The 72,089-nt window shown below is 43.4% G+C and overlaps 1 protein-coding gene across 1 annotated transcript; it reads right to left on the reverse strand.

Annotated features, from left to right (window-relative positions):
* Positions 1-11,325: 11,325 nt before the first annotated feature.
* ATP12A (ATPase H+/K+ transporting non-gastric alpha2 subunit) lies at positions 11,326-52,555 on the reverse strand. The gene is given in 24 exon segments (XM_032229326.1): positions 11,326-11,712; positions 12,418-12,509; positions 13,626-13,727; positions 14,853-14,986; positions 19,123-19,268; positions 19,733-19,856; positions 20,871-21,025; positions 21,787-21,955; positions 23,289-23,439; positions 25,583-25,719; positions 26,838-27,013; positions 30,190-30,382; positions 30,958-31,092; positions 32,214-32,323; positions 32,649-32,847; positions 35,746-36,014; positions 37,567-37,684; positions 39,905-40,039; positions 40,935-41,048; positions 43,103-43,246; positions 43,248-43,307; positions 44,331-44,390; positions 48,681-48,821; positions 52,482-52,555. Coding segments are annotated over 24 exon segments (3,102 nt in total). The 5' UTR covers positions 52,491-52,555; the 3' UTR covers positions 11,326-11,683.
* Between the last annotated feature and the right edge of the window lie 19,534 nt (positions 52,556-72,089).

A 72,089-nucleotide genomic window follows, 5' to 3' on the forward strand; every position in this document is an offset into this window, starting at 1 on the left:
ACTGCAAATTCTAGTTCTGCTGAAAGTTGGCTGGGTGACTTTGGGCCAAAAACTAGGAGATTGTGAAGGGTAGTAATGCCGTAGCCATGAAAACAGCTCGGTGAGTTTGAACCAATCACCAGAAGGCTGTGAGTTCTAGTTCTACTTTAGACATGAAACTTGGTGACTTTGGACTGGGTGACTTTGGGCCAATCACTAGGACACTGTGAGTTCCAGTTCTGCTTTAGCCATGAAAGGTAACTGGGTGACTCTAGCCCAGATATTCTCTTAGCCCAATTCACCTCGCAGGGTTGTTGTTGTAGGGAGAGGAAGGAGTATTAGGTATGTTCTCGGCCTCACATTATTTATAATAATAATAATAAAGGCGGGATACAAATAAATAAATAAAGAGCAGGGAAGCCCATCCAATTTGCAAGATTCTGTTACTGTAACCTGTAAATCTTGTACAGCAATAATTAAATATTGTATATATTAAAAGCAGTTTTACTATTCATAACTTTGGTATTCAGATCTGGTCAACCTCGGTGACATCACCCTCGGTCAGCAGTCGTATTTTGCAAAGCCAGTGACTGAGTTCAAACACCAAGTCAAAATCAAGCCAAACCAGCTCGATTTTAGTTTTGCACCATTATCCGAATGCAGCCGTTGTGGCAGGGGTGGGTTTCAACCGGTTCGTGGTGGTCCCTGCGAACCGGTTGGTCGCCGAACCCGGAAGTAAGTAACTTCCGGGAATGGCAAAGGGCCCACCCACGCCCACCCGCGCCCGCGTGCCCGCGCCTGCTCCTTACCTGGTTTTGACGAATTCTGCGCTTCCACGCATGCGCAGGATGCATACAGCGCCTGCGCGATCCTCCAGGAGCAGCTGGAGCATCGCACAGACGCTAGTACGCATGCGCGTGCCGCGACCGTGCGCGAGGACGCTGCCGGCCTCGTTCCAACTGAACCGGTTGGAACGGGGCGAGAAACCCACCCCTGCGTTGTGGGATATATTATTGTCAATGTATCTAGATTATTTTCTTCTAAGCAAGGCGGAGAATAAATTTGCAGAAGCATCCAAGCTTACCTTTGTAATATAGAAATAGTAATGTATGTAAAAAAGATGTGGAGACTCATCTCATGTGGAGAGTGCAGAGAAGAGCATTAAAGATGATTAGGAGACTGTAGGCTAAAACATGAATGGTTGCAGGAATTGGGTATGTCTAGTTTCATGAAAAGAAGGACTAGGGGAGACACGATAGCAGTGTTCCGAAATCTCAGGGGCTGCCACAAAGAAGAGGGAGTCAAGCTATTCTCCAAAGCACCTCAGGGTAGGACAAGAAGCCACGGATGGAAACTCATCAAGGAGAGAAGCAACTTAGAACTGAGGAGAAATTTCCTAACAGTTAGAACAATTAATCAGTGGAACAACTTGCCTCCAGAAGTTGTGGATGCTCCAACACTGGAAGTCTTTAAGAAGATGTTGGATAACCATTTGTCTGAAGTGGTGTCAGAAGGGTTTCCTGCCTAAGCAGGGGGTTGGACTAGAAGACCTCCAGGATCCCTTCCAACTCTGTAATTCTATTCTATTCTAATATCTCCAGTTAGTTGGAGAAAGTTCAGAATACAACGAGAAACACATTTTGTAAGAGATGTAGACAAATTGCTACCCATCAGACTAATCCAGTATTTCTCAATCGTGGCACCTTTATGATGTACGGACTTTGACTTCCTGAATCCACCAGTCATCATGGGTGGCTGGGGGATTCTGGGAATTGAAGTCCATGCATCTTAAAGGAACCAAGATTGAGAAATATTGGATTAGTCAATCAAGTCAACATGTAAAAACATCTTATGTGCATGAATATTCAGCATTAGGAAAGAAAATAATATATTTTGGATCTTAATTACTTCCTGAAACCTGAAACCACAGGAGATTAAGGGTGACCTATTTTCAGTTCCATGTTCAGGTCACACATTGGCCTGGAAATCGGACTTGTTTCATCCACCAAGCAGTCTCTAAGAACAATTGCCAGAAACTATCACCATAGCTTTTGAATGGGGTTAAGTCAATGTGTCACTCTTATTCTTCTTAAGATAAAGGTAAAGGTTACCCTCACACATATGGGCTAGTCATTCCTGAACCTAGGGGCCGGTGCTTATCTCCCTTTCAAAGCCGAAGAGCCAGCGCCATCCGAAGACGTCTCTGTGGTCATGTGTCCAGCATGACTCAACGATGCACGGAACGCTGTTACCTTCCCACCAAAGGTGGTTCCTGTTTTTCTACTTACATTTTTACATGCTTTCGATCTGCTACCCTGTTTTCCTGAAAATAAGACCTCCCCAGAAAATAAGCCCAATTGGGTGTTTGAGCACAAGCACTAAGATAAGCCCTCCCCCCAAAATATTTAAATGTATGCACAGCCAGTCCCCACCATTTCCTGGGGGAAGGGGGGGATTTGTCCCACATGCCCCACATGCACCTACCATTCACGCAGAATGGCCTTGCGGAGGCCGCTACCACAAACCCTAGCTACCCCGCCCATTCTCTTAGTGGCGGCCACAAAAATGGCTGGCAAGAGTGTGCCAGAAACAGAGACAGAACTTCTGGCCCTCTCTGGATCAGCTGATCCATGGGCTGAGGCTAAGAGACCTCCTGCACCTCCAAAATAATAAGACCTCCACCAAACTAAGACCAAGCACTTATTTGGATGGTCAAAAGTAAATAAGACCCTGTCTTATTTTTGGGGAAACACAGTAGGTTGGCAGAAGCTGGGTAAAATAACGGGAGCTCACTCTGTTACGCGGTGCTAGGGATTCAAACCACCGAACTGCTAACCTTTCTGATCGACAATCTCAGCATCTTAGCCACCGAGCCACCAGGTCTTCTTAGTTCAGTACAATTAGCTACACATGGAGACACCCGATTAAATTGGGTGTTTTTTTCCCCAGTTTAGGACAGTGGAACCAATTATACTGTGCTTATCCATGTTTTGTTAAATGTGAGTCTCTGGCTACCAAAGGCTTAATTTTCCCTAAGGATTCATTCAAGGTACCTCATTCAAGGTACTAATGATGACCTTTAAAGCGCTCCATGGCTTAGGCCCAGGGTACCTGCGAGACCACCTACTGCCACCGGTAGCCTCCCATCGTCCAGTGCGATCCCCCAGAGTTGGCCTCCTCAGGGTGCCGTCGGCCAGACAGTGTCGACTGGTGACCCCCAAGGGGAGAGCTTCTCTGTGGGAGCGCCTTCCCTCTGGAATGAGCTGCCCCCGGAGCTTCGTATAATCCCCGACCTCTGGTCCTTCCAACGCGCCCTAAAAAGTTGGCTTTTCCAGCAAGCCAGCCTGGCCTGAACAAAACAAGATAAATTATTGATCATTGTTAATTTTAATTCAATTTTTAAAAAAATCTTATTGTGAATCTTAATTGGGTTTGTTTTTTGGATATTCTATCTAATTTTTTTAGCCTTTGTAATATGTGGGTTTTTTTAATGTTGTGCACCGCCCTGAGTCCTTGGGAGAAGGGCGGCATATAAATCCAATAAACCAAACCAAACCTAAGGATTACTCTATAAATTATTTTGGAAAAACTTGTGTGTGTGCGGTTGTAGTTTGCTCTTCTTCCCTTGCGGTGGTTCCTCAACGGCTGAGAAAGGATGACCCTCCAGGTGGGGATGATTGACCATTCACACAGTTCTTCGATTATGGCCGTGTCTCATTTCATCCTCTACCTGCAATTTGTTTTCCATGTCAAGCAGAGAACTGTTTCTGAAAGAGGCATAGACGCTTCACATCTGGTTAGTGAACCACACATTTAAAAACCAGGGGTGGGATTCAGCCCGTTCGGATTGGTTCGCACGAACCAATAGTTGCATCAATCAGTTGGCCCCGCCCACACAACCCTGCGCTAGTCTGTCGGTCATTTCCTTTGTTTGAAGCCCAGCTGATAGGCACGGCAGAGCTCTGCCGTACCTCAGCTGTGTTTGTATTTGTATTTGTATTTGGTTTATTTGTATGCCGCCCTTCTCCAGGAGGGACTCAGGGCGGCGAACAACTCAGGGGGGAAAGGGAACATAAACAACAGTACACATAATTAAAATACACGAAAATCACACAGCCATACCAGTCGAGAGGGGAGGGGAACTCATCAACCCCAGGCCTGCCGGCACAGCCAGGTTTTGATGGCTTTCCGGAAGGCCTGGAGAGAGGTGAGGGTCCGGATCTCCGCGGGGAGTTCATTCCAAAGGGCCGGAGCTGCTACAGAGAAGGCCCTCCCCCGGGTAGTAGCCAGATGGCATTGGCTGGTGGACGGAACCCGGAGGAGGCCGACCCTGTGAGATCTAACGGGTCTTTGGGAGGTAATTGACAGCAGGCGGTCTCTGAAGTACCCAGGTCCAATACCATGAAGGGCTTTATAAGTTACGACTAGCACTTTGAAGCGTATCCGGAGACAGATCGGTAGCCAGTGCAGCTCGCACTGTTACTCACTGGGGCTGCAGTAGAAAGTACGTTTTAGAGCAGTTTTCAAACGGGCTGCGCACAAGCTCAGCAAACTGGTTGTTACAGCGTTTGAATCCCACCACTGGTCAAAACATATCCAGAGGAAGGGTTGCAATGCAAACCAGCTTCATATTGCTGTCAAAATATACTATACGGACAGTGGTGGGTTTCAAAAATTATTGGAACCTACTCTGTGGGTGTGGCCTCCTTTGTGGGAGTGGCTTGCCACCCATGTGACCAGATGGGAGTGGCTTGCCGCCCAAGTGACCGGATATGAAATTATGAATTAGTACTTAGGTTGGTCCAAGTAGCTATTCAGAAACTCTGGCATTGAAGCATGCAAATCTTAAAGCTGTCAAGTTATAAGATCCTTGCCAGTGGTGGGCTTCAAAATTTTTTGGAACCTCTTCTGTAGGTGTGGCCTGCTTTCCGGGTCCACTGGTGGAACCTCTTCTAACCAGTTTGGTAGATTTGACAAACCGGTTCTACCGAATAGGTGCGAACTGGTAGGAACCCACCTTTGCGTTTGCTTCTTCAGTCTGCATACTCCTATTTAAAGTATTTTAAAGTTTGGCCTGTAGCTGCTCATTCAAACAACGCATTCAATTTGCATCCATTGGTTCAACTCTGCGGATAGGAATATACATATTTCCCTGTTAACGTTTTCAGAGAGGAGTTTGGAATGGCTACCGAGAGAAAAATCCATCTTTCTTCATGACAGCAAAAAATCCCCACTTGATTGGACTTGATTGCTTGCAATTTTCTTTCTTTTCTTTTTTTTTACAAAATCTTTACAGGGCCAGAAAGGGGCAAAAAGGTATTTTAAATGAATTTCTATCCAGGTTTTCAATACTGCTTTGATTTTGCTCCAGTGGGGAGGGAGGGGGGAGGGAACTGTCTCTGTTTTGTTCCGATCAGAGCAGATTAAATAAGTCTGCATGGCTGCGATGAAAGAGATAAGGCACATTTTTTCCAATGTGAAATATTTGCAGACGAGTGTGTGTGTGAGAGAGAAAGAATACACACCGTGTTCTTCACTCATTCTTTTCAAAGAATGTGTTTCTATTTTGTTGGCATGGCTTGGGAACAGAAAGGATCAGATAACGTCACACTTCATTTTGAGGACTCTTCTCTTGAGCAACACCAAATGTATGTTAAAGAGAACTCCAAAATTAACCATATGGAGGGCAGTAGATATATTCATGAACATGCACCCTAAAGGTAATAGTGTAGTCTTTATTGTCATTGTACATCATGCATACAACAAAATCGGTTTTAGCCTCACTGGTGCCATCCATGACAAAAAATACAAACAGCATAAATAGTATAAAGAATAATCCCTATGCAAGTAATTAGGAAGGAAGGAAGGAAGGAAGGAAGGAAGGAGAAAGAAAGAAAGAAAGAAAGAAAGAAAGAAAGAAAGAAAGAAAGAAAGAAAGAAAGAAAGAAAGAAAAAGAAAGAAAGAAATAGCAATAGCAGTTAGACTTATATACCGCTTCATAGGGCTTTCAGGCCTCTCTAAGCGGTTTACAGAGTCAGCATATTGCCCCCAACAACAATCCGGGTCCTCATTTTATCCACCTCGGAAGGATGGAAGGCTGAATCAACCCTGAGCCAGTGAGATTTGAACAGCCGAACTGCAGAACTGCAGTCAGCTGAAGTAGCCTGCAGTGCTGCACTCTAACCACTGTGCCACCTTGGCTCAGAAAAAAAGAAAGAAAGAAAGAAAGAAAGAAAGAAGGAAGGAAGGAAGGAAGGAAGGAAGGAAAGAAAGAAAGAAGCAAAGAAGCGAAGAAAGAAAGAAACAAAGAAAGAAAGAAAGAAAAAAAACTAGTCATGTTTCCACGTGTGCTTGGCGTGATTGTGGTCGTCTTTAAAAGTCTGACAGCCCAAGGATAAAAATATTTTAAACCTATTTGATTGTCTGGCTATGTTTTGATGTCTTCTGCCCGGTGGCAGAAGTGCGAAGAGACACTGACCAGGGTGTGAATCATCTCTGAGTATCCTCCTTACTCTGCTAAAGCAGTGAGACCTGGAGACCTTAAACATTATTAAGCGGGAGTAATTACTATAACCTTATGCGAACTTGGGCTCAAGGCGATGGAGAGGAATTATTTTATTCTCAAGTTCCTGCCTTGCGTGTAGAACCAATTTCATTGTATTTATTTTGTACAATGACAATAAAGGCTATACTTTAGTTAGATTTGTTTTAAGTGACCTTTGGACTATATAGCAGGGAATTCAATAGAACATCTTTGCATCTTTGGTGTCCTCTGAGCTCGGTTGTTTTCTTGAAGACATTTCACTACCAAAGTAGGTAACGTCATCAATTACATTAGATGATGCTACCATGTTGGATAATGAAACTTCTGCAGGAAAACAGCCAAGCTCAGAGAACACCAAGGACCTCTCAGTTCAATCCTGAGCTACAAATATTCAAGGATTGGTATTGATAGAATAGGTTTTAAAGCTAGAAACTGAGCCATGGGGGTGCAGTGGTTAGAGTGCAGTACTGCAGGCTACTTCTGCTGCCTGCGGGCTGCCTGCAGTTTGACAGTTCGAATCTCACCAGGCTCAAGACTGACTCAGCCTTCCATCCTTCCGAGGTTGGAAAAATGAGGACCCAGATGGTTGGGGGCAAGAGGCTGACTCTGTAAACCGCTTAGAGAGGACTGTAAAACACTGTGAAGCGGTGTATAAGTGCTATTGCTATTTTCCTTCCTTCCTTCCTTCATTCCTTCCTTCCTTCTTTCCTTTCCTCTCTCCCTCTCTCCCTCCCTCCCTTCACAGTGGTTAGAATGCAGTATTGCAGGGTAACTTTACCCCCAGCCAGGAGTTCGATCCTGATCAGCTCAAGGTTGACTCAGCCTTCCATCCTTCCGAGGTGGGTAAAATGAGGACCCAGATTGTTGGGTGGCAAGAGGCTGACTTTGTAAACCACTTAGAGAGGGCTGCACAGCCCTGTGAAGCGGTATATAAGTCTAAGTGCTCTTGCTATTGCTAGAAGTTGTCTTGAGTTGAAGAATTGTCTTCAAGTCCTTTATTAGTTCATCATCCTCTGCAGTAGCCATGCTTGCTTTCCTGTCTCATGAAATGACATCTTTCTCAATCTGAGGTCGTCTTGATGTGTTGGGTCAACTGTGTTCAAAGTCAGCTTTCATAATCATGTCCCCCACCCCACCCCAAGACCAAGTTTCCAAGAAAATGCCACAGCCCATTCATATCAGCAAGGAGCCATTTCCACCCGCCCACCCAATCTATTTCCAAGTGAAGATCTCCAAAACGCTGGTTTCACGGAAATTCCTCCTAATGGTAGTCAATTTTCTTTTCCAGCTAGGAGACCTGACGGAAAAGCAGCAAAGGAAGTTGGGCATCCCAACAAGAAAGCACCAACGATATATTTCTTCTCATTTCCATTTATCAATATTGAGCTAAAGGGTACATTTTGCTGTTTCGCCCAACTGAAGCCAAGCCAATTTGGGCCACAGCTTCTAAAGATGGTCATGATTATGCCACGTGACCACACAGATACGCAACTGTGCAAAAGATACGTTGGTGGACTTCAGCTAGAAAGGGCAACTGTCACATCCACCATCGTTAGTCATGCTGGTTGGGGTTGCAAGTTCAAGACTATCGTGAGGTTGCTCAAACACTGGAGGTTTTTAAGAAGAGCCACTTCTGGTTTGTCTGTAGGGCCGTTTTTAGTCCTCCGGAGCCTTCAGGGACTTCCGGTTTGCTCGTAGGGTCATTTTTTGCCCTCTAGAGCATTCAGGGAAGCCTCCGGAAGGCCCCTGAAGGCTTCGGAGGGCTAAAACCGGCCCTACGAGCAAACTGGAAGTCCGTTCCTGAACTTCTGGTTTGCGCATAGGACCATTTTGTTTGCGCTCCGGAGGCTTCAGGGAAGCTCCTCAACCCTCAGGAGGGCCTCTGGGGAGGCATGGGAGGCTATTTTCGCCCTCTCCAGGCTTCTATAAAGCCTCTGGAGCCTGGGGAGGGTGGAAAAAGCATGCCAAAAATTGGGGGTGGAGTGCTGGTCATTCACACATGCACGCTGGGGCCGTGGGTGTGGCACACCCGCGCACAGCCCCCCCCCCTGTGCTCCCCCCGCTTTTGGCACGCGAGCCAAAAAAGGTTCATGGTCTCTGATGGGGTTTCCTGCCTAAGCAAGGGATTGGACTAGAAGACCTCCAAGGTCCCTTCCAACTCTGTTATTCTCTGGTTCACATTTTACCTAACCTGCATAACCATAAAAACTCTCTAAAGGAAACAGAACTAGGACATTGTAAAAAGTGAAAGTGTAGGATGGAAACTCAAGTCAGGCAGAAGCAATAAAATAGGCAGAGCAGGTTGGACCGGTTTGGCTGCTGCCAGCGCAGCACAGTATATAGATTTTGCAAAATGAAACCACCTGTATCTGTGTCTCTCAAGGGGACCTGCAAGTTTCAACATCTGGTTCCCGGTGTCTGAAGGTATCGTTTCAAATACAGCGATAGCACTTAGATACATATACCACTTCACAGTGCTTTACTGCCCTCTCTAAGCAGTGCACAGAGTCAGCAAATTTGCCCCCAACAATCTTTACCCACCTCGAAGGATGGAAGGTTGACTCATCCTTCAGCCTGGTGAGATTCAAACTGCCAAATTGCAGGCAGGCAGCAGGCAACAGAAATCGTCTGCAGTTCTGCAGTGTGCCACTGCAGCTCATATATATGTTTGTGTGTGTGTAGATAGATAGATAGATAGATAGATAGATAGATAGATAGATAGATAGATAGATAGATAGATAGATAGACAGACAGACAGACAGACAGACAGACAGACAGACAGACAGACAGACAGACAGACAGACAGATGATAGGATAGATAGATAGATAGATAGATAGATAGATAGATAGATAGATAGATAGATAGATAGATAGATGATAGATAGATAGATAGATAGATAGATAGATAGATAGATAGATAGATAGATAGAGATAGATTAGATAGATAGATATAGAGAGATAAATAGATAGATAGAGATAGATAGATAGATAGATATAGGTAGAGAGATAGAGAGATAGAGAGATAGAGATAGATAGATAGATAGATGACAGAGAGAGAGAGAGAGAGCGATAGCCAAACTACGTAACATTATCAGTGCTGGAAGAGAGTGGGGATTGTGGAGTGGAGAAAGAGGGGGAGGGGGGAAGAAGAGGAGGGAGGGAGAAAGGAGAAGAAGGAGGGTGGAGTTTATGGAGGGGAAGAGGAGGAGGGGGACTGTGGGGTCCTTGGTGCTCTCTGAGCTTGCTTGTTTTCTTGCAGACATTTCATTACCCTACTAGGTAACATCATCAGTGCTAGTAAGGTGTGCTGTTGGCTGTCATTTTATATTCCGGTGTCTTGTGTGGATGGGGGCTCTTGAGAACACTTAAGCGCTGGACAGAAATTGCCACTGTTGTACGTTCTGTGATAACCTCCAAGGTCCCTTCCAACTCTGTTATTCTGTTGTAACTTCTCCAAGACATTATGTTTTGTTTTGATGGACACTGGACTTGCTCATGTTAACTAGACATGATCCTAAGTACCAAGTTTATTAAGAGGAGAGATTCAATATTTTATTGCAGCAGATGGCTGGCTGACGGCAAAATTCATAACAAGATGGATTTACAGTGCACTAATTAAAAGAGGTGGGATTTTTTTTTTTTTGTCCTTAGGCGGATGAGTAGTGTTTAAGTCTTGGCAATGACAGTAGTTTTCTGCATCTGCACAAGAAATCTGACTTTTCTTCTGGTGAGTCATTTGAGCACAGATTTTAACATTTCCTTTTAGGACGGAGCTAAATGTAGGAAAACACCCACTTCCCAGGTGCCACCTGTAGCCTTTGGTAATATCCAACGCAAGAAGTAAATTGGCTTTCAGGAAGCAGAGGCAGGAACCGTCTGTATTGGAGAAGTTAATCTGCATGGTGTCCCATATCTGTTTGTGTGTGTGTGTGTGTGTGTGTGTGTGTTATATTTGTGCTGATAAATAAATAAAGGGAGACTAGTATAGATCTATTTCAAGCTATTTAGCTCTCATCACCTAGCCATACCCTTACTGGAAATCTAAATAGATACCTTTCACCCTGGCTGGCTGATAAGGAGTCGAGCTCTGTGGCTCAATGGTTAACACATCTGCCTTAGAGGCAATACAGCACAGGCTCGATTCCCAGTAAGGGTATGGCTAGCTGATGAGAGCTAAATAGCTTGAAATAGATCTATACTAGTCTCCCTTTATTTATTTATCAGCACAAATATAACAAATGTAACAAAAAGGCAACAGTAAAAAAAATATTGGGTTTCTGTCTGGATGGTCTCTTGTGACGAGCCGAAGGACAGAGAATGGAAGTAGTGATCTTCCTCCCATATTTGGGCATACCGGGGGTTGCAAATATATATATATATATATATATATATATATATATATATATATGTATATGTATATGTATATGTATATGTATATGTATATGTATATGTATATGTATATGTATATGTATATGTATATGTATATGTATATGTATATGTATATGTATATGTATATGTATATGTATATGTATATGTATATGTATATGTATATGTATATGTATATGTATATGTATATGTATATGTATATACATATACATCCAAAAACAGCCCACAGACTCTTCCAGGGGGAACTGATTAACTTCAGTTTTGCACCAGCTTCTGCCAACTGTTAAGGAACCAGGCATGACAAAACAGAGATTTTTTCCATAAAAAAAGGCTTTTATTATCAAACTATATTTGTACACTGCAATCCAGGGCCACGCAAGGCGATCGACACCTGAGAGCTTCCGCTGGGATTGCTTGCAGGAGGTGCCATGGTCACGCTGAACGACAAAAATACAACTTTGAAGAAAGTGCAATTCGAAGGCCGTCCTTTTTGCTGTCACGGGAAGGACAATCCTTCGGTTTCTTTCGCTCTATATACAAGAGGCTTCAGACTTCGTACATGTTCAACACTTAAAGGATCGGGCAATAAAAACGGGAAATATTCAAGTTGGTGATCCCAGGTGAATTCTTTTACAGTGCCATGGTCCTTCTCTTCTTTTTTTTTTCTTTCCCTCCAGGGAAGAGATCCTGCTACCAATTGATATTGCACAAACACAACTTTGAAGGAGCGACCCCCCCAAAAAAAGGCCCCTGTCGTATACCATCCATCACTCTCAGTAGTACATGTTTTTATCCCACCAGCCTATAGTGAAAGGAGAAAAAAATAGGGAAACATAAACATTTTTTAAAAAATAATCAGGTTGGTTGGCATAATGAATGCTATTAACAGGGGAAAATATTTGTGTATCAGGGTTGGATTGTGGGGTCTTTGCTACTCTCTGGGAGCTTGATTGTTTTCTTGCAGACGTCTCACGACCCAACTAGGTAACTTCATCAGTGCTAGATGAGAATGGGGTTTGCTGTCTGCATATCTACAGAGATGATGTTACCTGGATTAGACTGCCATTTGTCAGAAATAGTGTAGGGTCTTCTGTTTGGGTGGGGGGGGGTGGGCTAGATGACCTACAAAGTCCCTTCCAACTCTTTTAATCTGTAGAGTTTTTTAAATTCTCTTGAAATGACAAGAGATCTAAAACTATAACTGGCTAATTTAATTTAATTAGCTAAAGGCTAATTAAATTAGCCTTTGGCTTTGGCTTTGGCTTCTCTCCAAACCAATGAACCCTTTATTAGAAAGTGAAGTGGAGCCAGGTTTACTAGCTTGCAATTCCTGGGGCCAAGACAAAATAATAATAATAATAATTCCTGACCTGAAGAAACCTTTTAGCAAGGGCGATATTGCCTGTGATTGCGAGCATTTAACCTACAATTGCAGATTCAGCAATGTTCGCTTGGATTGGAATAAGTGTAGGACTTTAAATTGTGCCTAAAACGCTATGCCACTTACTTCCGGGGTATCGTCGGATGAATAACTTGCGCATTTCATCGTAGACCCATATCAAGATGGCATAAGGCACGGAGACAAACCAATACTGGACCCTAGAAAAGAGAAGGTTGGGCAGGAATTAGGGAATTCTGCTGATTGGGAATTAGGAAATAAAGTAGCAATAGCAATAGCAGTTAGACTTATATACCGCTTCATAGGGCTTTCAGCCCTCTCTAAGAGGTTTACAGAGTCAGCATATCACCCCCACAGTCTGGGTCCTCATTTCACCCACCTCGGAAGGATGGAAGGCTGAGTCAACCTTGAGCCGGTGAGATTAGAACCGCTGAACTGCAGATAACAGTCAGCTGAAGTGGCTGCAGTACTGCACCCTAACCACTGCGCCACCTCGGCTCTTGATTCAGTATAACTCATGGATACAAGGTTGAAAAAGCAGGAATGATACTATACTACAATCACAGCAGTGTGTAATTTTAATGTTGTTAGCCACCACTAACTTAATTAACTAATTTAATTAACCAGTAACTTGGAGCACCACTGGGCTCCAAGATCATCACAGATGGGGACTGCAGCCAAGAAATTAAAAGGTGCTTGCTCTTAGGGAGGAAAGCTATGGCAAATTTAGGCAGCATCCTAAAAAGCAGAGACATCACCCTGCCAACAAAAGTGTGTCTAGTTAAGGCGATGGTTTTCCCAGTTGCAATGGATGGCTGTGAAGGTTGGACCATAAGGAAGGCTGAGGGCCAAAGTATGGAGGCCTTTGAACTCTGGTGCTGGAGAAGATTCCTGTGACTCCCTTGGACTGCAAGGCCATCAAACCGGTCAGGCCTAGAGGAGATAAACTCTGACTGCCCTTTAGAAGGCCAGATCCTGAAGAGGAAACTCAAAGACTTTGGCCACCTAATGAGAAGGAAGGACTCCCTGGAGAAGAGCCTCATGCTGGGAAAGACAGAAGGCAAATGAAGAACAGGGCAACAGAGAATGAGGTGGCTGGATGGAGTCACCGAAGAAGTCAGTGTTAGCTTAAATGGACTCCAGAGGAGGGTAGAGGACAAGAAGGCCTGGAGGAATGTTGTCCATGGGGTCGCGATGGGTCGTACACGACTTCGCAACTAACAACAAGAAGAAGTCACCACATGACAGGTGGGTGACCATATACATTTGTTTTAATTGATTCATTCGTTAGCCGAACCACAAGAAGTTAAACTTACCGAAGAGGTTTGAAATTCAAGGCACTGATGCTTCCAAGACCATAACAGAGAATCAAAGCTATTCCTATCTGTGAAATTATACCGATCCAGATGACTTTGTTCCTGCAAAAAATAATAATAAATACAGCTAAGGATAATCACATTATTTATGAGAGGTGCACATGGAGAGCCTTTGATAGCATCAACAGAAGGTTCGCATACAGATGTTAGTATGCAGATGTAAGTGGTTGGGTGGTCAGGAAGAGGTTATGAAATCCATGCTTGACTTCCTAGATATGGTTTCTCTCTGCGTGTGGGTGCATTTTCTTCCAGACCCCAAAGCTCCTCCATTTTCACTTTAACAACTATATATTTCTAGTTGTTTAGGATCACATTCTTGAGGTGCTACTGAGCTCAAATTTGAATCTTATGATTCAACCATGGGCAGTGATGCTAGCACTGCATCCCCTGACGCTTTCTTGAGCCGAGGTGGCGCAGTGGTTAGGGTGCAGTACTGCAGGCCACTTCAGCTGACTGTTATCTGCAGTTCAGCAGTTCTAATCTCACTGGCTCAAGGTTGACTCAGCCTTCCATCCTTCCAAGATGGGTAAAGTGAGGACCCAGATTGTTGTTGGGGGCAATATGCTGACTCTGTAAACCGCTTAGAGAGGGCTGAAAGCCCTATGAAGCGGTATATAAGTCTAACTGCTATTGCTATTGCTTTTGCTATAGCCCAAGTTTGAATTCCGAAATTGTTTGGACAATTGTGATTTTGTTTTTCCGGGGGTTCTCAGCAGCAACTAAGAGTGAGGAGCAACTGCCTTGTCCTAAAATGTTGAGGCCCATGGAATCAAAGAAACGGTGTAGGGCTGTGACGGCGAACCTTTGGCATGCATGCTACAGGTGGCACACGGAGCCATCTCTGTGGGCACACAAGGTGTTGCGTTATGTCAGCTCCAGTGTGCATCCGGTCACATGGGTGGCAAGCCACTCCCACAAAGGAGGCCACACCCACAGAGTAGGTTCAAAAAATTTTTGAAACCCATCACTGATTCAGCGGCTTATTCGTTACTTACTTCTGCTGCAGAACTCTAGTCTCCTAACGGGGATTAGACTTAACAGCACCCAAGGCGAAAAACATTCGCCATCACTTGGTGTAGGGTCTCCTAGGCTTGGGTGAGTGGGTGGAGTTGGATTAGATGACCTACAAGATCCCTTCCAACTCTGTTACTCTGTATCTACACCCACCTGAAAAGTCCTTGCTGGAAAATGGAGTTCCGTCTGGTCTTCCTGATGATTAAATCCGCCACTTGTTGAATGGTGATGCTGACGAAAAAGGCCGTGTAGCCTGTATACTGCAGGTTTCTCCTTTGCTCAAAGGTCTGCAGGGCGTGGAGAAAGAAGAGAAGTTAAATGGCTGAGCTCAAGACAGACTTTCATCGCCAACTGAGGTCTAGGATAAGTTTGTTTATTGGGTTTATATGCCGCCCTTCTCCCAAAGGACTCAGGGCGGCGTACAGCATTAAAAAAAAAAGCACATATTACAAAAGTTAAAAAGGAAATAAAGTATCCCAAAACAAACCCAATTAATATTAACAATACAATTTTAAAAATTAGATTAAAATGAACCATTAAATTAATCATTTATTTTATTCTGTTCAGGCCAGACCGGCTAGGAATAATTCAGGGAATGATTCTGGCTAAACTGTGGCTAGTGGTCGGACATGTGCTTCAGCATCTCCATCTCCCACGGTTTACAAATTCCAGCTGATGGACAAGAGCCAAAGTGGGATATTTATTCAGGCTGCCAGGTCCTAAAGGTGTTTGTTTTTTTTCAGGAGGCAACTGGAGGTTCTTGCTGTGTTTCTTTGGAAGACCTTTCGCTTCTCATCCAAGAAGCTTCATCAACTCTGACTGGATAGTGGGGAAGGGAGGGATTGATATTCTTTGCAGACAGCTGGTCATTTGCATCCTCTTAGAGGGTCGTTGAGGCCACTTGGAGGTTGATCTGTGTCCTCAGGGTCACCTGAGTGGTGCAAATGGTTCCTGTAGTCTGCAGTTTTTCCCCTCTGGAAATCCATTCCTACTCCCACACCATTCCAAGGGTGTCCATCCCAAATTGTATAGCTAAAAAATCTGTAGAGATTCTCAGTCATCATCCAGGTCATGGTTGTCCCAAAGGTGCTTTTTTCAGGAGGCAATTGGATTTTCTTCCTGTTTTTTCATTTGGAGACGTTTTGCTTCTCATCCAAAGTGCTTCAAGGACCCTCTAAAAGGATGCAAATGACCAGCTGTCTGCAAGGAGTATAAATCCTTTCATTCCCCTCCATCCTGTCAGAGCTGAAGAAGCTTCTTGGATGAGAAGCAAAACGTCTTCGAAAGAAAAAAACAACGAAGTCCAGTTGCCTCTTGAAAAAAGCGTGACCCGTCAAAACCGCGTTCCACAAAAGCGCGGTCGACGAAATCGCGTATGTGACATCATCACAGCGCGACGAAAAAGATCGAAAAATTGAAATAAAAATTAAATTACACCAAGCCGATTCACATAAAGGTAAGCGTTAGGTTAAGGGTTAGGGTTAGGTTTAGAGCGTTAGCGTTACGTTTAGCATTAGGTTAAGTGTTAGCGTTAGGTTTTTCGTTAGGTTAAGGGTTAGGTTTAGGGTTAGGTTTAGGGTTAGGTTAAGGGTTAGGTTTAGGGTTAGGTTTAGGGTTAGGTTTGGGGGGGTTAGGGTAAGGTTTTCGCTTTATTTTTACATTTTTCGATCTTCTTCGTCGCGCTGTGATGACGTCACATATGCGCTTTCGTCGACCGCGATTTTGTCGTCCGCGGTTTTGTGGTGGAACCGAAAAAAGCACCTTTGGGACAGCCATGACCTGGATGACTGAGAATCTCTACAAACGTTCAAACTGCCAGTGACTATTTGTTGAGTGACAGGTTTGTATACATCATCTTAAAATAGATGGTGGCGTGGTACAGAAGACACTGCAATGTGAAATAATACAACGTCATTGTATAACTATATAATAAGTAGCAGCCTTATAAAGTGGAATGGCTCCATTGCCTCTGATCCAAGAAAGGCCAAGGGTATAAGCTATTTTTTCTTTGTCAGCTAACTATGATGGCTTTATAAAGTGTCTTCTAAATTGGTAGCTACACTGAGTGAAGGAATCCATTTGATCCTTCCTGGAATTTGATGGTTGACCTCAAGACTTATACTCGTACCAGCTCAGTAAGTGGATTAGAGAGATTCCTATGAAATGAATCACTGGAACTATTTTTAGATGTTCCACCCAATATATCCTATATTACTAGACAACACAAGAACGGCATTTTTGTTTTAGGCTGAACAATGTACAGTGAGCACTTCTAATGTGAAATCTAATCAGTGTTGTGGTCTGTCAGCTGCCGGCCCCTCCAGCAGCCGAATCAGAGGAGGAGAAGGCGTGGGAGTCAGGGTTAGTATTCAGGGTGACCTGAGAGCTCCGAGGGGGAAGAGGGAATGGAGCTCGCAGAGACAGAGACAGAGACAGACAGACAGACAGAGAGAGAGGGAGAGAGAGAGAGAAAGAGGGAGAGAGATATGAGAGGAGAGAGAGAGAGAGACAGACAGAGAGACAGAGAGACAGAGCGACAGAGACAGACAGACAGACAGAGAGGGAGAGAGAGAGAGAAAGAGGGAGAGAGATATGAGAGGAGAGAGAAAGAGAGACAGAGACAGACAGACAGACAGAGAGACAGAGAGACAGAGACAGAGACAGAGACAGATAGACAGACGGAGAGGGAGAGAGAGAGAGAGAGAAAGAGGGAGAGAGATATGAGAGGAGAGAGAAAGAGAGAGAGGGAGAGGGAGAGAGAGAGAGATAGACAGGGAGGGAGGGAAAGAGAGAGAGAGAGAGAGATGGAACCTGGGCCATCTGTCAGCCCTCATATGGAGAGTCAACAGCCCCCAGGTCTGGAGGTGGCTAATGAGGAAGAGGAGAAACAGCTGCAGTGGTGGGATTCAAAAGAATTTACTACCGGTTCTGTGGGTAGGGCTTAGTGGGCGTAGCAGGGGAAGGATAATGTCAAATATCCACTCCAGGGGAAGGTTACTGCAAAATCCCCATTTCCTCTGCTGGGAGAACAGAGACTAGATAGGGGCGGATCCAGTCAGAGGTGATATTTACCGGTTCTCTGAACTACTCAAAATTTCTGCTCCCGGTTCCCCAGAAGTGGTCAGAACCTGCTGAATCCCATATCTGAACAGCTGGGTCCAGTGCCTGACATGCGGATGTACAGAATACAGAGGAGAGGAAAGCAGTGGAAATCTATGAGCCGGTCCTTGGGACAGAAGAGCCACTAGCTTTTCTCCACCCTAGCTCTGGGGATAAAAGGCAGGGGGAGGAGATGAATAGGTGTAGCAGACAACTATTCATCTCCCTGCTGGACAGATTTGTTAGCCTGCTGAGAGAGAGAGAGACTTTTTGCCGGGCTGCTGGCGCTCCTAATTATGGTTATTTACCTACAAAGGGTTTGTCTGTTTTGGAACCTGGTCAGAACACTTAGGAGCTGCAGAATCAGGAAATACCATATTTTTCAAAGTATAAGATGCTCTGGATTATAAGGTGCACCTTAGTTTCTGTGGAGGAAAATAATAAGAAGAAAAATTCTGCCTCTACCTACTAGTATCCATGGTATTCAACTGACACATGCTAACAAGGTCAGCCAATGAATAGGCATAGCAACTAAGTCAGCCAATGAGGGCTATTTGGACTCTGAAATAGTATTTGCTGTGTGAGCAACAAGGAGACAGGAAGGAGCCTGGCTTAGCCCAGAACTGAAAATGAAACTACTTGTGTTTTGCTTGTATTTACTGCTACCTTGGAAAACCTGCTTTTGGTAATGTGTTGCATATTATTATTATTTTGAATCCTGCTGAATCAGTTACTGTGCTTTCTGAATGTGATTGCTGCTGCAAACTCTGACCAGTCAGGTCAGCTTCAGCACTTATTACAGCCTGATTCAGCACAGCTGATTGGCGGGTGGATCAAACTGCCGGAATACCCCCAATCAGCTGTTCCAGGCTGCAGGGATTGCCACAGACCATCGCTGCCTGCATGCCTGGTGTTTTTGGCCTCTGGTGGGGGTGGGTGGGGCTACATTCGGTGTATAAGATGCACCCAAATTTTCTTTGAGTGTTAGTTTGGGTGGGGGAAACCTGGAAGCTGTCAGATTCGGGTTTTCCCAGATGTGCCAATAGGACATCTCTAATAAAATGGGACTTTGAGGAACCTCAAGTCACGGAGTCTTCTTTCATTGGGGGGGGGGGTGTTACAATGACACAACCATGACCTGGATGGCTGAGAATCTCAACAGACACTTGGCCTTCTTCCTACAGTTAAGAAAGAGTGACTGGCCCAAAGTCACCAGTTGTCTTTGGAGCTAAGGTGGGACACAATGAAATGGAATCTCTCTTCTCCTTGTCTGTTACTCAGCCTAACTGATGCCTTCAAATGAAAGAGATTTGCAACACTCTACCCATTCTTGTCCATAGCTGTCCGTCAAGTCAGACAAATATTCCTCTTCCCACGGAATCCGGATATGCAGAAGAGATTGAGGGAGCCAGCCTTGCTCAGCATAAACGGTGAAATAGGTCAAAAAGGCCCCAATGGTTTGGAGAATGCCTGCAAAAGAAAAAAAACAGGATTGGCTTTTATAGGAGAAGAAAGCTGATGAAAAAAAGAAAGATTGGAAGAATGTCTACCACATTGTTTTCTCTGGAGACATTTGGATCTCAGTTAGCAGGATCCTGGTCAGTAGTGGGATTCAACATTTTTACTACCGGTTCTGTGGACGTGGCTTGGTGGGTGTGGTATGACTTGGTGGGCATGGCAGGGGAAGGTTACTGCAAAATCCCCATTCCCTCCCAATCAGCTGGGGCTCAAAAGCAGAGAATAGATGGGGCGGGGCCAGCCAGAGGGGGTATTTACCGGTTCTTCGAACTACTCAAAATTTATGCTACCGGTTCTCCAGAATACCACCTCTGATCCTGGTCATTGAAGATGAGAAATAGTCTCCGTGTTCACCCACAAAGGTTCCATCCCAACACCTACTCCATTCCTCTCTGGTAAGAATTTCCCTATCGTACCGATTTGCAAGTAGGAGTAAACTGCAAGCTCCTGGTTGACCAATCTGTCTCTTTTCTTGTGCCTCGGTTTTCTCTTCATGATGTCACTTTCGGCTTTTTCATAGGCCAGGGCAACAGAAGGAATCTGTATGAGGAAAGAGAAGAAGACGCTAGGAATATGCACATATTTGATTGATTTATGTTCACGCCAAGAAAGTCTAACCTACAATTCCCTTATTAACCTAGGAAGGTATTCAAGGAAGTTCCAACCTAGTAAACAACAGCCCAATCAACAAACCAGCAAGAACATTCTCACTGACATGCAAGCAAGCCACTACTATATAAACAGAGAGGGAAAACCCACTGCCTTCTAGCACTGATGATGTTACCTTGTTGGGTCATGAAACATCTCTAAGAAAACCACCAAGTTTAGAGAACACCAAGGAACCCACAAGTTTACCCTAGCCTTCTCCAACTTTATTCCCTTGGATGTGACATATCGCTTGTTTTGTGAGACAACTGGCTATATCAATTTGACAAATTCTAGCACTGTGGCAGTAAGATATCTCTTTGACTAGAGCTGGGGAAAATGGTTTAGGATTAAGCTGAAATCTGAGAATTAGCCCCTTTGATCTCAGAGGGACTTAAAAGAACTTTGTATTGATGTTGGCAGTTAAATGAGGACTTCTTTCATTATGTTTTCCCTTTCCCCCTTTTAAAAATTACTAGCTGATAATCCGGCACTTCCCAGGTGTTTATTTATCCCAAGCCTCCTTCCATGAACGTTGCCGCAATGTCTAATGTTGGATTTTCCCCTTTACCAGAGGGAGCCCCCTTGTGGAGTACTGTGAAGCCATTACAATGACAACTCCACAGCGCTGTACAGTAGAAGCCATTTTAAGGCACAACAGGCTGTATCTTAACAGAATACACACCCCGAGGAGGTGTTAGGGGTGTCTTACCCCCACAGTATTTGTTTCCAGAGAGTAAGTCATCTGTGTATCAAGTTTGGTGGTGGTGTGTGGGTGTGGGTGTTGGTGTGTATGTGCAGGAAATGGGAAGATAGCAGTATGATTTTAAGTCTGGTGTTGGCAAATTGTTTCAGTGAACATGCACATGAGAAAGAGGAAGTTTTGTCTTTCAGAAATCAAGAACTCACAATGTCTGTGCCCAGGTCGATAAAGAGGATGGTGATGGTGCCAATAGGGAGGGGTATGCTGGCAATGATGTAAATCAGGAAAGGACATAACTCGGCGATGTTTTTGGTCAAGGTGTAGGCGATCGTTTTCTTCAAGTTGTCAAAAATCAGGCGGCCTAGAGCAGGGAAACAAGAAGATTGTTGAGAGCTGTCTGAATATGACATGCCACTTTCTGAGATCTACAACTCCTTTATCAGTTTAATCTGAACACTGTTGGTGGTTGTGTCTGCTACAACACAACACCAAGGAGGCTTATGTTTCTTTGGCTGTCATTACTTGCACTGAAAAAAATCAGCTTTCCAGCAATATTCTCAGGACTAAGTCATTAGTATGCTCAATATGTCTTTCCCTTGAAATTGCCACAAGGGTAGACCTCATCTGTGGACAACTTCAGATAACTCCTGCAGAGGTGATGTTCTCAACATCTGATTCATTTCATGGAGAACGACGAATCAAATGCTACAAAATGTGACCAATTCCTGCAATGTCTACTGCTATTATATGAAGATAAGCAACAGGACATAAAGTTCTAAAACTTGGATGGATGGATGGATGGATGGATGGATGGATGGATGGATGGATGGATGAATTTGAGATAAACTGGGCTGAATTTGGCCATGATTGGGACATATGACAAGTTAAAAATCAGTAGACCTGGATAAAGGATGTTTTTTATCAAATATTGTGGCAATGGTGGTTATGAAATTGTCTTCATATTTTCATGGGGATTCTTTTCTAGATATGTCCAGCTTGCCCTCAGATACATCAGAATTCCATAATCCATCCAGCTTTAGCAGTGAAGTCCCCCCTCTTTAAAGGTATACCAACGAATCACGGTGTGCGGCTAAGGTTCAAATCATGGCCTGGTCGTCTTACCTTCTTCAACTCCAGTAACGATGGAAGCAAAGTTGTCATCCAGCAAGACCATATCTGCTGCATTTTTAGCTGCATCAGAGCCAGCTATCCCCATTGCAATTCCGATATCTGCTTTCTTCAAAGCTGGTGAATCATTGACTCCATCGCCAGTTACAGCAACTACTGCTTCCTGGGGGACACAAAGGTTGAAGAGTATGATATACACCATGTCAACTTTAAGACCCATGGACTTCCAACCCCGTCAACTTTAAGACCTGTGGACATCATGTCCAACCATATCCAACCATGTCAACGTTAAGATCTGTGGACTTCCAACCCCGTCAACTTTAAGACCTGTGGACATCATGTCCAACCATATCCAACCATGTCAACGTTAAGATCTGTGGACTTCCAACCACGGCAACTTTAAGATCTGTGGACATCAAGTCCAACCATGTCCAACGATGTCAACTTTAAGACCTGTGGACCTGACTCCAAGAATTCCCCAGACAGCCATGAAGTCTTGAAGTTGCCAAAGTTGACCACTCCAATATATATGTACCAAATTCTTTCCTTGCTTGAATCCTGTTCTGTTCACATGTGTGATTTGAGATCTGCAGATAAATATTATGAAGAAAACTTACACTATCAAAAATGTTATTATTCTGCTACGGGGATGGCTGGAAGAAATATTATTACTATTCAAAAAGGTCTAATCTTCTGCAACAGATTGTTGGTATGCAACATGTGTCAACATTTGAACTTGGTTTTTTTCCCCCCTGACCCAAAGATAAGGAAGAGTACTTTAAAAAAGAAAACAGGTTGTAGTTTTCGTACTTGCTTTGTTTGCAATATTTTTTTTCAAATATTTTTCTCCCCGTTAATCTGTTTTCATTTTTTAAAAAAAATCTATAATTTCAGTATGAGACAGAATTGGAACAATTAAATAAAAGGATTGATGCCTGATCCTGCTCTAGGCAGTTTGGAAAAGCCAATCCATTGTATCAATGCTACTAACATTTCAAAAGGGTTGTGTAAGAGTTGTTTAACCTTGCCCCAAATTGCCTCTTAATCATGCCCGAAGGAAGTGGTTATACATTGTGGAATGAAGCTAAACTTCGGTTTTTGCTTTGCCTTTTGCAAGTGGAAAGTTTGGGGAGGTTTTTATCATTTCTTCCGGACTTGATTTGTGCAAAGCAAAAATGAGAGGAGGGGTAGGAGAGAGGGAGAAGGGGGAGAGAAAGGGAGGGAGGGAGAGAGAGACAGAGAGAATATATGTGTTCCTTCCAAGAGCCTCAATTGGTTCAGATAGCTGAATTCTGTTTACATAGCATTTCATTGACCAGTCAACCCAACGTTTACTGCTGCTCTGTAATATCATAAAAAAAAGTTCTGAATATCAATCAATCAGAATAGAGCTTGATCTTATTCATCTACTATAATTTGTTCCCTTTGGGTTACAAGTCATCCACTGTGAAAAGTTGACAACCTTCTCCAAACAGAGGTTCTTCTTTTCTCCTCACCTGTCTTTGACAGCCTTCCACAATGATCAGTTTTTGCTGGGGCGAAGTCCGGGCGAAGACAATCTCTGAATGGTGGATTAGGATGTCGTCCAATTGTTCTGAACTCATATCCTTCAGCTCCATGCCATTAATCACGGCTGCTTTGGCTTCCCTGCAAAACCAGACATAAAGGTAAAGGATTTACTGGTCCGCATTAGTATGGTAAACCACAATGTGGCTTATTTAGTTCTGTCTTGGAATACTATGTAAGTATATCAACCATCACAGTTGACAAACCATGGCGTTATTTGTAAGTCATTCATTTATTTCATTTCATTTATTAAATTTATAGGCCGCCCAATCCCGGAGGACTCTGGGCGGCTTACAACCGAGGTGGCTCAGTGGTTAGGGTGCAGTACTGCAGACCACTTCAGCTGACTGCTATCTGCAGTTCGGCGGTTCAAATCTCACCGGCTCAGGGTTGACTCAGCCTTCCATCCTTCCGAGGTGGGTGAAATGAGGACCCAGATTGTTGTTGTGGGCAATATGCTGACTCTGTAAACCGCTTAGAGAGGGCTGAAAGCCCTATGAAGCGGTATATAAGTCTAACTGCTAACTGCTATTACAACGAAAGAAGAACAAAAGAAATAAGAAAAAAAAATAGTTTAAAATTCACAACACACATACATTCTAATCGGGGCTGGACCTTAACACTAAGGTCAACAGCCCCAGGCCTGCCGGAACAGCCAGGTTTTAACGGCTTTCCTGAAGGCCATGAGAGTGGGTAAGGTCCGGACCTCTGGGGGTAGCTGATTCCACAGGGTCAGAGCAGCCACAGAGAAGGCTCTCCTCCAGGGGCCCGCCAGCCGATACTGTCCGGCTGACGGTATCCGAAGGAGGCCCACCCTGTGGAATCTTATTGGCCGTTGGGAGGTGTATGGCAGTAGGCGGTCTCGCAGATAGGCTGGTCCTAAGCCATGTAGGGCTTTAAAGGTAATAACCAACATCTTGAATTGCGTCCGGAGACCAATTGGCAGCCAGTGCAGCTTGCGGAGGACAGGTGTAATATGGGTGTATCTCGGTACACCCAATATCGCTTGCGCGGCTGCATTCTGGACTAGCTGTAGTCTCCGGACGCTTTTCAAGGGTAAGTGAGATTTGGTTGGTGTAACCTTGCAATAAAGCTAGAGAGAGCACTTCTGGGTGTGCTGGATGACCTCGCAAAACTGACAATATTCTTGAAAGTCTGAAAAGTGCAGTAGTACCTCAATACTCATTTGGTTCTGGGAGGCACGATGAGTACCAAAAATGATGAATACCAAACCATAAGATTTTCCCCAGAAGGAATAATGTAGTGAGTCACAAAGCAGCTGGCGGCCACAAGTTTTAGCTTGTGCATTGGAGTATCAAACAAATGATGAGTACTGGGACAAAATTTTCATGTCAAAATAGCAATAGCACTTAGACTTATATACTGCTTCATAGTACTTTACAGCCCTCTCTAAGTGGTTTACAGAGTCAGAATACTGCCCCCAACAATCTCGGTCCTCATTTTGGAAGGCTGAGTCAACCTTGAGTCTGGTGAGAGTTTAAACAGCCAAATTGCAGGCAACCAGCAGCCAGCAGAAATAGCCTGCAGTACTGCACTCTAACCACTGCACCACCATGACTCATACATTGAGTACCAAATTTGATGAGTTTGAAAACAGTTTGAGTACCATGATTACTATTGTACTTCTCCCCCATCTCATCTTTACATCCAAGAAACTAGGGGAGGATTCCTTCTGACACGTTTAAAAGGTAAAGGTTCCCTTCGCACATATGTGCTAGTCATTCCAGACTCTAGGAGGTGGTGCTCATCTCCGTTTCAAAGCCAAAGAGCCAGCGCTGTCCGAAGACGTCTCCGTGATCATGTGGCTGGCATGACTAAATGCCAAAGGTGCATGGAACGCTGTTACCTTCCCACCAAAGGTGGTTCCTATTTTTCTACTTGCATTTTGACATGCTTTCGAACTGCTAGGTTGGCAGAAGCTGGGACAAATAATTGGAGCTCACTCCATTATGTGGCACTAGGGATTTGAAACTGCTAACCTTTCTGATCGACAAGCTCAGTATCCTAGCCACTGAGCCACCGCATCCCATTCTCTGACATGTTTACCATGTCCCTATTCTTTCTGTGGGCTCAGCTGCTTCCTATCAGACTGTTGTTTAACCAGCAGCTCTTCCTTCTGTCTCCCAAGGTGACTTTCACATACCCTTCCAAGACTGTGGAAGGAGAGGTTACCTTCTCCCATCCATTTCCATGCCAGCCTTACCGTTTGTTCACCTGTTCAACAGGAATGTTGAGGCGCTTAGCGATGTCTTCCACTGTCTCACTGGTAGCCGAGATGATCCCCACACTTTTAGCAATGGCTTTCGCTGTAATAGGGTGGTCTCCTGTCACCATTATTACCTGTAGAATGGATTAATGGTAGGAAAAAATCATTCCAAGGGGTGTCTCTCCTAAATATTCTCCAGGTCCACTAAAATAGTCCACTAAAATAGACCATCTGCTACTGGTCACTACTTGGGTATCACATTCCTTTTCAGAGAGAAAATTTCAGCATGAAATAGGAAAAAACCATTGAGTATGAATGTCTACGGTGATTCGTTCATTTAGCTTGGTTATCCCAAACTGTTCAAAAGGCAGTTGGATTCATTTTGGTTTTTTTGCTTGAAGATGTTTCGCTTCTCCCAGAACTGAAGGAGCTTCTTGGATGAGAAGCGAATTGTCTTCAAGCAAAAACGAAGAATGCCCAGTTGTCTTTTGGGGAAAAAAAAAACCTTTGGGAAATTGGGTATGAAAGATCTACAATGAATTGTCCTTTTGTATTGTCATAATATTTAAGATGGTGGGTGGGTGGGTGGGTGGGTGGATGGGTGGGTGGGTGGATGGATGGATAGGATTGTTGAGTTTTGAAATTGTGCTTGTTTTGAAGCTTTGAGGAAGCGGGCATGAAACATCTACAATGAATTGTCCTTTTGTATTGTCATAATATTTAAGATAGTGGATGTGTGTGTGTGTGTGTGTGTGTGTATGGATGGGTGGGTGGGTGGGTGGATGGATGGATAGGATTGTTGAGTTTTGAAATTGTGCTTGTTTTGGAGCTTTGAGAAAGTGGATATGAAAGATCTATAATGAATTGTCCTTTTGTATTGTCATAATATTTAAGATAGTGGATATATGTGTGTGTGTGTGTGTGTGTGCGTGTGTGTGTGTGTGTGTGGATGGGATTGTTGAGTTTTGAAATTGTACTTGTTTTGAAGCTTTGAGGAAGTGGGCATGAAAGATCTACAATGAATTGTCCTTTTGTATTATCATTATATTTAAGATGATGGATGGATGGATGGATGGATGGATGGATGGATGGATGGATGGATGGATGGATGGGTGGGTGGGTGGGTGGGTGAATGGATGGGATTGGTGAGTTTTGAAATTGTGCTTGTTTTGGAGCTTCCTTTGTTCCCAGGTATTATTGCTCTGAAGATTTGGAAATTGTTGTCCTTTTTACTTTGGGGGAGGGAGCCTACCTTGATCCCAGCACTACGGCATTTTATTACAGCGTCTGGAACAGTAGATCGAGGAGGGTCAATCATTGACATGAGTCCCACGAAACAAAGACCATTGGTGGGAAAGTTCATGGAATCAGTGTTGAATGTGTAGTTCTCTGGAAATTCCTCTTCTGGTAGATGCAAATGACAGAAGCCTAGATTCAAGCGAGAATCCACAAAGCAAATTATATTAATAGTGGGGAAAAATGATATTCTAATATTGACATGGAGTCTTTATTGATTAGCCCTTGGGCCATATCAAAGCACAAAGTTCCAGAAACAAATTATTACTAAAATTTGAGAAAAGCAATATAAAATGGAATTTGAAAAAAAAACCCATGACTTAAAATGGAATTGGAATAAAATAAAGTCTAAAATGAAATCTGAATGGAATACAATAATTTAAGATATAGATAAAATATGATAAAATTATATTTCAGTGTCACCCCTGCAATCTACCCCAATCAGTCCCACGTATGCAGATCTCAACCAAATCATTTTGTTTAAGGACTGCCCTGTGTTAAATGTTATTTCGCACTTCTGGCTGCACATAAGGTAAGTTGTTTTGATATGGGGATCCCAATGGGTTCGATATTCTAATAATCATCACATTTTATGGATCAAGGTATGTGTGATCCTCGCCAGCTTTCTTTAACCGGCACTTAGCAATATCTAAGTTGGGTTTAATCCCTTGTGAAACACATTATCTTGTTAAGTGTGTCCAAGAAAATAGCCAGCACAGCACTTATGTCAGCAATATACAGTTAAAAACAACACAGTGGAATCAATTTATAGAAGCAACTTAAGCAACTCAAAGCTCGTATCTTAAAAAGAAGTAAGTGGGTGGCCAATTAGTAATTAAACTTACGTATTTGCTTTGCTCTGCTTGGTTTAGCACGGTCTTATAAATAAATGCCACCCAACATTATTGCCAAATAAAAGTTATGACTCTTTCTTTAGAGCAGGCAACAGAAAGAGCAACTGAACATTTGTTTGTTTACAGAAGTCTCGGGTCAATGGTGAGATCTTCCAAGTTCTGAGCATAGAGATGCCCGAAAAGGGTAGGATTTGATAGTTGAAGAGTTCAGGATAGTTTGAGGCAGTGATGGGTTTCAAAAATTTTTGGAACCTACTCTGTGGGTGTGGCCTCCTTTGTGGGAGTGGCTTGCTGGTCATGTGACCTGGTGGGAGTGGCTTGCCAGCCATGTGTTTTCTTTCTTTCTTTCTTTCTTTCTTTCTTCTCTCTCTCTCTCTCTCTCCCTCTCTCTCTCTCTCTCTCTCTCTCTCTCTCTCTCTCTCTCTCTCTCTCTCTCTCTCCTTCCTTCCTTTTGTCTCTCTGTCCCTTTTTTCGGTAGATTTGACGAACCGGTTCTACCGAATAGGTGCAAACTGGTAGGAACCCACCTCTGGTTTGAGGACATGTTGTTTTCATCTGTCATGGGAGATTGGATGCTGGTGGCTGAAGCTTGCTAAACGTTGGAGACAGATTAATATTCTGAAGTTCTCAGAATATTAATAGAAAAGAATATTTGTAACTCAGGGTTTGGTGTGGCTCTTGAGCAGTTAGTGGAGCTGGCAGCAGATCCAAGCAGTGAGGTGGTTGGGGAGGAACATGGGCCGGTCCTAGAGTCTGGGGAAGGCTCTGATGAGGGCTCTGTGTCAGAGGCAAAGAGGCAGCCAGAGCCGTATGCCAGTTATCAGCTGCCTTCAGAGTCGGACATCAGTGGGGTAGAAGAACAGCTGGAGCCTGTTCCCAGTGTGTGCATGTGCAGAGTTGCCAGATGAAGGAAACAGCTAAGGAACAAGGGTCAACTTGGGAGTAAGGCCACAGGTGGACGATGAACGGCCCCTCCCATAGGGAATAAAAGAGGAGTGAAAGGGGAGTGGAGTTTGCAGGAGGCAATTAGTTCGCTTAATTGGTTGGTGTCTTTCCAAGGCTCTTTGCCAGGTTTTGCAAATATCGGCCTGGCAGCTCTCCAATCCAGATAAGGTCTGTGATTGAAAATCCTCCTTTGAAAGACTTTGCTAAGCAGAATTTACAGTCAATTAATAAAAAGGGTTTTTGTCGGGACAAGGAGTTTGGGAAGCCTAAGTCAGAACAGGGTTCAATTGTGAGGCCCTTGGTGCTCTCTGAGCTTGGTTGTTATCTTACAGATGTTTGCAGGCCCCAGTTCCTTCTAACACTGATGATGTTACCTAGTTAGGTCATGAAACATCTGCAAGAAAACAACCAAGCTCAGAGAGCACCAAGAGGCCCATTTTCATGTCTGAAGGACGCCTAGTGGGTGAAGATGCTCTAGGACAGGGGTGTAGAAATTGATTTCATTGAGGGCCGCGTCAGGGTTGTGTTTGAACCTCGGGGGGCCAGGATGGGCATGATCCAAGGTAGGCATGGCCATCTCAATGTCACTCATTTCGGAGACACCTGCATTGGCCACAGTGCTCTGCCAGAGAAAATGGGCTCGTGAGCTTCGTTTTTGGCTGGAACGGCCTCCTGCAACCCTCTGCTGGCAAAAACGGAGATTGGGAGGACATCACATGGCCTTCGCAAGCTCTGTTTTTGACTGGGACAGCCTCCTGCAACCCTCCCAAGCGCCATTTTCACTGTCACAGACACCGCAGGCCGGTCCTTCACTGTTTCCAGGGTGGCCCCATGGGCCAGATCTAATCACCCCGCAGGCCAGATCTGGCCCGTGAGCCTTGTGTTTGATGCCCCTGCTCTAGGATGATTGTTGTGGCCAAGCAAGAGCCATTGGAGCTGCCACCAGACTCCGACAGTGAGGGGCCCTGGAGGATGTGGAGGACCCTGGACAGGGTTCCGACTCCAAGCAGGGTGCCGAGAGGCTGGTTGGCCACCAGAAGGGACCTGAGCCTTGGACCAGTGGGGAGGAGACAAGGGAGAGTGAGATGAATGCCAGTAGTAAATTGTTCCTGGATGCATGCCATCGAAGAGCTACTAGGAGTCAGGAACAGTTGCGCAGTTACAGGAGGTAATTGCTCTCAGCTGGTGGTCATTAGGCTCCACTCCAGACTATAAAAAGACTCCTTGTGCACACGCCCCTCTTTGCAGAAGTCAACGCAGGATTGAATGTCGAAGGACATTACTGTGAGCTTGGCAGGCTGGATCGCTGCCAAGCCTTATCTGTGTTTATTGCTGCCCAAACTTGTCTGTGCCGGTTTGCTGCCAAGGACCTGTCTGTCTGTTAATTAAATGCTGTAACTTATCTCTGGCTCGGAGTGTGTGTTGATGTGGGACGAGGGGGGTTAGAACAGATGATTCTGTTCCTCCTTCCAGAGTTACAGTTGAACCAAACACGCTCCTTCTACTTACCAAGTACTCTTTCTCCCATTCCCCCTAGGGCCAAATATGCTGTTTGGAATGCTTCTGCTTTCTCCTCATCCAGAGGCTCTTCCTTTCCGTTAACCAGCATGGTGGTGCATCTCTCTAAAATCCGTTCGGGAGCACCTTTCATCACCAGCAGGAAACGCTTGTCATTCGGGTCTTCAGTTTCATGGATGGAGAGCTGAAGTCAAAGGAGAAGCAATGACTGAAATGCACTGGTATATTGCAGGGTGGATTCAGGGCATCTGAATGGAACTGAGTGTTTACTGGCCAGATGCCTTTCCTATTGCCAAAGCGGAGTTTGCAGTGGATATATTCTAGCAAGCATCCTTGCACTTGGGAGCGAAAACGGGATGTGGGGACTCCTGGAAGGGGAAGGGAGGGGCCACCCAGAGGCGGTATTTGTCGGTTCTCTGAACCGGTTAAAATTTCTGTTACCGGTTCGTGCAAACCAGTCCAAACTGGCTGAATACCACCTCTGACCAGTGCTCATCTCCATTTTTTGCCTGAGAAAGTCCAAAGACATTTCCCATGATTATGTGGCCAGCATGACTGTACACCAAAGGCACCCAGAATGCTATTACCCTCCCACCAAAGTGGTACCTATTCATCTACTCGCATGTGCATGCTTTTGAACTATATACGTTACTCCGGCTAAAATACAATCTCATTTTCTTCAAGATGATCTATTTTCCACCCAGGCATCTTGTAGTGTGTTTTAGTTCACAGGACAACAGAGAAAAATCATATTGTTACCTGAAACTTGTTAGTGGAATTGAAGGGGATTTCTGCCACTTTCCGGTTTTTCTTCCTGATGTCCATGACGTCGCCCAAAACCACTTCTGAGAACTTTAGAAGAGCTGTTTCTGAAGCATCTCCCACGACTATTCTCTGGAGATTTTGAAAATTTACCTCAGTAAAAAAACCTCACGTACCAACATTATTGTGCACATTTTTGTTATATTAAGATAAAGGTTCCCCCACACATACGTGCTAGTCATTCCTGACTCTAGGGGGCAGTGTTCATCTCCTTTTCAAAGCCGAAGAGCCAGCACTGTCTGAAGACGTCTCCGTGGTCATGTGGCCGGCATGGCTAAATGCCGAAGGCTCACGGAACGTTGTTACCTTCCCACCAAAGGTGGTTCCTATTTTTCTACTTGCATTTTTAGATGCTTTCGAACTGCAGAAGCTGGGACAAGTCATGGGAGCTTACTCTAATACATTAGCTATTCCCTTTATTATATCACGTACCTCTGATTTTAGCCTCATTGTAAAAGAAAAATATTATCTTTTTTTCATGATAAACAATAAGGGATTTGTTTAAATGAATTCTGAAAAAGACAGCTTTCCACACTAAAAGTCACGTGGCTTCTAAACACTTCCAAACAGTCTCTTAATATAGTTAAATGCTCAGCTCACAATTTAAATTCTCCCCTCACCACAAGGGCAGAGCTGCATCTCCTTTGGTATTTTATTGATTTCGAGGGGCAAAATGCTTTTAGCCCATTGGTGATATGTCCAGTGGTGGGATTCAAATAATTGAACAAACGGTTCTCTGCCCTAATGATTTCGTCCAACAACCAGTTCACCAAACTGCTCGGAAAGTTAACAACCGGTTCTCCCGAAGTGGTGCGAACCGGCTGAATCCCACCACTGCCCTCAGGGCTTAGTTTGGAGAACTGCTCCGGCAATGTTGCATGTTGAATGTCTGAGTTTGGGATCGGAAAGTAAGAAAATGTGATTGCTTGAACCAAACTTTGTTTGTCATAACACCCACAGATTCTTTTAAGGGAACACTTTATATCAGGGGGAAAAAAAGCAATTGCTCAGAGGTTGAAAAGCTCCATCTTTCCAAATGCTTGATGGACTACAAATCCCATCATCCCTATCTATTGACAAAGAGTTGTGGAACTCCACAGTTGCCTACTCGTATCTTAGATGTTGCAAAATGAACTTCCTGTTTCCAAAATAAATTCAGAAACTCAAAACAGCTTTTATGGAGTCCTCCATACCTTCATGATGGGTACATTTTCTTGGCCTGGCCTAAATTCAGCCCGGTTACAGAGGGAGACAATTTTGGATAATGCAGCCCATGTGCCTGACGTTTGGTCGAACGATTGACCTGAAAACAGAAGGAGCAACAATTATTCTCTAATCAATAACAAGGTGTCAAGTTCCAAAACCCAAGAAAGATAGGATAAGAGTCTTATATTGTTCCTCATTCACAGACGGAAATCTTGCTAAACTAAAGCAGACTATTTGCATCATAAAACATATACTCTGGAAACTATTAGGGAGGAACTGTCTTCACCTTCTTTCTCCCACACTAAATTGAACTGTCACTTGCTCCTGTGGAATTCAGCCCATCCCTCCTCGGAATCCAGACTACGTTCCATCACACCCTTGGTGAGTTGCCCATCTCTTTTAACCCCAGGCTGATTATTTACTTGACTGATCTTCGCTGGTGTCCGCTGAGAAGACTTCATTGTCAAACCACAGGTGAGCTACAGTCATTCGATTCTGGGTCAGTGTTCCTGTCTTGTCGGAGCAGATGACAGAAGTGGATCCAAGTGTCTCTACGGCTTCCAAATTCTTGACCAAACAATTCTTTTTGGCCATCCTCTTGGCAGTCAAGGACAAGCTTACCTATCAATGAATGGGGATGGAATATGTCAGGTACAAGAATTCAGGAACTGGGATAGAGTTCAAAAGTACTATTTCATGCTGCTTATAACAAGAATCTGATCTATTAATGGTCAAGATGAATTGGCGCCAGATAACAGTCAATGGATGTCAGGGGGGGGGGTATGTTTTTGGTCTCTTATGGGAGCGCATAGACTCCAAACTGATGATCTTTTGACCCCGCCTTCAAGCTCAGCTTTATTATCTCCTACAGAAAAGTCAAGTGGTTTAAGCAGATGTCTGTAAGCAAGGATCAGGGTTTTCCCACCATTCCATCCATGATGCTCATTTATTCATTTTATTTGTCAATTTAGTTCTACAATGGCCCATTTGCACAAAGTCTATGTGATTTAGATTGACTTTCTAGAGTTAGGCAACCTCATATTGGGTTGAGCAGATATTCCCGTCCTATTGCAAACATGCCTTGAATAAGGCTGCTAGAAGATGTCTCTTTTAGACAATACTAGCTGATAACCCGGCGCTGTCCAGGTGTTTATTTATCCCAGCCCTCCTTCCATGAATGTCACCGCAATTTCTAATGTTGGATTTTCCCCCTTACCCAAGGGAGCCCCCTTGTGGAGTACTGTGAAGCTATTACCATGGCAACTCCACTGTGCTGTACAGTAGAAGCCATTTAAGGCACAACAGGCTGTATCTTAACAGAACACACACACTGAGAGGTTTTAAGGGTGTCCTACCCCCACAGTATTTGTTTTCAGAGAGTAAGTCATCTGTGTACAAAGTTTGGTTAAAATTGCTCGAGGCGTTCCAGAGTTATGCTGGAACACACACACATACACACACACACACACACACACACAGCTATATATATATATATATGATTTTTTACAACCCCTGGTAAGCCCCAATTATCTGGATCTCTGCCTAGTATGCCTAGTGTGCAATATAGCCCAGGTTCAAATCCCAGTAAGGGTATGGCTAGCTGATGAGAGCTAAATAGCTTGAAATAGATCTATACTAGTCTCCCTTTATTTATTTATCAGCACAAATAAAACACACACACACACACACACACACACACACACACACACACACACACACATATATATATATATATATATATATATATATATATATATATATATGTAGGTCTCTAGTTGTTCGGGTTTTCTCCCGCGTAGAATTGGAGATGTCTTGGCGACGTTTTGACGAAGTCTCATTCGTCATCTTCAGGCGGCTTCAGACTACTTCAGGTTTGGTGTTTCCAGGAGTAGTGTGAGATCTCGGCTGTTTGTTGCTTTTAACTGCCAGTTAAACTGCCAAGACATCTCCAATTCTACGCGGGAGAAAACCCGAACAACTAGAGACCTACATACTAACACCCGCAAAAACCTCAGAAAATATATATATATATATATATATATATATATATATATATATATATATATATATATATATATATATATATATATATATATATACACACACACATACATACATACATACATACATACATACATACATATACACATACACATACACATACACATACACATACACATACACACATACATACATACATACATACACAAACTTTCAAACAAGGAAGAGAGCTAAAATCCAGATTTGGAAATCGTGGGATTTTTAAAAATTGTATGATGCATCATTTAACATGCTAGAAATAGAGGTTAGTGCTAGACTGATATTTTCTTCGGCATTATTTTTGTCAACGAGCGGGGGAGGGAAATATTAGCGAAATTCCCACGAGTGGTGTGCTAAGTCTCGGCAATTAACCTAGATGGAGTTGGCTGAGTACAGTTCTGTGTGGTTTTGCACATTTGCATATGATAACCTATCTTTCTTCATACAGTCCTCTTTCCAACTAAAGGCAGTCCTAATGCAGTTTGCCCATCGTACTCGTAAGTCAGGACAGTGATAAGAAAGGCTGGCCATGCGACTGACCCAATTTTTCCTCTTTTTTTTGCAGTGGTTGTTAAGTGAATCACTACAGTCAGTAAGTGAAGCCATGAAGGCTTCTTTGTACCCTGGAAGACATGGTTTGTCTCCACCTGCACCAAAGAAGTTCCTTTAATCATTCTAATTTAATGTCCTGGAGGATCTTACTCTAAGTACTAGCTGGACCTGATCCACTTTTGATCACCACACTATAAAAAAAGATGTTGAGGCTCTAGAAAGAGTGCAAAGAAGAGCAACCAATATGATTAGGGGACTAGAAGCTGAAACATACAATGAACAGTTGCAGGTACTCAGCATGGCTAGTCTAGTGAAGAGAAGAACCAGGGGAGACATGATAGCAGGAATAATGGATGGAAACTGAACAAAGAGAGATTCAACCTGGAAATAAGGAGAAATTTTCTGACAGTGAGAACAATCAATGAATGGAACAGAAGTTGCCTTCAGAAGTTGTGGGAGCTTCATCACTGGAAGCTTTCAAGAAGAGACTGGACTGTCATCTGTCAGAAATGATGCAGGGTCTCCTGCTTGGGTGGGGGGTTTGGACTGGATGACCTACAAGGTCCCTTCCAACTCTTTTAATCTATAACTTACCTGTCAGCCAGGAGCTGCTACTAGCGCTAACTAGAGAATGACTGGAAGGAACTACAAAGGAGAACCAACCATGTGCCAGAACCTTTGCATTACTTAAGAAAGTTCTAAAAGTCTACCACAACATATTGAAAGTTGAAATGCCATGAGGATTCGGCAGAACAGAAGTTTCATTACAAGAGAAGCCACCATTGGAGAACATTCCCACCCAGCACATTGAGAAGTCTTCTCCTAAAAGTTCATATCCTCTTGTGTTCGGTAGAAGACCACGTTTCACCTGCAGACCCGGAGTTCTGCAGAATTACTGATGGTGCAAGCGGAGCAATGCATACTCACCGTAACCGTAGCTAACAGTCCCTCAGGCACGTTGGCCACAATGATACCGATGAGGAAGATGATGGAATCCAGGACGTGGTAATGCATGGAGACCGCAATGATGAAGAAAAGCACTCCAATGGAGATAGCAACACCGGCCACAATGTGGACAAAGTGTTCTATCTCAAGAGCAATGGGTGTCTTCTCATTCCCCACTCCAGATGCCAGAGAGGCAATTCGGCCGATGATAGTGTTGTCACCTGTGTTGATCACAATCCCCGTAGCAGTACCTAAGAGAAAGGATTGGTTAGCAAGAAGACTAGACCAACAGAAGAGAATGGTTGTTCCTCAGTGGTGTCCTGAGGGGTCCTTGGTGCTCTCTGAGCTTGGTTGTTTTCTTGTAGACATTTCACGACCAAACTAGATAACAACATCCATGCTAGAAGGGAGCGGGGTTTGCTCTCTATTTATATACAAGTGGTTTGCCCTGTCAGTATTGGTGGGGGTGTTTTTGGTGGTTCCTGATGAACACTTCCATCAACACTGGCAAAGCAAGGTTAAACAGGGTATATAAACAGAGAGCAAACCACACTCCCTTCTAGCCCTGATGATGTTATCTAGTTGGGTCATAAAGCATCTTCAGGAAAATAACCAAGTCCAGATAACGCCAAGGACCCCAAAGAAGGCTATACAGTATATTGATAAACTGAACATTTCTTCCATTCAAGTTTTCGTCACACAACCCTGCCTTTTCCTGACACTTCCTCCATACATTCATGCATATATACAAGTAGAGACCATCTCCTGGACTTTGGATCAGAAGGATCCCTATGCTCCAGAAGATTGGGGGGGTCAAAGATCAGCTTCGATTCCCCCCCCCATATATTTGTTTCCAACTTCAAAACACTGGATTAAATGTTCTTGTTTTAACATACTAGCTGGATACCCATGCGTCGTTAGAAAACTATATGATCAGGCTTGATAATTAATGCGTGTTATGATTGGGCTTGATACATTAACACTTAACGCTTGAAAATTAATGTAGAATGTGAAATTCTTTAGTATCAAAGTGTGTTAATATCAGGCAATTGGCAGTTGGGACAGAGTTCTTTTAAGGTGGGGAGGGGGAGTAGAGCGTCTAGGTCCTTAGCATCAATGCATGTTCACCTAATACTGTATAAGAAATACTGATGAGTTGATGGTCATTTAGAAAAATCCTTTCTTAGCGAGCACGTAGAAGCCAAGAGGAATGTACGTGCCGAATTTGAAGTTTGTAGGCTTTACAGTTCTGAAGGTTTTGTGATGAGTGGTTGGTATTTGGCTTTTATATAGATAGATAGGTAAATAATGATTAAGGGTGGGAAGTCCAGCCTTGAACCTCACTGGGTTCGGCCCCAAAGTATAGAAAAATGGTAGGTAACAGAGTCTTTCTCCTGGTTGCAATTTCACATAGGCACAAAATGGAAAGGACAGTTCGGGTAACATGTGAGATTGTCATGGCAGGGAATTGAACTAGCTCTAACAGGAGGCAGATGTGAAGCAACCTGCCTCGGGCAGCAGATCCTGGGTGGCATGGTGAGGCAGGAAATTGTTATTTACTTTGCTTGATTGCAATTTTATTGCCTTGTTCCCATTCTTTGAATTTTATTGGCTGTTTCTGTTTCCCCAAAGAAGGGGCTTATGGGATTTTTTTTTCCTGCCTTGCAGGTCAAAGATAAACTAAAAATGGAGTCGCCAAGAATGTTCTCGGAGTAATACAACAGAGATGCAATGTTAAGGAGCAAACCGCCTTGAGCTTTGACGAGTCTCATCCTGTCTCTGTCACTCCTCTGACACACATACCTTCCAAGCAGGTTGTGGAATAGAAACCAATGTTTTTGGTTTCCAGTGGATTTTCGTGAGTGAATTCACATGAGCGGGACTGAGGTTCTGACTCCCCAGTGAGAGAAGAATTGTCCACCTGTGAAACAAAGATCAACATGAGATTAGAGGTTAGGGGTAGGGGGAGTGGTTAGGGGTTAGAGGTTAGGGTTAGGGATAGGGATAGGTGTTGGGGTAGGAGAAGTGGTTAGGGTTAGGAGTTAGAAGCTAGGGGTTAGGGGCTGGGGGGTAGGGGTAGGGGTTGGGGTAGGGTTAGGGGAAGTGGTTAGGGGTAGGAGTAGGGGTAGAGTAGGAGGTAGGGGTTAGGGGTTAGGGGTTAAGGGTTAAGGGAAGGGATAGGGGTTTGGAGTTAGGGGTAGGATTAGGGATAGGGGTGAGGGTAGGGGTTAGGGGTTAGGGATTAGGGATTGGGGGCTAGGGCTTAGGGGTAGGGGTAAGGGTAGGGGTTAGGGTTTTAACCACTGAGCCACCACATCCCTATATTATTTTGTATACTGCTACATAATATAATATATTATAATCACTATGTATATGTAAATATTAGTTGAAAAATTATTGCCATGTATACCTAAATAGTATTATTATTATTGTTATTAGTATTGGATATAAAGTAAATTGACCCGGACAATACACTGTCCACTAAGCACTTATGTATGTCAAAGGGGAAAAAAACTAAATAAAATTTAAAAAACAACAACAACATGAGATTATGGGAGCCTTCCAGATGTTCAGGTATCGTGTTACACAAACATTTTTCTTAATTGTCCTCCTTATGGTAGAACTTGTCTTTTTTTAAAAAGGGGCAAAACTCTGAGAAGGATAATTGTACTACAAGATTTCAGATTCTAAGAATGATGATCCAAGAAAGTGAATCAGGGAGTGGACAGCAGAATTTTTAGTTGGAGGCAAGGGAGAAGTTTTTCAATAAAGAACAAGAGTGAACGGTGTTAGGAGAGAATACTTTTCATGGATTTCCCCTTATTCCTATTTCCTTTCTACAGTATATCACAGAAGTGAGTACACCCCCCCTCACATTTTGTAAATATTTAAATATATCTTTTCATGTGACAATACTGAAGAAATGACACTTGGCTACAATGTAAAGTAGTGAGTATACAGCTTGTGTAACAGTGTAAATGTGCTGTCCCCTCAAAATAACACAACACACAGCCATTCATGTCTAAACTGCTGGCAGCAAATACTTAAATATTTACAAAATGTGAGGGGGGTGCACTCACTTCTGTGATATTATCTCCATCTCTATTAGAGATATTAGAGATAAATGCTGGATTATTCTTCATTGCAACCTAATTGTTTATTTATATTTTCACTCAACCTTAATCACCTGTTTCATTAAAAAAATACACGTGTGCCTTTCTCAAACTTTTTGGCATTTCCTGCAAAATAGGACAGCAATTAAGAAACATCTCTACTCCCCGGCACCCATCTTTCACTTGCTTCATCTAAAATATTTTGAGCAGGGTAAACAAATCCAGAGTTGAAGTAGAGTTTACACTGTTGTCATCTCAGTCTTAGGCAACTAGACAAAACACTTCAGAAAGGGAACAACTTACAGAATTTACGGTCATAACATGATAATTCCTGCGGGAAGACTTTTCTTGTAAAAGGATACAGAAATGCTACTTGTAAAAGTTTAAAAGAGTCTCCATGGTTTTTTCCCCCCCTTTGCTATTGAACAAACTTGTTTTTCAGATGCTTTACTTCTGCTGGTAGCTTTGTAACTCAGGGTCAAACTAAGAGGGTCCTTGGTGCTCTCTGAGTTGGCTGTTTTCTTGCAGATGATTCATGATTTAACTAAGGAACATTATCAGGGCTAGAAGGAAGTGGGGTTTATGGAGAGGAGGAAGAAGAGAAGAGGAGGAGGGGGAGGAGGAGGAGGAGGAGGAGGAGGAGAAGGACTGTAGGATCCTTGGTGTTCTCTGAATCTGGTCATTTTCTTGCAGACATTTCATTACCCAATTAGGGAACTTCATCAATAGCAATAGCAATAGCAGTAGACTTATATACCGCTTCATAGGGCTTTCAGCCCTCTCTAAGCGGTTTACAGAGAGTCAGCATATTGCCCCCAACAATCTGGGTCCTCATTTTACCCACCTCGGAAGGATGGAAGGCTGAGACAACCCTGAGCCGGTGAGATTTGAACCGCTGAACTGCTGATCTAGCAGTAGCCTGCAGTGCTGCATTTAACCACTGCGCCACCTTGGCTCTTAACACTCATCAGTGCTAGGATGATGATATTGCCTAGTTAGATAATTTTTCACTTGGTTTGTAAACTTACCTTACAACCCTGAGACTGGATTACTCGGATGTCAGCTGGTATTCGGTCTCCGCCTTTGATTTCAACAATGTCCCCCACCACTAGCTGGTCAGCTGGAATTTCTCTTTTTTCCGCATCTCTGAAGACAAGGGCTTGCTGGTACAAAAAAACATAGAGATGCTTTAGTTGGAGAATTGACCTGACAATTATAATATATTTGGAGCCATTCAAATAAGACAGATCTGCCTAGGGCTAATTGTGTTTACATTTGTGTTCACAATACTCTATGTTGCCCCAAAGATGCTTTTTCCAAAGGCAGTTTAACGTTTTTGGTTTTTTTCATTGAAAACATTTCATCTGTTGAAGGAGGAGGAGGAGGAGGAGGAGGAGGAGGAGGAGGAGGAGGAGGAGGAGGTGGTGGTGGTGGTGGTGGTGGTGGTGGTGGTGGTGGTGGTGGAGGAGGAGGAGGAGGAGGAGGAGGAGGAGGTGGTGGTGGTGGTGGTGGTGGTGGAGGAGGAGGAGGAGGAGGAGGAGGAGGAGGAGGAGGAGGAGGTGGTGGTGGTGGTGGTGGTGGTGGTGGTGGTGGTGGTGGAGGAGGAGGAGGAGGAGGAGGGGGAGGAGGTGGTGGTGGTGGTGGTGGTGGAGGAGGAGGAGGAGGAGGTGGTGGTGGTGGTGGTGGTGGTGGTGGTGGTGGAGGAGGAGGAGGAGGAGGAGGAGGAGGAGGAGGAAAAAATGATTCTTGAATGAGAAGCAAAACATCTTCAAGGAAAAACATAGAAAGTTCAGTTGCCTTTGGAAAAAGTATCTTTGGGACAACCATGACCTGGATGATTGAGAACCTCCATAGCCAAAACTATACGTTGTTCTCCAGATATTATGGGTAAGCTCTAATTTGGAACTCAATATATAATGGGAACAGAGAGCTAACTTCCCTTTTAATTGCATTGACTTCTAGACCAATCTCGTTTCTTCTACCCACTCTAGGAAAAATAAAATGTCAAAGTACCTCTTCTTAGATGCATTAGTAGACTAATCATTATTGGAAATTCACCTGTGGGATCATTTTGCCGAAGCTGGCCATTATGTTTGTGCTCTTCGCTTCTTGATAATAAGCGAACATCCCGGTCAAAATGACAACCAGTGCAAGGACCACGCCCAGGTAGAGCTGGAAAGGAAGATCATCCAGATTAGGTAGAAACAAAAGCACTCTTTTTATAGAAGACTTCAAAAGCCACGAGAAGAAATCAGTCACAAGAAAATGGTGATGTGGCATCTTCTCATCTGCCTGCAGAAGAAAAGTCCGTCGCTGGAGGTCTTCAAGAAAAGCTTATACAGCTAATTGTCAGGGATGGAATAAGGTCTTCTGGACAGGAAGTCAGATTAGAAGACCTCCTAGGTCCCTTCCAGCCCTATGACTCTATGATTGTGCTGTTTCACTACAATGGAATCAGGACCGCTGGTCATTTCAATCAATCGATCGATAAAAAAAGAAATTGCCAAGCAGCGTGATGGAAGCACACAACTTCGCAGATGATCTTCAGCCAAGTAATATAACTTCCATCCGCTTGGAAGTCACATCGGATGTTGTGATGCTGTTCTCCAGAAGGGGGTTGCACCAAGAACTCAAAGATTAGGAGAATTCAGATTTGCTAAGGGTTGGATAGGGTCTTAACGTTCAGCAACGCTGAAAATCCACCCCTCCTTCCATAATATATGGCACCTTTACCCTGATTACATGAGAGCCCTCCGCAATGAACTCACTGATCCTTAATTTGATCTACGTTTTCCTTTAGCTGGTGCATACCCAAGAAGGCTCAAGTGAAGTGGCTGCATTGAGGAGACCTTGCCTGATTTTGAAAAGCTAAACTGCTTGGAACCGGCTGACCCTTGGGCAGGACACCAAGTTGTAGGCTAGACCGAGAAGGTGATAAAACACCACGGGGCAAAACCATAACAAACAAGTCATCTACTGCAGCCAAAAATAATAATGATCATAATATTAAATTACCGGGAAGCAGTCTAGGCAGCCTTAACCGCTTTATGTTGCAAGAACAACAGTAAAGGTTTCCATAAAAACTTACACTATTGGCCATCTATCAACAAGTTCACTTGTCCTTTTTTTATCTTAAAAGCAATCTTCACTCCTACATTCAATAAAGATTACAACTTTGTCGGGCCAACTTTCTCATACCGGGAAGAAACGTTTTGACCCCGGGTGGAACGATCATGAAACATGGAGTCCCCGATAAAAATGTGATACGGACAGTCCTTGAGGTACGAGCAGAATTTCCGTTGCCACTTGGCACTTGGTAACAGATCTCACCGCTTTACCGTGCTTTGCAGCCCTCTCTAAGTGGTTTACAGAGTTGGCATTTTGCCCCTAACAATGTGTGTCCTCATTTTACCCACCTCGGAAAGATGGAAGGCTGAGTCTTGAGCCTGGTGAGATTCGAACTGCCAAATTGCAAGCAGCTGGCAGCTGGCAGTCAGCAGAAATTGTTCTGACCTACGCTTCCCCAGCAGCATGAAGCTGAATCCTCGTCCTGATAAACTCCTTTTATTTAATTTACAGTGAATTCCTCTCCAGCAAAGTCTTTCCTCTCCCACAGTCTTTCAAGATAGTACACAGTTACCGACCTTTATCAGGCTTGGAGAGTGGCCGGGCCGATATCTTTCAGACGCCACAATACTTGGCAAGAATGCAGGAATGAACTAACTTCGGCAAAAACACCTCCTCTTTCACTCCTCTTTTATTTCCTCTAGGAGGGGGCATTCATCGTCTACCTGTGGTATTACTCCCAAGTCAACCCTTGTTACTTAGCTGTTCCCTTCATCTGGCAATTCTACGCATGCACACACTGGGAACAGGCTCCAGCTGTTCATCTGCCTCACTGATGTCTGACTCTGAAGGCAGCTGATAACCGTCAGATGGCCCCATCTCTGCCTCCAACAAAGAGCCCTTGTCATAGTCCAGGACTGGTCCAAGGAAGAGCCATGGTGGTGTAGTGGTTAGAATGCAGTGCTGTGCAGTTCGAATCTCACCAGGCTCAAGGTTGACTCAGCCATCCATCCTTCCAAGGTCGGTAAAATGAGGAGACCCAGATTGTTGGGGGCAAGAGGCTGACTCTGTAAACCACTTAGAGAGGGCTATGAAGCACTCTAAAGTGGCATATAAATCTATTGTTATTGGGAGGGGGGAGAAAGCAGCATAAAACTCACATTGTCGAACGCCGAAGCTACTTGTTGAGAATATTGAATGCCAAAAGCGACGCAGCAGAGGATGGCTCCAATCCACAAGAGGATGGAGAACCCGCCTATCATTTGCTTGAGGAACTTGATGATTTCCGGGGTCGATTTGGGGGGGCGTGAGAGCGTTGGGACCATCGCGGGCCAGAATCTCCGCTGCTCGTGCACTTGTGAGACCCTTTAAGCAGACAAGAGGGAGAGGGTTAAAATCAACAGCTCAGCACACCTACAACTTCAAATCTGAAATTGACGAGCCGGGGGGGACATTGACAAACCAGTGCATTGGGGGAAGGAAATGTTAACGCCATTTAATATTGAGCTCATATTGGTCTATCTCTCTGTGCTTGTCTATACAGATTACTGGTAGATTCATTTATATCAGCATAGATTCATTTATATCTGTGTTTGTGTGTGTGTGTGTATGTGTGTGTGCACGCATGCACGCACACACACACACACACATACACACACCAGTAGTGGAATTCAAAATTTTTTACTACCGGTTCTGTAGGTGTGGATTGGGGGGCATGGCTTGGGGGCATGGCAGGGGAAGGATACTGCAAAATCCCCATTCCCTCCCAATCAACTGGGACTCGGGAGGCAGAGAATAGATCGGGATGGGGCCAGGGATGGGTCGCTGCTGGCGTTACTGCCGGTTCGCTTCGCCCACGCGCCCACTGCGCATTGCACATGCGCAGTTGCCTCAAAATTGTTCTGCGTATGCACAGAACATTTTAACATGACTAAAAACATGCTGGTAATGGCATGGGAGGTTGGGAAACTGGTTTGGGGATGTGGCAAGCCTGATGTCCCTACCAGTCACAATTTTCACTACCGGTTCACCCGAACCGGTACGAACAAGTAGCAACCCAACTCTGGGCGGGGCCAGCCAGAGGTGGTATTTACCGGTTCTCTGAACTACTCAAAATTTCCACTATCGGTTCTCCAGAACTGGTCAGAATCTGCTGAATATCCACCCCTCTCTCTCACACATACACATTCCCAGCAAACTTACCGATGGCCTGAAACTTAAGAAGAGGCAATTATGGATTCCAATTGCAACAAACATTTCAAGTACATTATTTCAAGGACAAGAGCACAAATTCTATTTTTAGCAACACACTGAACTAAATAGATTTTAATAGCATTCCACTACTCAGCCGTAACATTTATGAATGTTCTCTGCCCAGTATTGACTTACTTTAATGATGCTGGTGCCATATTTATCTTCCAGTTCTTGGATGCTGAGTTTATGGTCATCCTGAAAGAGTAAGAAAAAGGCAGATGATTAAGGCTTCTTATTTGTTGGTTTTATGAGGACAATGTGCTGGTCGAAGGACCACTGACTCCACACTTGTCACAAATGCAAAATACGCATGCATAAAATAGTTGATTAGTTTCCTTGGTCACATCTTGTCCACCTTATTATAGTTCTCCCGAAATGTATTACCATGTTTTCCCAAAAATAAGACAGGGTCTTATTTTCTTTTGACACCTCCCCCCCCCAATAAGTGTTTGGTTTTATTTTCTGGGAGGTCTTATTATTTTTGAAGTGCAGGAGGCCCCTTGGGGGGGACTGGCTGTGCATCCATTTAAATATTTTAGGGGAGGGCTTATTTTAGCACATGCGCTCAAAAGCCTGATTGGTCTTATCATCCAGGGAGGTCTTATTTTCAGGGAAACAGGGTAGCTATCCTCTATCTTATTAAAATTCTTTAACGTACTGAAAAATCCTTCTATGGTTACTCACAAATGTCAACGTCTCATTTATCCGAAACTATCTGATAACCCGGCATTGCCTGGGTATTTATTTATCCTAAGCCTTTATTAGACAGGAAAAGCCCTGATTTCGGCGACAATTAAATTAGTTACAAATGTTTTCTCTGTGCCCCCAGAAGCATCAAGAAAAGTGATACCACCTTAATTTCTAATGTTGGGTTTTCCCCCTTCCCAAAGGGAGCTCCCTTGTGGAGTACTGTGAAGGCGTTACTCCACTGCGCTGCACAGTAGAATCCATTTTACAAAAGTACGGTAGAAGTCATTGTAAGGCACAACAGGCTGTATCTTAACAGAACACACACCCTGAGGGTTTCTTACCCCTATAGTATTTGTTTCCAGAGAGTAAGTCTTCTAATGTACCAAGTTTGGTTGAAATTGCTCAAGGCTGGAACGCTGTTATGCTGGAACACACACACACACACCCTCACACACACACCATTTTTCTTAATGTATAGAAGATTCTGGTAAAGTTTTGCAATGATTTCTTGCTTAAAATTGAAGTTGTACGGTAATTCCTCCTGTTCTTATTGAGAGATAAGAAAACTATGAAGCAGCAGCTGAAAGCAGAACCAGATATATGGACGAAACAATCTAGGTTTTGGTGGGTCTTTCCGAAGATTTGGCTGAAATGATAACTCGGGAATCCTAAATAGTTGCTTGGAACAAACGTATCTTGGAAGTTATCTGGCAAGAACTAAATTTCCTTAGAGAACCAACTAAATTGTCTGACTTGCTTTGTACATGATTGCAGTGAAAGCGAAATTTTTCGGCATTAAGTGCTGAAACCAAAATGTGCATGCATGTGCCAGCATGAAAGAAACAACCAGCTGACTGGTACATGCATGCCTGGGGGGGGGGGTTGGCTCTTTTGGGCTGTTTTTGGGGCCATTTTCAGGCTGTTTGGGGCCCAAAAGCAGCCTGAAAAATGGCTTAAAAATGGCAGTTTTTCGGGCTGTTTTCCAGCGCTCCCATGAAAATCAGCTGGACAGAAACCAGAAGAGCAGCTGGCGACGGCGCATATGCCCACAGAGAAGGCTCTGGCAAGCATGCCCTAGGTTCTCCATCACAGCATTATTGCATTGCACCAGATTATGAGATTTTTTTTAATGATTTGTTTTGTGACTTCCTTGTGGGAATGAATTATGACTCAATACCAAAGTAAGCATAAATCAATAATCTCGCCTAGCAATACTAAAATAGTCTTTAGCTTGAGGTCCACCGGAGAGCATAAACCTTCTAAATACATTTGCTCTCTAGTCGAGTTTGACTTCTGGAGGCTTCATGGAGACATCCCTGCAGCTTTCTTGACAATATCAAAGGGAATTTGTCCTAGTTTTCTCCTTATTTCCCCTTATTTTCCAACTTATCCTTCACTTCTCTGATTTTCCAATAGTCCTTCCTCCAAGAATTAAGTAGGTGCAATCCAGGTTTAGCCTTTTTTTACATCGACCGAGGTCAGCCAAGTGCTGCCATCTAGCTGAATATTGAAAAGTTGCTGTCGGTATTGATTTGGTATTTTCAAATCAGACCTGAACTTGGTGAGTCGAGAGACAAGTCTATGCAATTCTTGGCAGGGTTTCCAGAAGTGTTTTGTCCTTGCCTTCTCCTTCCTGGTCTAAGAGAAAGTGACTGGCCCAAAGTCACCCAGTCCATTTTATTTTTTTTTAACCTTTATATTATGTGTTTCTTTTAATTGTTGTACGCCGCCCTGAGTCCTTAAGAGAAGGGCGGCATATAAATGTAATAAATCTCAAATCTCAAACAGGCTTTGTGCCTAAGGCAGGACTAGAACTCATGGTTTCCTCCCTCCCAATCCAACCACTGGACCGCACTGGAAGGAAATGCCCCTCTGCATTGTTATCTTTTCTCTTGGAGGGGAGCAAGTTGCATCTGGTGAGAGCCAATTTTCACCAAGGTTAATACATGTATAGGAATTATAAAATTAGCAAAAAAAAGCAACAACCCCAAAACCTAATCTCAGCTCAATTAAAAGAAAGCTTTTTAGAAATAGATTGATAGAAAGATGATTGATAGATGATAAATAGATAGATAGATAGATAGATAGATAGATAGATAGATAGATAGATAGATAGATAGATAGATGACAGACAGACAGACAGATAGATAGATCGATGATTGATAGATAATAGCTAGATAGCTAGATAGCTAGATAGCTAGATAGCTAGATAGCTAGATAGCTAGCTAGATAGCTAGATAGATAGATAGATAGATAGATAGATAGATAGATAGATAGATAGATAGATAGATAGATAGATGATAGATAGATAGATAGATAGATAGATAGATAGAAAGAAAGATAGATAGATAGATAGATAGATAGATAGATAGATAGATAGATAGATAGATAGATGATAGATAGATAGATAGATAGATAGATAGATAGATAGATAGATAGATAGATAGATAGATAGATAGATAGATTCTGCCCTGGCAAAAGTTTGCAATGATGTCTTGTTTAAAATGGAAGATGTACTGTAATTCCTCTTGTTATAAAGCAGCAGCTTTAGATAGATAGATAGATAGATAGATAGATAGATAGATAGATAGATAGATAGATAGATAGATAGATAGATAGATAGATAGATGATAGATTAGATAGACAGACAGACAGATAGATAGATTCCTGCTGCTTAATGCTTGTTGAAGTAAAAGAGGGACTAAGAATAAATATTGACTGGGAACAGAATCATCCAGTTTGGAGGGAAAAGCTTGCATTTTTCAAAGACTCAAGAGCAACAAAGAGAAAGAAAGGTTGCCCCACAGATTTAACAATGACCCTTCAAACTGGGTAAAGCTTATTCAAAAATGTAGAACCAAGGAAGGGACTTGGGAGATCCTGCAACATTTAAGGTCCCTTCTTATTCCCTATAATTCGTTATTCCCCTCAACCTCTTTGAAACTCCAAGGTCTCTTTTAGTCCAAATCTGAAACATTTCCCAATGAGCCTTCTTCAAGGTGTGTATAAAGTACTTTATATAGTCTCTCTCTCTCTCTCTCTCTCTCTCTCTCTCTCTCTCTCTCTCTTTCTTTCTCTCTCTGTCTGTCCCTCCCTCCCCCCTCTCTCTCTACTTCCCCCCCCTGTTTCTCTCCAAATGGATATTAATCTTCCTGATGAAATCTTGGGTGGAGCCTGACAAACAAGACTTGTCATGAAGGAAGGAAAAAAACTCAAGATTGCAATGATTGCTATCTTCATTGTAACAAGGATTGTAACTGGTTTGCAGAGGCATCTCCGTGTGTTTTCCTGGTTATGGACGGTTAAGGTTCACGGCGCTGTGGAAATCTTGTGGCCAGAGAAGACATCGATTTTCCTAATTTAATTGAATGGGCCAGAAGTGGATTGCGTCTCTCTGTGCGATCTTGTTGCCTTCATTCATAGATCTGGGACTAATTTGCCAAGGGCAGAGGCAACTTTTGTAAGCAGCTCTGCTTTGGAACGGAAGTCTCAGGATTTTTGGATAGAGGCATCGGCTTAATAAAATTAGGGTAATGATAGTATTTGCCTACCTAATTGAAATGCAATTAACTTGCATATGGAACACCATTTGGGTTTGGAGAGTAAGGGCACAGAACTATTTGTTGTCATAGAGATGAGTCATTTGAGAAGCAAATTACTTCCTGGTCCAAGACTGAAACTTTTGTATTAATAATCATTGTCCTTAAAAAAAAAAATCAGGAAAACAAGAGATCTTATATTCGATCTACCTGTGCAACCATGAATTAACAAGAATGTATGCTGCGAGTCACTTACCAAATCCAGCTCTTTCTTAAGTTCTTCGGTCTTATCTTTCTTTTTATTGCCTTTCAAATCATTTTCCTTTTCGTCTTCCTTGTAGCCATCATCCACATCTTTGGTCCCACTTATCTCTATTGAATAGATACCCCAATTTTTCTAAAATGTAATTCAGCAGGAAAGTTAGTCGGTTTTATTTTGGTTAAATCTCCGGTTTATTTTCATGCCTCCATTAAAAGGGCTCTGTCTTGTAAGCCGACCCCCCAAAACTTCCCTTCTGCCTTTACTACAGCAGCTACTTAGAGAACTGTGTGAGATAAACAGTAAACAGTAACAGAGTTGGAAGGGACGTTGGCGGTCATCTAGTCCAACCCCCTGCTCACGCAGGAGGGATTTGAATCGCTGAACTGCCAACCTTTCTGATCGACAAGATCGGTGATTCTATAACTCCTTCTTGTAACAATCCTGCAAAACTTTAATCTGGAGATGTGTTCTGAGTTAGCTGTTATTGGAATGAAGATTGTGCGTTCCTTTGACCCTCGTGGTGCAACAATCGTATCAGTGTCGCCACCACAAGCCAAAGACAACACAACCCTGTATTGCTGAGATATCTGTTTTACATTTCTTTGCAAAAACGAATCGGATCAGGTGGAAACTCAGACAGGGAAGCAAAGTGGATAAAATAAATAAAACCTCTACAAACTCAATGAATTGTTTGTTTTATGGGTAGACTGTGTGGGATGGAGTTCACCATGTTTATATACATAACTTCCCAGATCGTAATTGATCTATAAAATTGCAATCCACTCTTTAAACCACCAGCAAGAGGCTGACTCCATTCCTTTCCAGATTCTTTGAGACTCAGATGATTGCACTGCTAGGCATGGCCATATTTGGTTTACCAGCTGCATTTCTGGTTGCTATGGCAATATGGGATGCAGTTAAAAGCCCTTTAAAAACCCTTTTGTTTTCATTTTTCAAGCAGTCATTCCTATCATTTATTTTGTCTACCATTGATGGGTCTTTTAATTATTTCTCTGCTTGTGGTTTGTTTTTTTTTATTTTTTTTTAAATAACCCTCGTGTAACTTTTTTCCCCCCTCTAATTGGTATTACCAGGAGTCCCACAATTTAGCTCAACTATTCATAAGTTTAATTACTGCTTGAGGATTTTGCAGAAAGGAAAATATTTTCAGTTTACGAGCCTTTGTTTCTCCTCCGTATCATCTCAAATCCCATCTTCTCCTGTTTATTTATTTATTTATTGAATTTATAGGCCGCCCAATCCGGAAGGACTCTGGGTGGCTTACAAAGAAAAAGAAAAAAAGAAAAGCAAAAAAAGAATAATTTAAAAATTCCCAACACGCATACATTTCTAATCAGGGCTGGACTTTTACAATAAGGTCAACAGCCCCAGGCCTGCCGGAACAGCCAGGTTTTAACAGCTTTTCTGAAGGCCATGAGAGTGGGTAAGGTCCGGACCTCTGGGGGTAGCTGATTCCACAGGGTCGGACCAGCCACAGAGAAGGCTCTCCTCCGGGGGCCCACCAGCTGACACTGTCCAGCTGACGGCATCCAAAGGAGGCCCAATCTGTGGGATCTTATCGGCCGTTTGGGATTTCCAAAGCACTGCTCCACCATATTGAACTCAGTTCATCCTTCTCTCCAAACTTAGCACAAAAAAAAAATAGCGACAGAGATGATACAGGAACTAAGAGTATGGGTATCAAACGCGTGGCGTCACATTGCCATCATGTGGTGCATCACAATGTTTTTCCCCTCCGCAAAGCTAGGGTGGGCGTGGCCTGACACATCCGACCCGCGGGCCACCAATTTGGCACACCCCTGACTGGATAAACTGTACAATGAACAATTAAGGGACCTAAGTATGTCTAGAGTAGAATAGAAAAGGACTAGGAGTGACATGATAGCTATCTTCCACTACTTAAGAGGTTGCCACAGAGAAAACAGGGTCAACCTATTTTCCAAAGCACCTGAGGGCAGAATAAGAAGAAACGGATGGAAACTTATCGAGGAGAGAAGCAACTTAGGACTAAGGAGGAATTTCCTGGCAGCGGGGACACTTAATCAGTGGAACATCTTAATTCCAGAGAGTTGTGGGTTCTCCATCACTGGAGGCTTTTAAGAAGAGACTGGACCATCACATGTCTGAAACGGTGTGCTTGAGCAGGGAGCTGGACAAAGATTCCTTCTAGAAGACCTCCAAGCTCCCTTCCAACTCTGCTGTTCTAACTAATTCTCCAACCCACCATCCTGAAGGCAGTGGAAAAGAAGCAATGGGTGGAAACTAAACAAGGAGGAAACCAACTTAGAACGAAGGAGAAATTTCCTAACAGTGAAAACAATAGACCAGTGGAAGAGCTTGCCTCCAGAAGTTGTGGCTGCTCAAACACTGGAGGTTTCTAAGAAGAGACTGGACATCCGTTTCTCTGAAATGGTAGAGGGTCTCCTGCGTGAGCAGAAGGTTAGACTAGAAGACCTCCAAGGTCCCCTCCAACTTGGACACAACCAGATTTTTCTTATGCTCTGCTAGTACTTAAAAGTTACAGTTATAGAAGCTTGCAAGTGTAGATCCGGGAAGGGACCACAATAATTATCCAATCCAAACTTCTGCAAGTAATTAACCCATCGTTAGAGATGACTAGCCATCCTCTCCCTAAAATCTTCCAGAGATACACAACCATCAACCAAAAGATTGCCCCACTGATATGCAGATCTCACCACCAGGAAGCCTGAAACTATTGCAGCAATAGATAAGCAACTTGGTTGGGGTGTTGTGACACAGAGGCCAGCATCTATGAGTTCCTGGGGATCAATGATCTCAGTGCCCTGAACTTCTGAAGACGGCGTGGTCTTCATTAGGGGGCTTCTCTCTGTTTTGGCAATCTCAGGGTGGTTCTTGTTAGGCTGGCTGAGTTTGCCGAGAATGCCAAGGGAATTTTAAAAGCCCTTGAAATGACACATTGACCGAGATCCTTCCCCAGCGGATGCTTTTCAGATGACTGAATTCAGAGGAAGGAGCATCGTTCAGAAGAGGTTTCAACTCAGCCGAAGGGGGTAGGTTGCAGAGCGTGAGAAGGATCCTATTTAAGGAGAGATTGGACAGCTATTTGTCTGAAAGGACAGAGAGTCTCCTGTTTCTGCAAGGGGTTGGACTGGAAGACCTCCAAGGTCCCTTCCAATTCTGTTATTTCTGTTCAGTTATCATTTAAATGAGGTCGTAGAGAAACATTGACATTTAATCTAGATAATCCTGAGTGATAGATAAGAGAGGGAGACCTAATGGTCAGATTTAAAATTCTGCATCAAAATCAGAAATATTTTATATAGTCTCTCTCTCTCTGTCTCTCTCTTTCTCTCTTTCTCTCTCGCTTTCTCTCTCTCTGTGTCTATCTCTCCCTCCCTCTCTTCCCTCTCTCTCCCTCTCTCTCTCCCTCCCTCCCTCTCTTCCCCCTCTTTCTCCTTCCCTCTCTTCCCCATCCCTCCCTCCCCTCCCTCCTTCCCTCTCTTTCCCCTCTCCCTCCCTCCCTTCATCTCTTCCCCCCTCTCTCCCCTCCTCCCTCCCTCTCCCCCTCTCTCAATCCCTCTCTCCCTCCCTCTCTCCTTCCCTCCCTCCCTTCCAAAACCTTCAGGTTCCCCCAAAACCAAGCTCCTTCCCCCAAAACCCTCTTGCTAAAATTTTGCTGCAAGTTGCCTTTCAACACCCCCCCCCCAAAAAAAAGCTCATTCATCTTCCAACCTCAAAGAAGAGCCACCGGTGGTGGGTTCTTCATCATTCCCAAATTCCCAATTTACTCACCTTTCCCATTTTGCGACTTCTTCTTCCTTGGACCAGGGAAGAGAAGCGGGAGGGTGATGTGTTTCTGGAAGGCAACTCAACCTGTGGACCACAAGGAGCTGGCTCGAAAGTACCAGAGCAGGTGCTAGAAATCAACTAGAACCCAGAAGTTGGACTGGAGGAGCTCTGGAAAGGAAGAGGCTCTTACAAAGAGACTTTGTAACCTCCTAGTAGGTGATCCAAGGTGAGCTGGAGCCCTCTTCAAATTTAGGCATCCTTTGGATGAGACAGGTTCACCTCCCTGTGGGAAGCATCTGTTACCTGTTGGCCTTTTTATGTAGGTAAGCTAAGCCACGCCTCCTGGTCTTCTCCCAGTCATCCCAGCCTGGGCTGCACTCAACAGTAGGTGGAAGCATACCACAACAACAGGCAGCGTCCCAGGTCAAAGCTGCTAATTATACTTTGCAAACTTTGCTCTCTGGGCTCCATAAAAGCCTTTGTTTCCTTCTCCTTTTCTCGTGAATTACATGAATGAAAACGAAAGAGATCTATTTTAGACTTTACAGTTTACTTTTCTGATCAGGGACGAGAAGAACAAGACGAAGGGGGAAATTTACCTGGCACCGATTCAGACAGATTAACAGAGTTAGAAGGGACCTTGTAGGTCATCTAGTCCAACCCCTCTGCTCAGTGCTCAAGCAGAACACCCTACAGGTAGCCCTCTACTTGCAACTCTAGATCTCTGTTGCTAAGCGAGACGGTGGTTTAGCCCCATTTTACGACCTTTCTCACCCCTGTTTTGAAGTGAATCAATGCAGTCGTTCGGTTAGTAACCCGGCTGCAAAGTGAATCTGGATTTCCCCCCATTGACTTTACTTGTCAGAAGATTGCAAAAGGGGATCGCGTGATTCCAAGACACTGCAGCGGTCATAAGTATAAGTAAGTCCTTCACTTATGACCACAGTTGAGGCCAACGTGTATGTGGCTAAGTGAGACATTTGCTCAGTGAGTTTCGCAACCCGTTTTGCAACCTCCCTTGTCGCTGTTGAAAATTCCCCAGCCCAAAATTTCCCATTGCTAAGTCGTTATGTGAGAATTGCCCCCTTTGATTTTTTTCCGCCAACCGTCGTTAAGTGAATCATGACAGTTCTTAAATTAGTCGCACGGTTGTTAAGCAAATCTGGTTTTCCCATTGAATTTGCTCATCAGAAGGTCGCAAACGGGGATCGCCTGACCCTGAGACACGACAACCGTCGTAAGTGTGAGTCAGTGGCCAAAGGCTTGGATTTTTTAATCACATAAAATGGGGGAGCTGCAACAGCCATGGGGAAAAACGTCTATAAGCTGATTTTTTCCAGTCCTGCTATAACTCTGAACAGTCACTAAAATGACTTTTTGTTTTCAAACAGTGTTTTTTTAAAATATATATATATATTACAAATTTTAAATTCTTTTGTAAACAAAGTGTTGCCGGGGTTTTCCCCTTTAACATTCTCTCATGCACATAATTCATTTTACATCATATTTCCATTTCCAATTTTAGCCCTATGATTTCCATCCCTTGTTTTTCATTTTAAACTGAATTTTTTTTCGTAACACATAAACAATATCATTATTTGCCCCTTCAGAAATAAACCAAATTGATCATTTCATTTTCCATCTGCTATTCTGTTTCCTATAGGTAGCGTATAGCCTCAAATGCAATTTTTATATAATAAGCATTTTACTTAATTAGTTATCCACAACGAATAAGATTAGTATAATTCCCTCACCTCTTAATTAGCTACATATCATTAACAGTATAAGCATATTTCATTTTATTCTAGTAATATATCCCTTCTTTCCCTTCCTCCTTTTCCAACCATTTTCTCTTAGTTCATCTCTTACTCTCTTTAATGTTCCACTTTTCATTAATTTTCTGGTTTTCTTTTTATCCCACGTTCTTAGATTCTTTTTTTTTCTTTTTATATGTATTATACCTTTTCTTCTGAATCTTTTCTATCACTTTTCGATAGATTGTTTGAATTAACTGACTGTTGCAAATCAAGGACTACCTACCTGTCATCTGGTGGAAACTCTCTGTATTATTAGGATCGCATTTCATTTTCAATTCTCCAGAATTGCTAGATTTCTTATTTTATAATCTTAACAATCTAAAGCTGGCAAAACCAGACGGTTTGCTATTCGAGCTGCTCCCCACGGACACTCTTCAACGGAACGGCTCCCATCTAGGGTGTTCTACAGCTAGTCAACATTAACAGAGTTAGAAGGGACCTTGGAGGTCATCTAGTCCAACCCCCTGCTAACGGAGGAGACCTGTACTAGGGATTCGAACTGCCAAACTGCCGACCTATCTGATCCTTGACTTAGAACTGTTTTCTTAGTGTCCGAAGTTACAAGCCCATTGGGAAAAAAAAGTGACATAGGGCCCTTTTTCACACTTACGACCACCGCAACATTCCCGTGGCCAAGTGATTTACCCTCGGTTGCTTGACAACTGACTCACATTTATGACGGTTGTAGTGTCCCGGGGTTACGTAGTCCCCTTTTGTGACATTCTGACGAGCAAAGTCAACGGGGAGCTCAGTTTCTCTTATGGACTATGAGAGTAAATTAACCACTGCAGTGACTCACTTAACAACAGTGACAAGAAAGGTTGTAAAATGGGGCAGAAGCTCACTGAGCAAATGTCTCACTTAGCCACATAAATGTTGGGCTCAATTGTGGTCATTAGTGAAGGAATTACTTATACTTATGACTGTTGCAGCGTCTTGGAGTCAGGCGTCCTTCTGACAAGCAAAGTCAATGGGGAAACCCGATTCACTTAACAACGGTGTTATTAATTTAGGATCTGCAGCGATTCACTTAACGAATGTGGCAAGGAAAGTCGTAAAACAGGACAAAACTCATTTAACAAAGTCAATGGGGAAATGAGATTCACTTAACAACCCTGATAGAAACTTAACAACGGCAGTGATTCACTTAACAACAGTGACAAGAAAGGTTGTAAAACGGGGCAAAGCTCACTTAGCCAATGTCTCACTTAGTTTGAGGTCTCCCTGTATTTATTATTCTGGGCCAATTTTGGAGGTTCTTATTGAGATTTCAAGAAAGATTCTTGTATAAAACTTTTAAAACCGCTCCTCCTTTTAAAATCTCCTCCTTTATCAGCTGAGCCAGGGAAATAAGTATGTATTTGGTGTCACAACCCCTGGTATGCCCAAATCAGCTGATAAAGGAGGAGAACCTTGTGGCTTAGTGGTTAACAAATCTGCCCTAATATGTAATACAGCCCAGGCTCGAATCCCAGTAAGGATATGGCTAGCTGATGAGAGCTAAATAGCTTGAAATAGATCTATACTAGTCTCCCTTTATTTATTTATCAGCACAAATACAATACAAATGTAACAAAGGCAACAGTAAAAATATTGGGTTTCTGTCTGAATGGTCTCTTGTGACGAGCCGATAGACAGAGAAAGGAAGCAATATATATATATATATACATACATACATCAGAGGTGGGTTCCTACCAGTTTGCACCTATTCGGTAGAACCGGTTCGTCAAATCTACCGAACCGGTTAGAAGAGGTTCCACCAGTGGACCCGGAAAGCAGGCCACACCTACAGAAGAGCTTCCAAAATGTTTTGAAACCCACCACTGGTCCTTGGATATGATTATTCTACACTATCATGCTCATATTTATAAAACTCAGTGCCTCTGTGAAAGGTAAGGATGACTACTGAGTTTGTGGTGCAATCAGGACACTGCGGGTGTTGAAGTTGTTTTAACGCAAACCAAAGATGCCTTTTAAAAAACAAGTTGACATCCTATTCTTATGCATGCCAGTGCTGTGTGTGGGGTAATTTAAGGTGGTTCTGACAAGTGTCGTCGGCATCTTCATATCCGGTCACATGGGCAGCAAGCCACTCCCACAAAGGAGGCCACACCCACAGAGTAGGTTCGAACAATTTTTGAAACCCACCACTGCCATACATACATACATACATACATACACACACACACACACACACACACAACCACACAAACACACACACACACACACACACATATAAATATATATATATAAAATTTGTTTTCGTACATTTTCACGGCTGTAGGTATGCTGATCTTGTTGCATTCGGGTCTTTCCCCGTGTAAGATTGAGATTGTCTTGGCAATGTTTCAGTGTCCGAATACAACAAGACCAGCATATATGAAATATGCGGAATGGCTCTTGAAAAGCTTGTGTAGATTATATCTCTCTGTATCTGGGATCATGCACCTTGCAGGTTTTTGGGTGTTTGTGTGGGTTTTTCCAGTCTTAGTTTGCATTCTTTTCATTTGTTTTGGCATTATACTTTTATATATTATTTTTCTGATTTTTCTTTTTTTTTTAAATACTCTGTTAACAAAAGCAAAATGTAACTTTTTAAAAAAAGCAGTGTAAATTTTGATATTGGAATAGGTGGTGCCCGATAGGGAAACAGAATTCCAAGTCATTTTCCCCCCCATTATCTCTCTCTCTCTAACCCAGAGGACTATTTTAAGAATCGTTTGGCATCCTGAATTTGTTTAATTAGTAGTTTTGATTGTTTGCATTGTGTAAAACGTCTGATTATATCTACATACAGCCACACTTCCTGGAACAGACTGGATTAGAAGAAAGCTGAAGATTTCTATAGGAAGACATTGTCTCAAGAGAAAATGTACATTTTAAAAGTTACTATCCTTTGACCATTCTTTAAAAGTTTCAACGGCTATTTTTGCGGTATTTGAAAGGGGTTTTTAGCATTGTCTTTTTTTATTCTTATCTTTTCCTTCCCTTCCTTCTTCCTTTCCTTCCTTTTCCTTCCTTCCTTCCTTCCTTCTTTTCCTTCCTTCATTCCTTCTTTCGTTTCCTTCCTTCCTTCTTTTCCTTCCTTCCTTCTTTTGCCCGATTACAAAGTTTCATCACGAAGCACTGGACATGAAATCCATCTAGCTTGGAATAAAGGCGAAGGAGCTCAGAGCCTAGATGAAATAAAATCAACCACACTTATTCATTCAATTGCAAGAATGAATAATGAGGCTAAAGCTTAAGTACTTTGGATCTGTCCTGTGAAGATTAGAGTCACCGAAGAAAACTCTGGGGAAAAATTTAAAGAGAATTTTTTTAAAAAGACGTAGATCGAAGACATGATGGTAAGTGATGACTAATCAAGATCTTAGAAGAACTCAAAGATGTAGTTACAGAGAGGTGATCCTTGAGTTAGGAAGTGTTGAAAGCACTTGTCCAAATGAACATTCCCATCAATGGAATGCTGTCCAGAGGAAAGATTTTAGGAGCAGAAGTCTCTAGGTGTGCACATGATGCCAACAGAATGATTTTGAAACTCTGAATCTAGACTTCAAGAAGAGAAGGAAAGTCTTTAAACTATTCACACATTATTGTCACGGTCCCAAGACTTGCTTGTTACTTGTGCATGCAACCTTATCAACATGCTTAGATTTATCCCAAATGCAGTGTTTAAAACAACATCGGGAGACAAAGAAACACCCCCGTAGACTGAATTCTCCAATGGAAGTCTCAATTGATATGAATGGGATTGAAAGAGGATTAAATTAGTTGATTAATCAGTGGAACAACTTGCCTCCAGAAATTGCAAATACTCCAACACTGGAAGTCTTTAAGAAGAGATTGAATAACAATTGGTCTGAAACGGTATAGGGCAGGGGTCAGCAATCCACAACTTTGGAGCCACATGTGGCTCTTTCATCCCTCTGCTGCCGCTCCCTGTTACTCAAAATATGTGGTCAAACTCGCCAATGTGCAACACCCACCGGCATGTGATTTATTGAGCATTTTGACCCACGGTAGGCCAAACAGGGATAAACCCAAGAAAAGAAAAGTTTCAGAAGAAAATATTTAATTCAACTACATATGCTAGTTCTGTGGCCACTTAGGAAATAATCAGGCACAGGAAGGGTTTTGTGGCTCTCGATGTTTTCTTTTCTGTGGGAAACGGATCCAAATGTCTCTTTGGGTGTTTAAGGTTTAAGGTTAGTCCTGGTATAGGGTTTCCTGCCTAAGCAGGGGGTTGGGCTAGAAGACCTCCAAGGTCCCTTCCCACTCTGTTCTATCACTCGGGTTCAAAATGATTAACTGTGGAGGCTGGTGAATGGGTAATAATAATGCAAGAAGGAATTGCTTTCTTACTTCCTACGACTTGACTCACGCTTACAATTTCCCTTGGTGTGATTTGTGATGCACCAGTAGGGAGATGGATAAAGTTGAGCTTCACCTCTTCCGTGGAAGCATATTTTTGTTGAAGCACCCTATTTTGAATTCCCAATTCCCTGCCAGATGTTCTACCAGGCGAGACAACTCAGCTCCAGAATTTCAATCAGGGCATTTCCCCATGCCTTCTCTCCGGAGGTAAGGAGATTATTTGCTTACATTGAGAAAGAAAAGATATCTAGGTCAACATGTTTTATGGCTTCCCAGAACATTGCATTTAATCCCTCCATTCTGGGAGATTCAGAAACCTATGGATTCCTGGATTCCCGTTCTCCCATTCTGCCTAACGCAATGTTCAACTCTTGTCAGTTCTGAACATTGGGATGAGTAATTCATCCAAGCGCCAGAGTGTATATACCAGGCATATCAACTTAGGTGAGCAGCGCAGTGGCTCCTGCGGTTAGAACACTGGGCTGATGACCGGCAGCCTCGCATTCGAGACCCGTTGCTGCCTGGGAGGAGGTTGAGTTCCTGTCACGTGCTCCCTCTCCTGCCGAGGCAGCTGTTTGGAAGCAGGCAACCGCAAGTAGATTAATGGGTACCACTTTGGTGGGCAACTTTAGAATAGAATAGAATTCTTTATTGGCCAAGTGTGATTGGACACACAAGGAATTTGTCTTTGATGGAACAGAATAGAATAGAATAGAATTCTTTATTGGCCAAGTATGATTGGACACACAAGGAATTTGTCTTTGGTAGAACAGAACAGAACAGAATAGAATAGAATAGAATAGAATTCCTTATTGGCCAAGTGTGATTGGACACACATGGAATTTGTCTTTGGTAGAACAGAACAGAACAGAACAGAATAGAATAGAATAGAATTCTTTATTGGCCAAGTGTGATTGAACACACAAGGAATTTGTCTTCGGTGCATAATACATTCGTCAAGAATTATAAGGTACAACACTTCATGATAGTCAGAGGGTACAAATAAGCAATCAGGAAACAATCAATATAAATCGTAAGGATACAAGCAATAAAGTTAAAGTCCTGCAGTCATAAGTGGGAGGAGATGAGTGATAGGAACAATGAGAAGATTAATATTAATAGTAATGCAGACTTAGTGAAGAGTTTGACAGTGGTGAGGGAATTATTGGTTTAGCAGAGTGATGGCATTCGGGGGAAAAACTGTTCTTGTGTCTAGTTGTCTTGGTGTGCAGTGCTCTATAGCGTCGTTTTGAGGGTAGGAGTTGAAACAGTTTATGCCCAGGATGTGAGGGGTCTCTAGATATTTTCACAGTCCTCTTTTTCACCCGTGCAGTGCACAGGTCCTCAATGGAAGGCAGGTTGGCCGTAATTTGCTTTTTTCTGCAGTTCCAATTATCCATTGAAATCTCTGTCTGTCTTGTTGGGTTGCAGAACCAAACCAGACAGTGGTGGAGGTGCAGATGTCAAAACTCAATCATTCCTCTGTAGAACTTGACAGGGATGCAAAAGGATGGGGAGTCCCCGGGGTGATGTCACCAGCAAATCCTTCCACCATGGAAGGGCTTCAGTGCTTCCGACACAGAGGTATTATTATCAACCTATGTAAATCGCATGTTTCATTTGCCTATCTACAGGCAACCTGGAACGCCTACAGAAAGCCAAGCCATATATCAGAAGACCTAGACCTCATGATGATGCCCGTCCATCGTGTTCGAAGAGGACCTTGACATCTAACAGGTTGTGAGCTGCCCACGATGTGTCCGCAGGTGGCTGGTAAGGCCTCTACGGGCACGAAATGTTCTGCCACATGTCGGGCAGACATGTGTGGGTACCATTGTTGGAGCATTTGCAGCTCTGGCTTTGCGGAGTGCCTCACTTCTCTTGTGCCATGGTTGTCATTCTGTCCTCGGATGCCTGGCAGCCTTGGTGGGTCAGCGTGTGCCATATCGATCGACTTTGTGCCAGAGTTTCCCAGGAGGTGGTGTTGATATCCAGGGACTTGAAGGAGGCTTTCAACGTGTCTTTGTATCGCTTCCTTCGTCCCCCGTGTGATCGCTTCCCTTGAGACAGCTCACCATAGAGGAGCTGTTTGGGGATGTGGTGGTCTGGCATCCTTGCGACATGGCCTGCCCAGCGTGTCCGTGCTTTCATCAGCAGGGTGTGAGCTGATGTAGAGGACTTCTGTGTCTGGCACCTTCTCCTGCCACCAGATCCTCCATATTCTACAGAGGCAGGTCGAGTGGCATTGCTTCAATTGCCTGGTGTGCCTCCTGTATACAGTCCAAGTCACACTGGCATAGACCTCTGCCCTAATGACCAGCTGGGTAGGTGTGGCTGGGTGGTCATGTGACTGGGTGGGCGTGCCCAACTTGACATCACTCACATTGAGACGCGCTTCTCCTTGACTGGCCTCTTGTGACTGTGGGGACGCGGCAACAGTGGTAAGTGTAAAAAAAAATAGTCGTGTCACTTTTTTCAGCAGCATTGTATCTTTGGTCACTAAGTGATTAGGCTTCCTCCGTATTCCATCTGCCGGCCAATGTCGGCTGGCGACTACTCGGAGGAGGGCCTTCTCTGTGGCTGCTCCAGCCCTTTGGAACGAGCTCCCCATGGAGATTCGGACCCTCTCCACCACTCTTCCCTCTAAGGTGCACGGCTGCGCGGCCACGCACATGGCAAGAAAACACCGCGCAGGACTTTTCAACTCCCGCGCAGTGATTTCTACTGCCACAGGCACTGTTCCCTCTAAGGTGCGCGGCTGCGCGGCCGCGCACATGGCAAGAAAACACCGCGCAGGACTTTTCAACTCCCGCGCAGTGATTTCTACTGCCACAGGCTCCGGAAGCTGGGGAGGAGGTCCTTTGCAGGTGCTGGCCAACTGGCCCTGGACTTGTTTTGATGAGCACGGGGGGACTGATGGTAATTGTGAAGCCCCAAAGCCCCCGCCACCACCGGACTAACTGCTGCTGCTGCCTCCCCCTCCTCTAACAGCACCGCCGGATTTGCTGCCCGGCGCTGCGGCTTTGAGAGACAGAGAGACAGAGACAGGGGAGAGGGAAAGAAGAATTTAGCCTCCTCACCTCCCTCCCTCCTCCGCCGTGGATTTTTTGCGATGACCTAGAGATCAAGTTCCTACGGGGGATCGGGAGAAGAGTTGTATTCCCCCAAGGGTTTTAATGAGGGAGGCATGGTGGTGGGGGGTGGGAGGATGTTGACTCTCTAACTGTACTTTTGCTTTATCTCCTTCTGTCTCCTCTTTACACCCATCTGTTTAAATCTCCTTCAATATTGGGGGGGAGGGGTGGCATTGAAAGTATTGCCGTTTCAATGGCACTTTGTGGTAAGGACACGCGTTAGTTGCGCTCTTTCCTGGCCTCTGTGTGCAAAGAGGCCAGCCTCAAAACGACTCCTCTCCTTGACTTCCAGTTTGACGGTAGGGCCATTTTTCACACGAGACGCGTTCTGCTGTGATCCATTCCACAAAAGAAGGCTTCTTCTTCTCTGCGCAATTATCTGCGCATCCAAGAAGGAGCAGTTAAAGAAAACGGGGAAGAGGAAAGACAAATTAAAAGAAGGAAAGATGGGAAGAGAGCAAAGATGGGGTCTTCCCCCCCCCCCGTCCGTGCACTGCCGTCTAGCAATGCAAAGAGAGAAGGCAAAAGGTCCACAATCCACTTCGCCTCTACTTGGACTGAAGTTAGGAGGCTGACTCGTACAACCAGCGGCGACCATTATTTGGAGGAATAACAATCGCAGCCGTGCGACCGAGATTCGCTCTTGCAGAATCTTTTTTTTTTAAAACCAAATTATTTAAAAAAAGCCTTTGGAACATTCTTATTCCTAAAGCCAAAAACAAAGGATGAGGCTTGCTAGAGAACCGAGTGGAGGTGATGTGCGAGGGGAGGCGAGGTGCTGTGGTGGGGGGAGGCGTTGCTGAAATAATTCGATCTATCAGGAAATCGGAGCTGAGGGGGGGGGGGTCAGGGGAAAGTCTTTGCCGGCCCGACGCCAGCCATAGCTCTGAATTTGCTTTCCTTTCTACTGAAGCAACCTCCGGCGTTTCTCAAGGCAACCGACAAAAAGCCACTTTCCCGGAGAGGGGGGAGGGGCTTTTGGAAGAGGGAAGTGGCTGTCCTTCGCCACTTGCCCCTTTCGGAGTCATTTTGAGGCTGGCCTCTTTGCACACAGGAGCCAGGGAAGAGCGCAACTAACGCGTGTCTTTGCCACAAAGTGTGGTTGAAACGGGAATACTTTCTATGCCACACACACACACACACACACACCCAATACTGAAGGCGATTTAAACAGATCGGTGTAAAGAGGAGACAGAAGGCACAACACTCTTGGGTTTTTGTTTTTCAAATATTTTTTAATCATGCAGGGGTGGGTGGGTTACCGTACGCCACTCCCCATCTCTCAGGAAGAAACAAAATTCCACCACAGCTACGTTCAAGCTTTCGAGTTCTTCAGAATTCTTCATCAAGGAAAGAAGATACTAAAAAAAACCATAACGACAAATTCCGGAGAATGCGAGTGGTTGTATATTCATGTATGTCATTTTGACTGGCTCAGATAAAAACACTGACCCATAACGACCTTTGGATTTAGTCTACTCCCATAGCTATCGCTTTATCTGTTTAAAGGTCATCACCACTGCTTTGAAGAGTGCATAAAAAAAAATCACGGTCTCCCCGTTCTTTCACCTTTATTCTCTCCTTCATACTCCTCGGTGGAACATCTGTGAAAAAAATTCAGGTGCTCAGGCATGAAAATGTGCCGCTCAAACACTATACTTTTCTGCTCACACTGAAAAAAAATTAGAGGGAACATTGCTCTCCACCCTTCGGGCCTTCCGGATGGCCGTGAAGACCTGGCTGTCCCAGCAAGCCTGGGGTTGAGTTCCCCCGCTACTCCAATTTGCTGTGTCTGTTGTGCTTTTAAATTGTTCGTATTGTCTGATTGTTTTTGTCTTACTTTTTGTAATTTCCCCTCCCTTGGCTTTTGTTCAGCCGCCCTGAGTCCCTTCGGGGAATAGGGCGGCCTACAAATTGAATAAACTCCAAACTCCAAGTGAACTGTGGCAAATCAAGGATCGCCTGTACAAAAATACAAAAAGCTTTCTTGCTTGCAGAAAAGCTTCCCTAAATGCCAATCATTAGATTAGAAAGACCTGAAAAGCAGAGTTACAAATCAGGCAGGGTGACAGGGCACCTTGGGGAATTAAAATAGTTAAAATGCAATGGCTTCTTCCAACAACCGGTTCTCCGAACTGCTTAGGAAGTTAACAACTGGTTCTCCCAAATAGGTGCGATTGAATCCCACCGTTAAAACCAAGCGGTATAACAGGAGACCTAGAAGTTTTTCGGACAACTCAACCACACCAGAGAGAAGTGAAATGGCTTATGATGGTTGGGGAACTGCCAGGGAGGCAAGATGGAGAGATCAAGCAGGGAATTAACCTTGAGTCACTGCGTAGCCGCGAGAAACCTAACACTGACCTTCCTCCCCTAAGTCCCATGGGACTTGATCTGGTTGTCCCCCCAAGGGAAAGCACACAGTTTGGGAAGATTCCTGTACTATAAGCAGAATGCAATGAAATCGTCAGCTTGAGCCCTACACATACACATCTGGTGGCCGGAGCCTGACACAGATTGAGTGAGCAATGCATGGAAACACGTTGAAAGGGAGATCTCGTTTGCATAAGAAGGGTGCCACTCCTGCTGCCTTCAAAGAAGAATGCCATCCCACTGCCAACGTTGAAAAAAGATTTAGCATGTGATTTAGTTGGCTTTTTTTTTTTTGGAAGGAGGGAAGGAAGCTGGCTTATTCTGTGCTGTGGAAGAGAAATGTTAAGGGGGAGGAAAGCTACTCCACCTTCAGTTTTTTCCTGTTGCAATTGCTGCTCCCAGATGGTTTTCAGGAACTGGGTATGTCTAGTTCAGTGTTTCTCAACCTTGGCGACTTTAAGTCCTGTGGACTTCAACTCCCAGAATCCCCCAGCCAGTGCAGCAGAAGTTGCATTGGCAGCCGATTTGTTTTCGAGTCCAATGCAAAGTGTGGTTGTCACCTTTAAAGCTTTACATGGCCTGAGACCAGAATTTTTTGAAGGACCATCTTTCCCCAGTTATATCTATCCAGCCCACTGGAACAGGGAAACCAGGAATGTTACCTTCTGTTAAGGAGGTCCACTTTGGTGAAACCAAGGAGGGCTTTTTCTGTGGTGGCTTCCTTCCTGTGGAACGTCATTCCTGCAGAGATGTGATTGGTCCCCACCTTGACACTCTTCCACAAGGCCCTAAAGTCATGGTTCTGTCAACAGGTCTGGAGACCTAGGGTGCTATGGAGCCCACCAAGTGTCTGATCTCATTGTTGTCACCAGAGATGGGAGTTTATGGTTTTTTGTACTGGGGTTTTTTGAGGCACCCAGAGTCACCATGGGTGAGTGACTTAGGTGGCTATATAAATTTTCTTTATAAAATAAAAGTAAATAATAATAATCGAATAGGTATTCTGGGGAAACTAGTGGGTTTAACTCTGGGGGAGGGGTGTTTAACTGTTTAACTGTTTAACTGTTTATTAAATTTATAGGCCGCCCAATCCCGGAGAACTCCGTGCGGCTTACAGCAACATTGTTCTTCCACTGAGGCCCCGTCATGAGTTTCTTCCATTGAGATTCTGTCATGAGTTTCTTCCATTGAGGCCTTGTCTTCAGTTTCTTTCATTGAAGCCCTGTCTTGAGTGTCAGGCCTGCAATTATATTCCTTTTAGAATTTTGGCCTGCCACACTTTCTCTTAATTCATTATGCTGTTTCTTTAGTAAAGTTGATGGGAGGGGGAAGTGGACAGGAGTAGGATTGTGGAATGTATTGTTATCATTCTTTTCTAGAAGACCAAGGTCATCTTTTGTCTCCACACTTTTACACTAGACCAGAAGCAGCTGGGTGGAGACGCCAGTGTGGAAGAAGAAGATTGGACCATGTGATGGATTGTGGGTGTGGGGACAAGATCATGAACTTTTAACTGGGTGGAATTCTGATGTCATTTCCAGAATTGGGATTACACAGAGGTGCTAAGATGTCTGATTTATTAAATTGGAACTTTAAGGATCGTTTTGCCTTGGACTCTGATTTAATTCTACATGATACTTGGAACGCTGACATTGAGTTTCTTCTGTTGAGGCCCTCTTTTGACTTTCTTCCATTGAAGCCCTGCCTTCAGTTTCATCCCTTGAGGTCCTGTCTTGAGTTTCTTTTGTTGAGGCCCTGTCTTGAAGAAAAAAAGTCCCAAGCTTATCAGGGCTTCTTTGAACCACACAGAATATTCTTCTTTTCTTTTCCTCCTCTCATCACGAGATGACCTCGAATTGTGAAGAAAATGCTGGTCAATACCAAGGATTTACACTCCATGACTCTCTTGCCATGTAAATAATTGCTGATATATCTGGAGAATTCTTCTTAGCCACACCTCAGAACCCTTTGTTGGTAAATCACCTAACAACGCCTATTTACTTGACAAACCAAATAAAGGACATTAATTCTCACTTGGGTTTACACAGTATTTTCTTTCTTCTGTGTCCAAGGCGCACCTTCATCTAATATGGCTTAGTTTACTGTGGGGGAATCAGTTCAGCCACTGTGGTTAAGAGATTTGGAATGATGTTTTGGTATGTGGTGCAAAACCAACTGGTTGTGGTTTGTATAAGAAGCCATGCTTAAACCGTGGGTTTACACCATAGATGAAACTTGGGGCATCGTTCATGCAACATACTAAGCCAGTTGTACGAACGTGGTCATTGTTGTTTCAGGTTAAGTCAAACATTTGTGAGTTAGAGATATGCATATCTGGTGAAATCAACCTATTATTTCACCAACCCTTCTTAAATAAATCATGGCTTAGATGCTGGAAAAAATTTGCCACATAGTTACACGTATTTTTTTGATATTCCAGACTTTCCTGCGTCCAATGGGAAATACAGATGGTCCTCAACTTATGACCATTCATTTTGGTGACCATTCAAAGTTACAGTGACACTGGAAAAAAATGACTTGCCAGTGGTCCTCTTCGTGCTTAGAACCATCACAGCATCCCCAGGTCACATGGTCAAAATCCAGTTGCTTAGCAACCATTTATTTACAACAGCATCCCGCCAATTTAAACTTTCTCCGCTGGTTTTCAACAAGCCAACTCAATGCCGGCGTGTCTCACATTCACTTAACAACAGTGTGTTTCTCTCTTTTCAAAAAAGTTTTTATTTTATTTTATTACAATGTAAACAATCCATCATCCATTAAACCAGTGTTTCTGGGAGTTGAAGTCCGGACATCTTCAAGTTGCCAAGGTTGAGAAACACTGCATTAAACAGTGAGCCGCCTGGGTTACAAATATTTTGTGCAATAACAATTCAAATTTGCAATCATATTCATTATTTATCTATTCCAGTTTAATACCAATATTTTAAATATCTAAATATCTTAAATATCTAATATTATAACAAACTTTATTACTTTATTTCTTACTTTACTTACTTTCTTCTTACTTTATTTAACTCGATGAGATGTATTAACACTATTAATGCATTTTTACAGAGCTAATTTTACTTCTAATCCTTATATTTATTCTCTAACCATGGATAAAATGATTCCCATATAATATAATAATCAGTCTATTCTTCCTCTTTAATTGCCAGTGTTAATCTGTTCATTTCTGCACAATCTAATATTTTCCTAATCATCTTCTCCTCTGTGGGAATCCCTTCGCTTTTACAATTTTGCGCAAATACAATTCTAGCTGCTGTTATAACATGAATGATCAAATTTACATTATCTTTCCTATAGGTTTCGGGTAAAACAGTCTCTTAACAGGCATGTCCAAAAATAAAAAATAAAAAGGTTGGAAAATCAGGCGTAACTCTGATTGGAAAAGAGCTGAAGAAGCTTTTTGGATGAGAAGCGAAACATCTTCAAAGAAAAACCAGAAAGTTCCATTGCCTCTTTGGCAGGCTGGGGAAGAACCTTTCGGAGAGGTGTAGCTCTCTTACAAGGCCGCCTTGCTTAGCAACCAAAATTCTGCTCCCAACCGTAGTCGTAAGTCAGAGGTGGGTTCCTACCAGTTCGCACCAGTTCGGTAGAACCGGTTCGTCAAATCTACCGAACCGGTTAGAAGAGGTTCCACCAGAAAGCAGGCCACACCTACAGAAGAGGTTCCAAATTTTTTTGAAACCCACCACTGACATACACAGACACAGACCAGACACAGACAGACAGACAGACTCACACAGAGAGAGAAAGAGAAAGAGAAAGGAAGAAAGAAAGAAAGAAAGAAAGAAAGAAAGAAAGAAAGAAAGAAAGAAAGAAAGAAAGAAAAAAGAAAGAAAAAGTGAGAGAGAGATGAAAGAAAAAAGGAAAAAGGGACAGAGAGACAAAAGGAAGGAAAGAGAGAGAGAGAAAACACATGGCCGGCAAGCCACTCCCACCAGGTCACATGGCTGGCAAGCCACTCCCACAAAGGAGGCCACACCCACAGAGTAGGTTCCAAAAAATTTTGAAACCCACCACTGTCGTAAGTTGAGAAATATCTCTACACACCCACAGTCAAAATGATAACGGTGCATCATAAATCCGCCAGCCAAATGATGCATTTGTGTGTCCTGTACCAGCAAGACTGACCAAAATATCCAAGTTACAACTTTTGTGCTGTGATGTCATAATGCACAAGACAATCTTGGTTTCCCAACTTTTGCCCCAGGCCTATTTCCCCTCCTTTATTTCTTTTTGTCAGCATCCTTTGAAAAATAGATGACATCTTTTGTTCAGAGGAATATCTCAGGGCAGCCCATCTGCAGAGATACGGGGGAGATCCTCTTTCATCAGAGCTGGCCTGCTTAACAGGTTGGGTTTTCCCAAAGCTGTGAAAGTCCCCCTTGTATGGAAATAATGGCGGTTGTAAAAATGCTGAAGCAAATTTTTTTCCTCCTTCATTCTCCGCTGGTATTGCTTGGGCTGTCAATGCTACCCTGATCCCCGGCTATGTCAGAGATGATGAGGGTGCTTGTCACTGCTTGGCCGATGCCTTTTAGGCTCAAATGATAGATAATAGATCGACCCTGGAAGGGAGAAAAGTGACAAATGCATGCCCATATTTGCTTCATGATTAGGGGACTGGTTGCCGAAACATATGAAGAACGGTTGCCGGAAATGGGTATGTCTAGTTTAATGAAAAGAAGGACTAGGGGAGATATGATAGCAGTGTTCAAATATCTCAGGGGCTGCCAAAAAGAAGAGGGAGTCAAGCTATTCTCCAAAGCACCTGAGGGCAGGACAAGAAGCAATGGGTGGAAACTCATCAAGGAGAGAATCAACTCAGAACTAAGGAGAAATTTCCTGACAGTGAGAACAATTAATCAGTGGAACGACTTGCCTCCAGAAGTTGTGAATGCTCCAACACTGGAAGATTTTAAGAAGATGTTGGATATCCATTTGTCTGAAGTGATGTAGGGTTTCCTGCCTAAGCAGGGGGTTAGACTAGAAGACCTCCAAGGTCCCTTCTAATGCTGTTATTCTAAATTCTAAGGACCATACTTTCCCCAAAAGTGGACATCTTGGGAACAAATGCAGAATTCAAAAAGAAGAACCAAGACCAGGAAAAGAGCTCAGGGACAGACTGGCTCATATTCCATAAATTTAGGTGTATATAATTAACTAAGAAGGTTGCTTTCTATTTATCTACCTTTAGTACCATTTGTACTAAAAGTACATGAGCCAAGGTGGCGCAGTGGTTAAATGCAGCACTGCAGGCTGACTGCTAGATCAGCAGTTCAGCGGTTCAAATCTCACCGGCTCAGGGTTGACTCAGCCTTCCATCCTTCCGAGGTGGGTAAAATGAGGACCCGGATTGTTGTTGGGGGCAATATGCTGACTCTGTAAACCGCTTAGAGAGGGCTGAAAGTCTACTGTTATTGCTATTATTGCTATTGCTATTGTCTGAAGTGGGGTAGGGTTTCCTACACCACTAGAAGATCTCCAAGGTTGCACTAGAAGACCTCCAAGGTCCCTTCCAATTCTGTTATACAATTCTATTCTATTCTATTCTATTCTGCATTATCTTCTACTCTACTCTACATTCTCTTCTCTTCTCTTCTCTTCTCTTCCCTTCCCTTCCCTTCCCTTCTCTTCTTTTCCCTTCCCTTCCATTCTATTCCATTCCATTCTAATCCATTCCATTCTCCTCTACAGAACTAAGTCTGGCTGGAGGGAGACAAATTCTACCATTCATCCTTTGCTTTTGGGGAAATCACTGTAGATGAAATGAGGTGATCGCAAATGAAATTTCAGAAATAAATCATCACATGGGCCATTGGAAGCTAAGACTGTTCAAAGGTCTCGTGAAAGTCCTTTAGAAGGGAGGTTGCATGCTGACCTCAGTCTTGATGCACCAAATATAGAATCCTAAGTTCAGAATGGACCACAGAGGTCTTCTAGTCAACCATTCATTAAGTGCTGACTTCAGTATTGATGTATACAACATAGAACCCTAGGCCTGAAAAATGACCATTTTCACACTGACCACTGTTAGAGCACTCCCATGGCCATGTGACAGAACTTCAGACGTTTAGCAACTGACTCATATTTATGACGGTTGATCTGTCCCGAGGTCACGTTGATCCTCTTTTGCAACCTTCTGACATGCAACGCCCACGGGGAAGCCAAGTTCCAGGAACCGCCGTGCTGCTAACTGAACAACTGCAGGGATTCGCTTAACAACGGCGGCAAGAACAGTGGTAAAATGGGCCGCCGTTCACTTTAACAAATGTTTCACTTAGCAAGTGGAAATGTTGGCCTCAATTGTGGTCATAAGCCGAGGACTGCCTGTTGGGATGCTGGATGTGTGGATGCCTGGGCCTGTACATTAATTAATGAATTAGGCAGTGGATGACTCATAGTATTAGAGGGTGGCAGAGGAGGAACCCAATTGACATATCAAGGTCCTTGACAGAGGCAATTTATTTTTCCATCACAGGCAGGCTGTTGTCGTAACCTGACCTTGGTGGATTCCATGAATCCAGAACACCAGCTCACCACACGGGAGCTGGGAGATCCAGAATGCTGCTTCATACTGTAGTTGTGCAACAGCTGTCAATCAAAGTGGCCAAGCCTCAGTGTGTTCCTCACGCTTCTGTAGGAAGTTATCACTCAGCCCTCTCCCAGAAAAATGAAATATCCTAGGAAATATTGAAAAGGCAGAATATTTCTCTGGATGTGAAAAGAAAGAAACATGCTTTAAAAGGCAGAATAGCTGCCTGTAGCTTCCTGCCCATCCCCACTTTGTCAATGGGCCATTAAGAAGGCCAAGCTAGTCCACTTTACATAATAAAGGCTTCTCCACTTCAGCTCCAGGGGGATGGGATTAAAGCATTGATAATATTGGCTCTTTACCCAGCTCACCACGTGACATCTGAGAACTCAACCAAACCTGGATTCAAAATGCAGCTTAAAGAGTTGCCCCTGCATGGCTCCATGGGAGTCTGACAACCAATCAGAATACAAGCTCAAGATCAAAGGCCAGAGGGGATAAAACCAGGGACTCAGCATCTCAGTCGGTCCTTCTCTTCTTCACCACCAACATTGAAGCATGTGACCACCTTTCCTATTCAGGGCTCAAGCGACGTGGCCCTGTCCACCAATAAACCATTTTTCCAAGCAGCCTCCATGTCTCCAGTGTCTTTTCCCCCACTTGGAGCTGAACCCAGAAGGACATTTCTTTCAATACAGGGAAAAGAAAATATAATACATTTTAAAAATCTCATTTTTATTAAAACTTTTAAACCAAAAGACGATTAGAAAATAAAAAAGAAAAAGGAGGAAATAATGAAAAAAAGAGAATGAAAAGAAAAAAGCTAAAGAAAATGAGAAAAGAAAATAGTTTAAGGAAGGTGTTTATGATAGTCTTCACAGCAGATATAAATTCAAATATATTTCAACCTCTCTCTAAAGTTACAATCACATTGTTTTTCTTTCTATAATCTATCCTGTCTAATCAAAACCACCAATCTTTTTTTTTTCATTTTCATGCAAAAAACTTCCACGCAGCAATAAATAAATGAATGTATTTTATCTACATAGAGAAGTTAATTTAGTCATTTCAGCAAAATCTGCCCACTTCAGCAACCGTTCTTCCATAGTGGGTAGTGTTAAATCTTTCCATACAGTAAGCTCACAGCTGTGATTGTATATTAAAATAATTTTGCATGGATTTTTTTTCCTAGCTGTTTATCCCTTAATCCTAAAAGGAGAAGCTCTGAATAAGGGGGGAAAGTGAATATTATCTTTCAGATCTTCTGTATCAATGTTCTTGGATCCAATTTTTTAAAGCTTTTAAAACAGTCAGAAACCTTCTCTGCATCCAAGAATATCTTTTCATTATA

The sequence above is a fragment of the Thamnophis elegans genome, chromosome 13, assembly GCF_009769535.1.
Source record: "Thamnophis elegans isolate rThaEle1 chromosome 13, rThaEle1.pri, whole genome shotgun sequence".
In the NCBI taxonomy this organism is placed as follows: domain Eukaryota; kingdom Metazoa; phylum Chordata; class Lepidosauria; order Squamata; family Colubridae; genus Thamnophis; species Thamnophis elegans.